At 44.5% G+C, this 68,269-nt stretch overlaps 3 protein-coding genes and 1 long non-coding RNA gene across 5 annotated transcripts in view; 3 read left to right on the forward strand and 1 right to left on the reverse strand.

The window, feature by feature from the left end:
- Positions 1 to 1,823, reverse strand: part of LOC123108577 (cytochrome P450 71A1) — a 1,880-nt gene extending 57 nt beyond the window's left edge. The window contains exons 1-2 of the mRNA XM_044530341.1: positions 740 to 1,823; positions 1 to 657 (exon numbers count right to left, since the gene is read on the reverse strand). The exon at positions 1 to 657 is cut by the window's left edge and continues 57 nt beyond it. Coding sequence (XP_044386276.1) covers positions 31 to 657; positions 740 to 1,711 — 1,599 coding nt within the window. The 5' untranslated portion in view covers positions 1,712 to 1,823 and the 3' untranslated portion in view covers positions 1 to 30. The remainder of the gene's footprint in view (positions 658 to 739) is intronic.
- Positions 1,824 to 20,753: 18,930 nt separating this feature from the next.
- LOC123106186 (uncharacterized) lies at positions 20,754 to 21,759 on the forward strand. The gene has a single exon (XM_044528412.1). It carries the CDS (start codon positions 20,860 to 20,862, stop codon positions 21,421 to 21,423), a length of 564 nt encoding a protein of 187 aa, XP_044384347.1. The 5' UTR covers positions 20,754 to 20,859; the 3' UTR covers positions 21,424 to 21,759.
- A 10,945-nt stretch (positions 21,760 to 32,704) lies between these two features.
- On the forward strand, positions 32,705 to 37,993 carry LOC123108578 (uncharacterized). Its single transcript, XR_006451928.1, has 4 exons — positions 32,705 to 32,807; positions 35,484 to 35,573; positions 37,049 to 37,136; positions 37,617 to 37,993. It is a non-coding gene; the product is annotated as an uncharacterized lncRNA (long non-coding RNA).
- A 17,709-nt stretch (positions 37,994 to 55,702) lies between these two features.
- Positions 55,703 to 59,227, forward strand: LOC123108579 (replication factor C subunit 3). Of its 2 annotated transcripts, XM_044530342.1 has the most exons (10): positions 55,711 to 56,531; positions 56,679 to 56,789; positions 56,874 to 57,069; positions 57,206 to 57,384; positions 57,478 to 57,614; positions 58,020 to 58,115; positions 58,219 to 58,288; positions 58,407 to 58,487; positions 58,606 to 58,744; positions 58,815 to 59,227. In XM_044530342.1, the coding sequence occupies exons 1-10, from the start codon at positions 55,914 to 55,916 to the stop codon at positions 58,874 to 58,876; spliced, it is 1,689 nt and encodes a 562-aa protein (XP_044386277.1). In that variant the 5' UTR covers positions 55,711 to 55,913; the 3' UTR covers positions 58,877 to 59,227. The 2 variants fall into 2 exon arrangements, 1 of the variants encoding a protein (XP_044386277.1); XR_006451929.1 differs by lacking the exon at positions 58,815 to 59,227 and having other exon boundaries at positions 55,703 to 56,531; positions 58,202 to 58,288.
- The last annotated feature ends 9,042 nt before the right edge of the window (positions 59,228 to 68,269 follow it).

The following is a 68,269-nucleotide window of genomic DNA, read 5'->3' on the forward strand; positions in this document are numbered from 1 at the left end:
AATTCGAGGAGCACAACATGAATCCGAACTTCACGTCAATGCCCACGGTGCAGCCAGGACGTGAAGCGGAACCCTCTTCCGCGAGGTGATCCCAGGCGCCTCCTCCATGTCCACCACCTCCTCCGTCCCGCCCTCCGGCAGCGCCCAGTCGAACCGGCCGACGAGGTTGGCAATCGCGATCTCCACGATGGACATGGTGAAGTTGATCCCCGGGCACACCCTCCTCCCGGAACCGAACGGTACGAGCTGGAAATGCCGGCCCCGGAAGTCCACCTCGCCGCCGGTGCCGAGAAACCTCTCCGGCCGGAACTCCTCCGGAGACTCCCAGCTGCCCGGGTCCCTTCCGATGGCCCAGGCGTTCACGATCACCATGGTCTTGCTCGGCACGTCGTACTGCTGGATCCTCGTCTGCTCCATGGCCTCGCGGGGGATCAGCAGCGGCCCCGGAGGGTGCAGCCGCATCGTCTCCTTCATCACCGTTTTCAGGTAGACCATCCCCTGTAAATCTTCTTCGGTGATCATATCGGAGTTGGTGCTTACGGATCTACTCCTTAGCTCGTCTTGTAGCTTTTCCATGGCCTCCTTGTTGCGGAGCAGCTCTGCCATGGCCCATTCGAGCACGATGATGGTGGAGTCTGCCCCTGCCCCGAACAGATTCTGCGTGTCCGGCAGGAAATACGACGTGAATTTTTAGGTAAAGTCACAGTCAGTCAGTGAGTGACTCATTCAGTGCGCGTACCGCTAGGAGCCCCTTCACGTTGTCCCTCGTGAATCGCCGCTCCGTGGACGCGCCGCCGGTGCCGGTGCCGGAGGTGTTGTTGCCGAGGGACAGCAGCACGTCGACGAAGGTGCTGTCGTGCCGCCCCAGCGCGTCGCCTCCGTGGACTCCGCCCATGCGACTCTCCGCGGCGTCGACGATCTCCTCGAGGACGGCGTCGATCCTGTCGAACGCCTTGCCGACCTTGGTGTCGGTGCCGTCCAGGGCGCCTACCCACGCCAGGCTAGGGAAGTAGTCGCCGACGTGGAACGTGCCGAGCAGCGCGTTGCCCTCCTCCAGCAGCGCGTCCACCTTGGCGCCCCACCCGTCGGCGCGCGTGGCGGCGCTCGCCCCGAACACGATCCGCCCGATCACGTTCTTGGCGAACACGGCCAGGAGCTCGCTCAGGGGCACGACGCGCGCCTGCCGCCGGACCTTGTCCAGGAGCGCGCCCACCTCGTCCTCCCGGACGGCGCGGTAGGCGCGCACCCTGGCGGGGCTGAGGAGGTGGAGCACGCAGGTCTTGCGGGCGCGCAGCCAGTAGGGGCCGTGCGGGGCGAAGGCGACGTCGGTGCAGCCGTAGAAGAGCTTGGAGGGGATGGCGAGCGAGGGGCGGGTGGCGAAGACGTGGTCCTGCGCCAGCATCACCTCCCGCGCGGCGCCGGCCGAGGACACGACGACGGCCGGGACCTGGCCGAGGCGGAGGAGCATGACGGGGCCGTGCGCGGCGGCGAGGGCGGCCAGCGTGCGGTGCGGGAGGCGGCCGCCCGCGAGCTGGTGCAGGTTGCCCACGAGCGGGAGCCGCCACGGGGAAGGCGGCGGGGCGGACTTGGAGTGATGGGAGCGAGCAGCACGGAGGAGTAGCGTGCAGCACAGGATGGTGGCCACGGGGAGGAGGAAGAGGAGGACGGCGTCTTCCATGGCCGGCCGCTCTCTCGTGGACCCGTCTTCCATGACGGGGTTGGCAGTGTTAACTGTTGACAGGACAGGAGTGGTGCGGCTGATGCCCGGCCGGATTTGACGGATCGAACATGGAGCAGCAGCAGACAACTACTATTACTATGAGAAGAAAGGTGGGAAGCAGAAGCTCGATAATGGCCACACCGATCGGGCATGTGCCATTTAATACTCTACGTGCGGCACTGTGTATCTTCTAGGTAATGATATGATTTTCAATGTTGCACTCTGATCAGCATGTGCTGCATGGGGGACGCCCGTGCACATGCATGCATGGGAGGAATCATTACAGATCTCCACTAGCACTACAAACCCTCAAAATAAAATAAAAATCTCCACTACTACGTCCCTCCCAAATATTAAGGGCTAAATCTATCTCGATGCTATATCCATAAGATCTTATATTGATCCATGTAAATTTTTGTTTTATGCTTGTTCTTTATTTTATTTTTCTTACGTATTGTGTCACTTGAGTTTCGGTCAACTGAAACCTAGCTACACTAACTTCAACATGAATCATCAAAACGGCCGTCATGAAATATTCGTGACACGTCCCGAAAATGACCGCGAACAACTTTAGGGATTCAGAGTTTGTCTTGGGGTAAAGACTTCTTTGTTTTGTTGAATCAGCAATGGAGGCCATCCAACCGGAATTGTCAAATAAAGAGGATAATAGATTTTCATTATATTTTGGAATAATATTTATACATAGCAAAAGGACTGGGCGTTGTGGTTCTAAGTCTGACAGTAGAATAGGGGGTATGTATGAAGAGGCAAGATCCTAGCTACGGTGAAGTTGTGCACGTGAGATTTACGAGTTCAGGCCCTTCGCGAAGGAAGTTAGAGGGGGTGCGAACCCTTGTGCCTGAGGAGGGGTGGCTTATATAGAGTTCGCCAGACCCCTCCGGCCCTCACTTACACAGGGTTCAATGTACATAAAGATAGGACGTTACTGGTAACGCCAACAATAAAGACATATAAATGATCATTAAGACTACGGAGTGAACGCCTGACCATTGTCATTCAGAGTGACCTCAGATCTTCTGTTCTCCGAGTGGTTTCCAGTATGGTCGAATGAATATATCTTGGTCGAATGGAATTGGGCTATCCGGGTGAACTCTCAGTCGAGTGGGTTTGTGTCCTGTGGTGATTTCAGTCGGTAGAATCCGTTGTCCTTTAAATGTCCTTGACTGTAGGGCAATGTCCTTGGGTAGGGTGCTTAGATCAGGTCTATTGCCCTACCCTAGGTACATGTCATCGTCATTACCCCCCGAATGGTTCTGGGCCCGAGTGAAGATGGAGTTGAAGGTGGTTCCGACCCAACTTTCATGCTTCGGAAGCATTTTACTTGGATTGGCGAACCATGCAAAAACTTCAACTTCATTTTCAGTCGCCTTGAGCCATTCAGAAGTTGTCGAGTGAACTTTGTTGATAAGCTTCGAGTGTTTAATATGGTATAAAATCTTCGGCATGATTGACCGCTCTGTCGTTCCTGGATCTCGCGTGATTCAAAATTTGGGGAAGCGCGCGGGGCGGAGAGGGCCGCGGTAATCAGAGTGGATTAGGCTGGGGCGCCTCGATCCCCACGCCACCTTTTTCGCCACGTACTGCGCGCGCGACTGTTGCGGGATTTGACAGGATTGCTCGGGCCCACAAGTCAGTCACTCCGCGAACAAGCCCATATAAGGCATATGGGCCGGTACCTTTGCACTATGCGCCCCATTTCCTTTCTTCCTCCTCTGCTTCTCCACTGCGCCCGCCTCCTCCCTCGATGCCGCCGCCCGGCCCAAGCGCAACCCGCAACGATGGCGAAGGACAAGACGGCGGCCCTGGAGCGTGCGAAGAAGGCGACGGCGAAGGCAAAGGGCAGGAAGACGAGCCGGGGCGGGTCGTCGTCGAGATCTAGCCTGCCGCCCGGCTGGATCCAGGGCAACTGGATTCGATCGACGATCCAGCAGGAGGACTTGGAGGATCTGGTGGAGGGGGGATTGATTCCCCACGACTCCTGGCAGCTTCCGGAGGACGAGACTGAGCCGCAGCCGTAAGAGGGTGACTGTGTCCTTCTCGCCACTCACGTCGACCGCGGATTCTCTTTGCCTCCACATCCTTTTTCCAGGGTTTTCTGAATTTCTTTGGAGCCCAACTTCATCACTTATCTCCCAACACTATCACATACCTTGCTGCATTCGTGTCCATGTGCGAGAACTTTCTGGGGTGTCGACCGCACTGGGGTCTCTTCAAGCACATTTTCACTTGTCGTTCTTAGTCTGTAAAAAAGGCTAATCCGAGTGATGAGAGGACACATGTGATCCAGATGTGTGGAGGTTTAGGAATCCAGATGAGGGGTAAGAGCACTTTCCCAGCTATGATTCTTCCCGAGTCAGTCAGAGGTTGGCAGTCTACCTGGTTCTACTGCAAGCACTAGCCGACTCCTGGATAGTCGACTGGCCTTCCCCCATTTTCCATGGGTCGAGTTGAGAAATCCTGCCCCTTGAAGGTGAATCCAGCTGAAAAAGCGGAGGTGAATATGCTAGTTGATCGAGTAGTCCAACTTGTCCGTGATGGGGTGACTGGCATGGACTTGCTAGAGGTATTCCTCGGTCGACGTATCCAGCCACTCTAAGCCCGCGATCATCCAATGTGGATGTACTGGGTATCAAAGACATCATCCGAATCCACCCGGAAGAAGCCGATGAGGAGACGGTGGCGCAGTGGTTGCAGGGCATCACCGGTAACAAGGACAACCCCAGGGGGTCTAGGAGGCTGATACGTCAATTTTGCATCATGTTTTTATACCGATAATTATGGCATTATGGGCTGTTATTACACATTATGTCACAATACTTATGCCTATTATCTTTTATTTTACAAGGTTTACATGAAGAGGGGGAATGCCGGCAGCTGGAATTCTGGGCTGGAAAAGGAGCAAATATTAGAGACCTATTCTGCACAACTCCAAAAGTCATGAAACTCCACGGGAGTTATTTTCAGAATATATAAAAAATACTGAGCGAAGAAAGTACCAGAGGGGGGCCACCCACCATCCACGAGGGTGGGGCCGCGCCCTACCCCCTGGGCGCGCCCCCTGCCTCGTGGGCCCCCTGGTGGCCCTCTGATGCCCATCTTTGGCTATATGGAGTCTTTCGTCGAGGAAAAAATCATAAGCAAGCTTTTGGGAAGAAACTCCGCCGCCACAAGGCGGAACCTTGGCGGAACCAATCTAGGGCTCCGGTAGAGATGTTCTACCGGGGAAACTTCCCTTCGGGAGGGGGAAATCATCACCATCGTCATCACCAACAATCCTCTCATCGGGAGGGGGCCAATCTCCATCAAAATCTTCACCAGCACCATTTCATCTCAAACCCTAGTTCGTCTCTTGTCTCCAATCTTTGTATCCAAACCTCAGATTGGTACCTGTGGGTTGCTAGTAGTGTTGATTACTCCTTTGTAGTTGATGCTAGTTGGTTTACTTGGTGGAAGATCATATGTTTAGATCCATTATGCATATTAATACCCCTCTGATTATGAACATGAATATGCTTTGTGAGTAGTTACGTTTGTTCCTGGGGACATGGGAGAAGTCTTGCTATAAGTAGTCATGTGAATTTGGTATTCGTTCGATATTTTGATAAGATGTATGTTGTCATCCCTCTAGTGGTGTCATGTGAACGTCGACTACATGACACTTCACCATTGTTTGGGCCTAGAGGGAGGCATTGGGAAGTAATAAGTAGATGATGGGTTGTTAGAGTGACAGAAGCTTAAACCCTAGTTTATGCGTTGCTTCGTAAGGGGCTGATTTGGATCCATATGTTTCATGATATGGTTAGGTTTACCTTAATACTTCTGTTGTAGTTGCAGATGCTTGCAATGGGGGTTAAGCATAAGTGGGATGCTTGTCCAAGTAAGGACAGTGCCCATGCACCGGTCCACCCACATATCAAATTATCGAAGTACCAAACGTGAATCATATGAACGTGATGAAAACTAGCTTGGTGATAATTCCCATGTGTCCTCGGGAGCGCTTTCCTTCATATAAGAGGTTGTCCAGGCTTGTACTTTGCTACAAAAAGGATTGGGCCATCTTGCTGCACCTTATTTACTTTTATTACTTGCTACTCGTTACAAATTACCTTATCACAAAACTATCTGTTACCGATAATTTCAGTGCTTGTAGAGAATACCTTACTGAAAACTGCTTATCATTTCCTTGTGCTCCTCGTTGGGTTCGACACTCTTACTTATCGAAAAGGCTACAATAGATCCCCTGCACTTGTGGTTCATCAAGACTCTTTTCTTGCGCCGTTGCCGGGGAGTGAAGCGCCTTTGGTAGGTGGAATTTGGTAAGGAAATATTTACATTGTGTGCTGAAATTTACTGTCACTTGTTACTATGGAACATAATCCTTTGAGGGGCTTGTTCGGGATATCTTCACCCCGACCAGTAGAGCAAAGAGTTGCTCCTCAACCTACTGAAAATGTTTACTTTGAAATTCCTTCGGATATGATAGTGAAACTGTTAGCTAATCCTTTTGCAGGAGATGGAACATTGCATCCTGATTTACACTTAATCTATGTGGATGAAGTTTGTGGATTATTTAAGCTTGCAGGTATGCCCGATGATGTTATCAAGAAGAAGGTCTTCCTTTTATCTCTGAAGGGAGAGACATTGACGTGGTATAGGCTATGTGATGATATGGGATCATGGAACTACAAACGATTGAAATTAGAATTTCATCAGAAGTTTTATTCTATGCATCTTGTTCATCGTGATCGTAATTATATATATAATTTTCGGCCCCGCGAAGGAGAAAGCATCACTCAAGCTTGGGGGAGGCTTAAGTCAATGTTATATGCACGCCCCAATCATGAGCTCTCAAGAGAAATGATTATTCAAAATTTTTATGCTTGGCTTTCTCTCAATAATCGCTCCATGCTCGATAGTTCTTGTACTGGATCTTTTATGATGAAGACTATTGAATTCAAATGGGATTTATTGGAAAGAATTATACGCAACTTTGAAGATTGAGACCTCGACGAAGGTAAGGAGTCAGGTATAACACCTAAGTTTGATTGTGTTAAATATTTTATGGATACCGATGTTTTCCGTGAATTTAGCACTAAATATGGACTTGACTCTGAGATAGTAGCTTCTTTCTGTGAGTCCTTTGCTACTCATGTTGATCTCCCAAAGGAGAAGTGGTTTAAATATAATCCTCCCACTGAGGTAAAAGTAGTTGCTCCTATTAAAGTTGAAGAAAAGACTATCACTTATGATGATCTTGTTGTTCCTGAGCCACCTTTCCCTGTTAGAATAAAGGATCATGCTAAAGCTTCAACTGTAGTCAACAGAAGTAATATTAGGACACACAAACCCCCTGAGCAAGTTAAAGTTGAACCTAAAATTGCTATGGTTAAAGATCTCTTGGCCGATAATATTGATGGGCATGTTATTTACTTCTGCAATGAAGCTGCTAGAATTGCTAGACCTGATGCTAGAAATAAACATACACCTGTTGTAGGCACACCTGTTATTTCCGTTAAAATAGGAGATCATTGTTATGATGGCTTATGTGATATGGGTGCTAGTGCAAGTGCAATACCTCATTCCTTATATGAAGAAATTATGCATGATATTGCACCTGCTGAGATAGAAGATATCGATGTTACCATTAAACTTGCCAATAGAGATACTATTTCACCGGTTGGGATTGTTAGAGATGTTGAAGCCTTGTGTGGGAAGGTTAAATATCCTGCTGATGTTCTTGTTCTTGGTTCCCCAGAAGATAGCTTTTGTCCCATTATATTTGGTAGACCCTTCTTGAACATTGTTAATGCTAGGATAGACTGCAAAAAGGATGTTGTTACTATTGGTTTGGGTGATATGTCTCATGAGTTTAATTTTGCTAAATTTAGTAGACAACCCCGTGATGAGGAATTTCCTAGTAAAGATGAAATTATTGGTCTTGCTTCTATTGCCTTGCCTCCTAGTGATCCTTTAGAACAATATTTGCTAGACCATGAAAATGATATGTATATGAATGAAAGAAGGGAAATAGATGAAGTATTCTTTAAACAGGGACCTATTCTGAAACACAACTTGCCTGTTGAAATCCTAGGGGATCCTCCTCCACCCAAGGGTGATCCTGTGTTTGAGCTTAAACCATTGCCTGATACTCTTAAATATGCTTATCTTGATGAAAAGAAGATATATCATGTTATTATTAGTGCTAACCTTTCAAAGCATGAAGAACAGAAATTATTGAAAACTCTGAAGAAGCACTGTGCTGCTATTGGATATACTCTTGATGATCTTACGGGCATTAGTCCCACTCTATGTCAACACAAAATAAATTTGGAGAAAGACGCCAAACCAGTTATTGATCACCAACGACGGCTAAATCCTAAGATGAAAGAAGTGGTAAGAAAGGAAATATTAAAGCTCCTTGAAGCAGGTATAATTTATCCCGTTGCTGGTAGTTAGTGGGTAAGTCCTGTCCATTGTGTCCCTAAGAAGGGAGGTATTACTGTCATTCCTAATGATAAAGATGAATTGATTCCGCAAAGAATTATTAAAGGCTATAGGATGGTGATTGATTTCCGCAAATTAAATAAAGCTACTAAAAAAGATCATTACCCTTTGCCTTTCATCGATCAAATGCTAGAAAGATTATCCAAACATACACATTTTTGCTTTCTAGATGGCTACTCTGGTTTCTCTCAAACACCTGTGTCAGCTGATGATCAAGAAAAGACTACTTCTACTTGCCATTTCGGTACCTTTTCTTATAGACGTATGCCTTTTGGTTTATGTAATGCACTTGCTACCTTTCAAAGATGCATGATGGCTATATTCTCTGACTTTTGTGAAAAGATTTGTGAAGTTTTCATGGATGATTTCTCTGTTTATGGATCTTGTTTTGATGATTGCTGAGCAACCTTGATCGAGTTTTGCAGAGATGTGAAGAAACTAACCTTGTCTTGAATTGGGAGAAGTGCCACTTGATGGTTAATGAAGGTAGTCTTGGGGCATAAAATTTCTGAAAGAGGTATTGAAGTTGACAAAGATAAAGTTGATGCTATTGAAAAGATGTCGTGTCCCAAGGACATCAAAGGTATAAGAAGTTTCCTTGGTCATGCCGGTTTCTATAGGAGGTTCATTAAGGACTTCTCAAAAATTTCCTGGCCTCTGACTAACCTATTACAAAAAGATATTCCTTTTGTCTTTGATGATGATTGTGTAGAAGCATTTGAAATACTTAAGAAAGCCTTGATTTATGCACCTATTGTTCAACCACCTGATTAGAATTTACCCTTTGAAATCATGTGTGATGCTAGTGACTATGCTGTAGGTGCTGTTCTAGGACAAAGAGTTGATAAAAAATTAAATGTTATTCAATATGCTAGTAAAACTCTAGACAATGCCTAGAGAAATTATGCTACTACTGAAAAGGAATTCTTAGCAGTTGTATTTGCTTATGATAATTTCAGACCTTATATTGTTTATTCTAAAGTAACTGTTCACACGGATCATGCTGCTATTAAATATCTTATGGAAAAGAAAGATGCTAAACCTAGACTTATTAGATGGGTTCTCCTGCTACAAGAATTTGATTTGCATATTATTGATAGAAAGGGAGCTGAGAATCCCGTTGCAGACAACTTGACTAGGTTAGAGAATGTTCTTGATGACCCACTACCTATTGATGATAGCTTTCTTGATGAACAATTAGCTGTCATAAATGCTTCTCGCACTGCTCCATGGTATGATGATTATGCTAATTACATTGTTGCTAAATTTATACCACCTAGTTTCACATACCAGCAAAAGAAAAGGTTTTTCTATTATTTAAGACATTACTTCTGGGATGACCCACACCTTTATAAAGAAGGAGTAGATGGAGTTATTAGATGTTGTATACTTGAGCATGAACAGGAACAGATCCTACGCAAGTGTCACTCTGAAGCTTATGGAGGACACCATGCTGGAGATAGAACTGCACATAAGGTATTGCAATCCGATTTTTATTGGCCTACTCTCTTCAAGGATGCCCATAAGTTTGTCTTATCTTGTGATGAATGTCAAAGAATTGGTAATATTAGTAGACGTCAAGAAATGCCTATGAATTATTCACTCGTTATTGAACCATTTGATGTTTGGGGCTTCAATTATATGGGACCATTTCCTGATACGTCTCCAACGTATCTATAATTTTTGATTGCTCCATGTTATATTATCTACTGTTTTGGACATTATTGAGCTTTATTATCCACTTTTATATTATTTTTGGGACTAACCTATTAACCGGAGGCCCAGCCCAGAATTGCTGTTTTTTGCATGTTTTAGGGTTTCGAAGAAAAGGAATATCAAACGGAGTCCAAACGGAATGAAACCTTCGGGAATGTGATTTTCTCAACGAACAAGACCTAGGAGACTTGGACCCTACGTCAAGACACAAAAGAGGAGGCCACGAGGTAGGGGGCGCGCCTACCCCCCAGGTGTGCCCTCCACCCTCGTGGGCCCCCTGTTGCTCCACTGACGTAATTCTTCCTCCTATATATACCTACGTACCCCCAAACGATCAGATACAGAGCCAAAACCCTAATTCCACCGCCGCAACTTTCTGTATCCACGAGATCCCATCTTGGGGCCTGTTTCGGAGCTCCACCGGAGGGGGCATCGATCATGGAGGGCTTCTACATCAACAACATAGCCTCTCCAATGAAGTGTTAGTAGTTTACCTCAGACCTACGGGTCCATAGTTAGTAGCTAGATGGCTTCTTCTCTCTTTTTGGATCTCAATACAATGTTCTCCCCCTCTCTTGTGGAGATCTATTCGATGTAATCTTCCTTTTGTGGTGTGTTTGTTGAGACCGATGAATTGTGGGTTTATGATCATGTCTATCTATGAACAATATTTGAATCTTCTCTGAATTATTTTATGTATGATTGGTTATCTTTGCAAGTCTCTTGGAATTATTAGTTTGTTTTGGCCTACTAGATTGATCTTTCTTGCAATGGGAGAAGTGCTTAGCTTTGGGTTCAATCTTGTGGTGTCCTTTCCCAGTGACAGTAGGGGCAGCAAGGCACGTATTGTATCATTGCCATCGAGGATAACAAGATGGGGTTTATTTCATATTGCATGAATTTATCTCTCTACATCATGTCATCTTGCTTAAGGCATTACTCTGTTTTTAACTTAATACTCTAGATGCATGCTGGACAGCGGTCGATGAGTGGAGTAATAGTAGTAGATGTAGAATCATTTCGGTCTACTTGTCACGGACGTGATGCTTATATACATGATCATACCTAGATATTCTCATAACTATGCTCAATTCTGTCAATTGCTCAATAGTAATTTGTTCACCCACCGTAGAATACTTATGCTCTTGAGAGAAGCCACTCGTGAAACCTATGGCCCCCGGGTCTATCTTTATCATATTAATCTACCAATACTTAGTTATTTTCTTTTGCTTTTACTTTGCATCTTTATCATAAAATTACCAAAAATATTATCTTATCATATCTATCAGATCTCACTCTCTTAAGTGGCCGTGTAGGGATTGACAACCCCTTAACGTGTTGGTTGCGAGGATTTATTTGTTTTTTGCAGGTGTGAGGGACTCGCGCGTAGCCTCCTACTGGATTGATACCTTGGTTCTCAAAAACTGAGGGAAATACTTACGCTACTTTGCTGCATCATCCCTTCTTCTTCGGGAAAAACCAACGCAGTGCTCAAGAGGTAGCAAGAAGGATTTCTGGCGTCGTTGTCGGGGAGGTCTACGCAAAAGTCAATATACCAAGTACCCATCACATACCCTTATCTCCCGCATTACATTATTTGCCATTTGCCTCTCGTTTTCCTCTCCCTTATCTTCTTCGTTGACCCCTGAGTTGGAAATCTTTCACTTTAAACAAAGACTAGGAGAAAACTTAAAAGATGCCTGGTTGAGAATAATGGAGTCTTATCATAATTGTACCTCTGAAATAACCTGAGAATTTTGCTTTGCAATTTTTATGTTGGATTAAATATGTCTCATAGACAACTCTTGGATTGCGTTGCCAAAGGCAATTTTATTGAAATCGATCCCCATATTGCGCTTGAAATTATAGAAGGTATAGTAGGAACACTACCTCAACAAAAGGGGCCTCATCCTACGCAGGAAGAGACACAAGTTTTTGAATTTTTTTGTGAAGTTACTAAATTTTTAGAGAAGTCTCTTGAACCTCTTAAGAACGTTAGCGGAAATATTCACCGAATGAATATGTTCATTACTCTTTGCAATATGTGGTTGGATTCTTTATATCTAAAAATTTCAGAATATGATGGGAAACGTAAAGAACCCCTCGGATTCGAGCTTGATTCTTCTAAAAAGTTGAAAACCAAAGATGGCAATACCTAGATCTATCCTTGCTTGTTATGCCTAGCTAGGGGCATTAAACGATAGCGCTTGTTGGGTGGCAACCCAATTTTCTTTTTATTCCTTGCTTTTTGCTCCTGTTTAGTAATAAATAATTTACCTAGCCTCTGTTTTGGTTGTGTTTTTTGTGTTTAATTAGTGTTTTTCCAAGTAGAACCGTTGGGAAGACTTGGGGAAAGTCTTGTTAAACTTGATGTAAAAAACAGAAACTTTAGCGCTCACGAGAACTGCTGTAATTTTTATTTGGAAAGTGCTATTTCGTTAATTCTTTTTGCAGATGATTAATAGATAAATTCCTCACGTTTAGCAATTTATTTTAGAATTTGTGGGGTTACATATCTTCCGCTAGCTACAGATTACTACAGACTGTTCTGTTTTTGACAGATTCTGTTTTTCGTGTGTTGTTTGCTTATTTTGATGAATCTATGGCTAGTAAAATAGTTTATAAACCATAGAGAAGTTGGAATACAGTAGGTTTAACAACAATATAAACAAAGAATGAGTTCATTACAGTACCTTGAAGTGGTCTTTTGTTTTCTTTCGCTAACAGAGCTCACGAGATTTTCTAATTTGAGTTTTGTGTTGTGAAGTTTTCAAGTTTTGGGTAAAGATTTTATGGATTATGGAACAAGGAGTGGCAAGAGCCTAAGATTGGGGATGCCCATGGCACCCCCAAGATAACCTAAGGACACCTAAAAGCCAAAGCTTGGGGATGCCCCGGAAGGCATCCCCTCTTCCGTCTACTTCTATCGGTAACTCTACTTGGAGCTATATTTTGATTCACCACATGATATGTGTTTTGCTTGGAGCGTCTTGTATTATTTGAGTCTTTGCTTTCTAGTTTACCACAATCATCCTTGCTGTACACACCTTTGGAGAGAGCCATACATGACTTGGAATTTGTTAGAATACTCTATGTGCTTCGCTTATATCTTTTGAGTTATATAGTTTTGCTCTAGTACTTCACTTATATCTTTTAGAGCACGATGGTGGATTTGTTTTATAGAAACTATTGAGCTCTCATGCTTCACTTAGATTATTTTGAGAGTCTTAATAGCATGGTAATTTGATTAAAATCCTAATATGCTAGGTATTAAAGATTCGTAAAATTTTCTTATGAGTGTTTTGAAGACTAAGAGAAGTTTGATGCTTGATGATTGTTTTGAGATATGGAGGTAATAATATCAAAGTCGTGCTAGTTGAGTAGTTGTGAAATAGAGAAATACTTGTGTTGAAGTTTGCAAGTCCCGTAGCATGCACATATGGTAAACATTATGTAACAAATTTGAAACATGAGGTGTTATTTGATTGTCTTCCTTATGAGTGGCGGTCGGGGACGAGCGATGGTCTTTTCCTACCAATCTATCCCCCTAGGAGCATGCGCGTAGTACCGAGGTTTTTGATGACTTGTAGATTTTGCAATAAGTATGTGAGTTCTTTATGACTAATGTTGAGTCCATGGATTATACGGACTCTCACCCTTCCATCCTTGCTAGCCTCTTCGCTACCGTGCATTGCCCTTTCTCACATTGAGAGTTGGCGCAAACTTTGCCGGTGCATCCAAACCCCGTGATATGATACGCTCTTTCACACATAAACCTCCTTATATCTTCCTCAAAACAGCCACCATACCTACCTATTATGGCATTTCCATACCCATTCCGAGATATATTGCCATGCAATTTTCCACCATTCCGTTCATCATGACACATTCATCATTGTCATATTGCTTAGCATGATCATGTAGTTGACATAGTATTTGTGGCAAAGCCACCATTCATAATTGTTTCATACATGTCACTCTTGGTCCATTGCATATCCCGGTACACCGCCGGAGGCATTCATATAGAGTCATCTTTTGTTCTAGTATCGAGTTGTAATCATTGAGTTGTAAATAAATAGAAGTGTGATGATCATCATTTCCTAGAGCATTGTTCCAAGTGAGGAATTATAAAAAAGAGAAAGGCCATAAAAAAGAGAAAGGCCAAATAAAAAAATGAGACAAAAAGAGAGAAGGGACAATGTTACTATCCTTTGCCACACTTGTGCTTCAAAGTAGCACCGTAATCTTCATGATAGAGAGTCTCTTGTTTTATCACTTTCATATACTAGTGGGAATTTTTCATTATAGAACTTGGCTTGTATATTCCGATGGGACGTAGTCGAGGAGTAGTTTTGTTCTGGAAGAGGGGGATTAACATATCACTAAGATCTTATGGAAGGAGGCATGTGGACGTGGATGTTACGGAGGAGGATGGGAGGATATGGAGGCTCACAGGGGTGTATGGTGAATCAGAATTGGAGCGGAAAGTTGAGACATGGAAGATGATGCGCATCCTTGGGCAGCAACACCAAAACGGGCGTCCGTGGTTGTGCCTGGGGGATTTCAATGAGATTCTTACCGGGGGTGAGAAGATAGGGGGAGCTGTTCGTCCTCAACGGTTCATGGATAATTTTAGGGAGGCTCTGGAGGTGTGCGGGCTTTGTGATATTGGTTATGAAGGAGAGAAGTTTACATGGAGAAACCACAGTAAGGAGGTGGATTTGTACATTTGTGAGCGCCCTGATAGGGCTACGGCCAACGCAAAGTGGTGCGAGTGGTTCCCTGAGTTCAATGTGATCAATGGTGCCCGTTGACATTCTGACCACAGGCCGGTTATTGTAAGCACACAAGGGGAGCCAAGGAGAGCAGGTGGAGGTGATCGAGGCTTCCGTTTTGAGGCTTGGTGGCTGCAGGAAGAGGGGTGCAGTGATGTGATCCAAGGAGCTTGGGAGGAGGGGTGTCTAAAGGACAGAGGTGATGTCGCGTCTGCTATGACCAATGTGGCAGGGAGAATGAGGAAATGGAGCCGGGAGGTGGCGGGAGAGTTAGAGGAGCGCCTGAGGAAAGCACGGCGTGAGCTGGAAAACTGCATGCGGGCGCCAGTCTTGGATGCCTTGTCGAGGAACTAGAGGGCAAGAAAAATACCAAAGCTAACAACATTCCCATGTCACATGGCTCCGGGACGGAAATAGGAGCACAAAGTACTTTATGGCCGTGGCATCAACGAAGAGAAAGGCAAACCGGATTAAGAAGTTAAGAAGGGAGGATGGCACGGAGGTGAAGGAAGGGGAGGAGATGACTAACTATGTCTGTTCATTTTTTCAGGATCTCTTCAGTTCAGCGGGTGTAAACCGACTACCGGGACTCATAAATAAGGTCCAACCCCATGTGACTCCGGCAATGAGATCCATACTGGAAGCAGAAGTAACACGGGAAGAGGTTAAGGCGGTGCTTGACCATATTGGTGATTTAAAGGCGCCGGGTCCGGACGGTATGCCCTCCATCACCTATAAGAAGCATTGGCATTTTATGGGAAATAAAGTAGTTGATGAGGTGCTTGCGGTGCTGAATGGTGGTGATATGCCGCACAGGTGGAACGATACGGTTGTAGTCCTTATACCGAAGGTAAAGAACCCCAACAGAATAAAGGATCTACGGCCGATAAGCCTCTGCAACGTGGTTTACAAGATAGTCTCCAAGGTTATAGCAAACCGACTCAAACTTGTGCTCCCGGATATTATTTCCTTGAACCAGAGCGCCTTTGTCCCAGATCGGATGATCACTGACAACATGCTTGTGGCCTATGAGTTGTCGCATTATCTTCTTAACAAGAAGAAGGGAAAGGAGGGCATCGCAGCGGTGAAAGCGGATATGAGTAAAGCATATGATAGAGTTGAATGGGAGTTTCTAAGGGCAATGCTGAGCAAGTTGGGATTTGGTACTCGCTGGATCGATTTGGTCATGAAGTGTGTATGCTCTGTAAGATACCAAATAAAAATAAATGGTGTTCTGACCGATCAATTCACTCCCTCTCGAGGTCTCAGGCAAGGGGATCCAGCGTCGCCATACCTATTCGTCATCTGTGCGGACGGGTTGTCAGCCCTGCTACATGATGCGGAGGCGACGGGGAGGATAACCGGGGTCAAGATCTGCCCGCAAGCACCGGTGGTCTCGCATCTGCTCTTCGCTGACGATTCAGTCCTACTCTTGAAAGCTAGGCAAGCGGAGGCACAGGAGCTGCGCCATGCACTAGATCTCTATGAGGCATGCTCTAGGCAATGTATCACCCTCGAGAAGTCAGCGATCATGTTCAACCCTAACACCAGAGCAGCGATCAAATCAGTTGTCAAGAACGCCTTGCAAATTCAGAGCGAATCATGGAATGAGAAGTACCTTGGTTTGCATGTTCACGTTGGTAAATCAAGTCGGAAAGCCTTTGCATTCGTCGAGGGAGCTATGGCAGGCCGAGTATATGGCTGGAAAGAAAGGCTTATTGCAAAGGAGGGCAAAGAAACCTTGGTCACGACGGTCGCTCAAGCCATCCCCACCTTTGCTATGTCTTGTTTCTACTTGACAAATCGTTCTATGAGGAACTAAGCTCTTGGGTAGGAAATTATTGGTGGAGTCAACAGGACAAGGTTCACCCCATCCATTGGATCGGCTAGAAAACACTAACCAAGCCAAAAGCTCAGGGGGGTTTAGGGTTTCGAGACATGCATGATTTCAACATTGCTTTACTATCTAGGCAGATTTGGAGACTCATCCAACACCCAGATTCTCTTTGTGCGCAAGTACTGCAGGCTAGGTATTTTCCGAGCGGCAAGATCCTTGATGCTGTCCCTAAAGATGGTATTTCCTATTCCAGCGCAGTCTACTTCATGGACTTGAACTGTTTCGGGAGGGGTTTATTTGGAGGATTGGTGATGGGACTCAAGTTAGCATTTGGTCAGATCCTTGGATACCTCGGCCCTGGTCACGTCGAGTCATAACACCCAAAGGACAAAACCTTCTAGAGCGAGTCTGCGGCCTCATTGATCCAGCTACCGGGCAGTGGGATGAGCAACTGGTTCGAGACACATTTTGGGCAGACGACATCAAGCACATCCTCCAAATACCACTTCACGAAGGGGTCCAAGACTTTATTGCATGGCAGTATGATACTAAGGGTGCCCACTCTGTCAAGAGTGCTTATAAACTAAAACGGCAACTTGTGCTGCACACGCAGAATGGAGGGGAGGGAGGAAGTGACTCTAATCCTGGAAATCTGAACACCGCCAAAGATGACTCCTGCTAGCGGCTGTGGAGATTGCCTTGTCCAAAAAATATCCAAATGTTCACTTAGCGCCTCAAACACAAGTCCCTCGCCCTTCGCACCAATGTAGCACGCAAGGGGATCCCAATCAATGACACAAAATGCTTGTTCTGTGGTAAGGCTGATGAGGACGTAGCACACCTTTTCATTAAGTGCAAGACAGTGAAGGAAGTGTGGAGGGACTTAGCAATGGAGAAGGAACGAATGGAGCTGGAGACCATTACGTATGTGCATGTAATGGTAGACTACCTCTGGGGTCTGGATGAAAAAAAGCGGCTTCATGTGCTCACCTTCTGGTGGTTGTGGTGGTCAAACAGGAACAAGCTTAGAGAGGGAGAACTGCCTCTCGCGGCGGCAGAAGTGGCGAGAAGGACCAGAAGCAACGTTCTCGAATATCTGCAAATTTTCAGGAAAGCAGATCTGAACGTAAACCCGGATAGATGGCGACCTCCGGTCCAGGCTGGCTACAAGATTAATGTGGATGGCTCCTTTGTTCCTGGCCAGAACCATGCAGGGTGGGGTGTGGCGGTGAGATCAGAAGAGGGGGTCCTCTTACACGCCCGAGCAGGGAGAAGGGACAATGTTTGTGATGTTTTTGCAGCTGAAGCTATTGCCATGTCACATGCAATCACAACAGCAGCAGAGCTCGGCTTGGTTCGTGTGGAGTTCAAGACTGACTCCCAGCTTCTGGCGGAGGCATTGGATTTGTGGAAGGTGGATTCTTCGGCGTACGCGGCGGTTATCGAGGACATGAAATACCAACTGAAACTCTGGTTTTCTTATTTCTCTGTCTCTGTTTGTCGTCGTACAGCAAACTCTGTCGCTCATGAACTGGCTAGTATTGGTCGCTTGTGTGAGCCTGACCACTGCATGCAGTGGCAGGAGGATGTACCTGCCCAAGTGGGCGCTTGTGTTGTGGGCGATTTGCCCGCACGTTGAGTAATAAAGCCATGTTGCTTTCAAAAAAAAAGACATCACATGTGGCTAGGTCAACCTCATGACCCTGCCATCATCCCTCTAAACTTGAGTGTTGATTAATAAAGCCTAGCATGTTGCTAACAAAAAGGAGAGTAACTCCTATTCGGTGTTCAAGTCATCATGTACAGTGCACTTGGTACATGGCGCCCAAGCCCATATTGGTTTTGAGAATGGTTTATTTTAGGTCAGTTTTTATAGTCCTTTCAGGGCCAGTTTTTAAAGTTTTATTTACTTCTTTTTAAATTTTTTATTTTTCTATTCTCTTTTTGTGAATATTGTTTGAATTCAGGTTTTTGAAGTTCATTAACCTTTTTTGTGAATTTTTTAAAATTGCAAACAATTTCCAAATTTGCAAACACATTTCAAATGCATGATGTTTTTTTAACCATATCTTTTATCAGCTGGTGAACTTTTCTAAAACTCTGTGAACTTTTTTCCAAATTGGCGAACTTTTTTGAACTCCTTTTTTTAAAAATTGCATTTTTTATCTGTGACACACGTGAACCTTTCCGAAGCCCATAATATTTGGAAATCTGTGAATTTTTTGAATGGTCAATGCTCATGTCAACAATACAAGGCTCTAGTCAACAAAAGGGTCAAGTCAATGATCAACACGTAAAGTTACCAGATCAATCCAAGAGGGGGGGGGGGGGGGGGGGGGGGGGTTTACCAGCTGCCGTCGCTGGGCCAGCCCAAATGATGAGGATGAGCGCCAGATTTCCTATTAGCGCATAAATCGCTGTATAGGAGGTCTTGTATAGGATCCTATGCCTTTCCGGTGAATGCTATGTCTCGCTTGTAGCGAGACTAGCATCCGTCTCACCTGAAGCTTTTCTACAGCGCGCACGTGTATGGACCGGCCGTATAGCTTGTTACTCATTCGGTTAGTCGTTAGTCTGTTCACTGATGTGTTCGTTCGGTTTCTTTTGTTTTTGTTTGGTTTTCTTATTTATTCTTTGGTTTTCTTTTTCTTTCTTTGTTTAATTGTCATACTTAATTATCTTTTCAATTTTTCTTTGATTTCTCTTTGTTTCTTCGTGGTTCCCTTTGGTTTATCTTTTCTTTCTCATTTTCTTTGGTTTTTTTGTTTTTAATGGTTTTTTTTTGTTTTCTTAGTTACTTTATCGGTATTCATTGTTTTCCATTCCTTTGTACTTGTTTATTCAATTTTTCTTTCTTTTGTTTTCTTTTTTCCTTTGCTTTTTGTTTTTTTTTCATTCTACATTTATCGTATATGTCATGAACTTTTTTCTAATACACGCTCAATATTTTTCCAATAAAGGCTTAACATTTTTGTAATACACAGTCAACCTTTTTTCTTTACACATTTTTTATATTTTCAAATGCTTGATTAACATTTCTTAAATACAAGACCATCATTTTCTAAATACATGGTTAACATTTTTATTTGCATATTTTATTATTTTGAAATTCTTGACTAACAATTTTCAAATACAAGATTAATTTTGTAAATACATGGTCAACAATTTCTTCTATATACATTTAACATTTTTTTCAAATGCTTGTTTAACATTTTTCGAATGCAAGATTAATATTCATTGAATACATGGTCAACATTTTTTCATTAGACATTTAACATTTTTTTTTCAAATGCATGATTAACATTTTTTAAATACATGATCAAATTTTTTCATGCACATTTTTTGTGTGTATGTGAGAAGCATTTTCTCAATACACATTTACCAACTTTCAATTGCTTGATTAACCTTAAACTTTTTTTGCAATTTTTTAAATGCAAAGTGTTTTTTGTAATATATTTGTTTAGAATATTTGGATGTAAAAAACTTGAAAACAAAAACATGAAACCCCCCAGAAAATTCGAGGTTGTGGCTTTCGGTGAGCTGGGCCAGCACATCTGGCACTTGCTGTGACGCGAGGGTTCCCTGCATCTCACTATAAGCGAGACATAGGGGCGTCCTGCCTTACCTTGTCATGCTTTGCTGGCTTTTGGACGGTGCTTATAAAAAGTCCCAGACTAGCAAAAAAATGCATCTTAAGCCCACCCGGGAGACAAGCCAGACCCTCTCCAGGACCGGGTCGTCGGGCCTTGCTGCGCGGGGAGAATATCTAGTGCTTCGGCACCCTGGGTGCTATAGAGATACAGCATCCGAGAGCCGTTGGATCTGAAATTCAACGGGCTCCCGGGAATTCTGAAACATTTTGCAAAAAGCCATTTAGAAGTCCGATAATTAGGCATACATTCAGCAAATCCAGCAACTCCCAAATACCGTCCATCTGATACCCGATGGCCAGGAGCCCGTATCACGGTAGCACCTGGGTCCTTGGGAGGACCAGATATTCTTCCGGTTACCCATGCCTACCCCTCAAAGAAAAAAAGGCTACACATGCCCATATTTAGGACCCGGACACACAATAACGAAACCATCCGAGGACCAAACCGCAAAACCTCCCCCTCCCGTCGGCCAAGGAAGGAAGACTCTTCCGCCCGATAAAGCATCGGAAGTCTCCTCCCCACCGCGCCGAGTCAAACAAACCTCCCCCAATTCCATCCCCATTCCCCAAAATTTTCCCCACCGGCGACGACGCCCTCCCCAAATCCGATCCGCCGCCGCCGTTGACGCCAGCCATGGCCGCCGCCTGCCGCGCCCTGCTGCTCCTCCTCGCCGCCGCCGCGGTGGCCCTCCTCGCGGCGCCCCCGGCGGCCGCCGCCCGCCCCTGCGGCCGCGCGCAGACGCTGCTCATCTCCTTCTCCTCCTTCTCCCGCCCCAACCCGGACCCGGCCGACCCCTCGCCGCTCACCACCACCGTCGTCACCGTCCTCCGCGTCCGCCGCCTCGGCCCGCACCGCTTCCACGCCCACGACCAGAACCACCTCCAGATCCGCCGCCCCGCCGAGTCCCTCCCCGCCGTCGGCACCCCCGAGACCGACGCCGACGCCGCCTCCTCCTTCCAGGAGCGCGCCAAGGACATCCTCGTCGTCGTCTCGGGCCTGCTCTTCGGCTTCGGCTGCGGCGCCCTCACCGCCGCCTCCATGTACCTCGTCTGGTCCCTCGTCGCCTCCACCGGCGCCGCCAGCCCCTACGAGGAGCTCTACAGCGACGACGAGGACGACGACGGCGCCGAGAGCCCCAAGAAGGCCGGCTACGTCATCATCCACGGCGCCGAGGACGTCGTCGCCGGTAAGAACTAACTAGGATCGGGCTTTGCAATCGTCGTCGGCAGGCAGAGGATTCGGGTTGCATAATTATATGGAATTGTGGAGTACTCTTATACTATATTCGCACCTATGATACGTGTTGCGCCTGTTTACCGTTCTCTATGTGTGTGTGTGTGTGGTTGGGGAGGACAAATTGTGAAGAATGTGATTCCTATCTGTTCTTACATATATATGGTCAATTTCATGCCCAAACATGATTATGTATCCATCCTTAAGCATGAAACTTGATGGTTTCTGCTGCCTAGTAAAATTGCAACATGTAAACAACCTGTGGTGAATTGTAGCAAGTTGTTTGTGCAGTTATCGTCACCGAATGTGCAGAATTTTCACCCCTGACAGGGGTATCAGTCGAGTGATGTGTCTATTTCGATGGGATCGGGGCCTGGTGTAGATAATCCTGGAGTGATCAGTCATTTGTCTGCATAGGGACACCTCATATAGTCATGTTTGCATCATTTCCCACTAAAACCCGACCCCTGAGTGTGACTCTGGAACCTCCTTGGATGTATGCATGGCTTCCAATTAGGCAAAGTTAGGTGCAGTGCACCGACTGTCTAATGCTATGGTTTCTAGTAATAAACTGATTTCTGATCCCCTTGAATTTCTCCACTCCACTACTTAATCGCGGAACCTACTCCTGAAATGAAATTTTATGAAATGTGAGCTCTTGGATGGCTCCATTTCTTCTCTTTACCCCTGACCCATATTAATAACGGTATGGCACCGACAATATAACACATTGGTTCCCAGTAATAGACTGATTTCTGATCCCCTTGAATTTACTCCTGACCCATAGTAATATACTGTCCACACTGTTGCACCTGTCTAATGTTCTCTATGTGTATGGTTGGGGGCAAGAAATTGTATATGTGCTTTATATCTGTTCTTGCATATGGTCATTTTCAAACTGAAACATGCTTAGTATCCATCCTGAAGCATGGAACCTGCTGGATTCTGTCTTCTGGTTCTTACTTATGGTGAATCGTAGTAAGCTGTTTGTGCAGTTGTGCAGAAATTGGGGCGTGATGTAGATCATCCTGTAGTGATCAGTCATTTGTCTGCATAGCGACACCACATGCACCACATGCAGTTATGTCTGTATCATTTCTAACTGAAACTTGTCCTGTGAGGGTGACTCTGGAACATCCTTGGCACCTGCATGGCTGTGCATTAGGTAATGTTAGGTGCAGTGCACCGACAATCTAACCCTATGATTTACAGTAATAAACCGATATCCGATCCCCCCCCCCCCCCTTGAATTTACCCCTGCCCATAGTAATATACTGTTCACACATGTATATGTGTTTGCGTGTGCCTGTCAAGTTCTCTAAGAAATTATGAAATTACGTATGTGCTTTTTATCTGTTTTTACATATGGTCAATTTCAAACTGAAACATGCTTTTGTATCCATCCTGAAACATGGAACCTATAGGATTCCGTGTGCTGTGTAGCACAATCGTAACACATTTACAATCTGCGGTGAATTGTAGTGAGCCGTTCTTGCAGTTGTGCATAAATTGGGACCTGATGTAGATTATCCTGGAGTGACCAGTCATTTGTCTGCATAGTGACACCTCATGCAGTTATGTTTGTATCATTTCTCACTAAAACTTGTCCTGTGAGGGTGACTCTGGAATCTCCTTGGCAGCTGCATGGCTTGGAATTAGGTAATGTTAGGTGCAGTGCATGTGAGGCGGATAATCTAGTGCTAAGGTTCCTGGTAATAAACTGCATTCTGTTACCCTCCTTGAAATTTTGTGAAAGGTGAACTCTCTCCAATGGCCCCAGCTCCTCTTGTTGGCGCCGACCCGTAGTAATAGCTCAACATATCATATCATTTTGCTTTTTGGAAACTATCTGCCTTCATTGAATTTGGTAGATGATTGGATTTGCCTTACTGATGCAAATGTTGCTGTATTGAAAGCGTCTCTTGAGCGTAGTGCATTAAATCATCGAGGCATTTGTTAGATGATTGGGTTTGGTAATATCGCCCTGCCTCAGCGGTCCAGATTTATTATTGCTTGCTATGTTTCCGCTGGTAATTAAGAGCTTGACCAACTGCAGCTTGCCTTTCTGCAATATACTTCCAGTTTGTCCTTATGAATTAAAGGAGCTTGAACAAACCGTAGCTTGCCTTTTTCTAAACATTAGGTGTAGCGTTTCTTTCCTAGTACATACACACATTTTGTTTCTTTCGTAGTTCACCTTTGACTTTGAGTGGACGCGGTCCCGGGCGCACTGTAGGCATCGCGGCGGTCCGCCCGATAGACTCCACGCTCGCCTCGCCGCGCCGGTGAAGGTAACTAGTTTGTACACCGAGCAGGAAATAAATAGCTTTACCGTCAATAGACTTGATGAGGGAGCGGTCGCCACTCGCCAGGGAGCATTGTCAGCTCTTGGGTTGCCATGGCCGAAAGGCGAGGAGCAAGGTGGCACACAGAAGCAGCAGCGGCACCGGCTTCACAAGTGTGGGAGAAAACTTGTCCGAGCACCGTCTCCGGGAGTGACGCAAGATAGGTCGCGCTAGAGACCTTCCAAGACCCCCGGCATCTTTTGGGCGTCACACGTCCTTCCAACCAACGAGCGAGGTAGCGGGTGCCTGAGCAGGATGACTCCCCCGACCAGAAGAAAGCACCGGAGACAAGGGGGTGATGCAGCTTAATTGTCTTGACGACACATTTGCTGAATGAGGCGCTGCAGCATGTCAGCCACCAAGGTGAAGAGGTAGGGGGACAAAGGGCCCCCCTGGCGCAGTCCAACCTCCCTGGGACACCATTTAGTAGCACCACAGATCGGGTAGACTCCAATGTCTTTGCTACCCAACCGACCCAGCGCAAGGATGTCCAAGAGGGCTGCTCCAAATCAACGAGTCGAAGGCCTTTGCAAAGTCAAGCTTCCCCGCAAGGGTGGGCGCCTTGCGCTTGTGACAGACCTAGGTGATCTCAGATGCGTAGAAAAAAGTTCTCAGCAATGCACCTCCCTTTGATGTAACCGGTTTGGTCAAGGTCTAAAAGGGCAGCCACCTCGGGCTGGAGCCTATTTGTTTGCCCCTTGGCCAAACCCTTAATGCTGGCATTTTGAAGGGAGATTGGGCGAAAAGAGGCTTACGTTTTAGATTGTTGTCAATACGTGTCACTGCTAAAAACATGTATCAAAAACAGGCTTACTTTATAAATAAAGCCAAAAGGCAGGAAGATAGCAATAACAACACAGAAAAGTATCAAAAACACCCAAGCCCCAACGACGGGCGAGACGACAGGGGCCAGTACACGGCACGCAGGCCGGAATAGAAAGATCCAGCTAAAACTAAAGCATCCGGCCCAAAAGAAGCAATTAAACATCCTGCTCTTGTCTGCATAACTGAGACGCCGTCGCCCGGATTTTGTAGATCAGCATAGAGAGCGCCTCTTGGTCGTCGACCTTAGTCAATGATTTCCACTGCTGCAGGAAAGCACACGATTTAAATAAGCAGTCAGCCGGTTTAGCCGGAAACACGTGCTCGATAGTAAATTTGTTCCTAGTTGTCCATAGGACCAGCATAAAGCACCCAAGCCCACCCAAAAGATGCGCCTGGATACACCGGAAAGGTTGGATGCCAAGTTGCGCAACTCGGCAAAGGAGGCAGGGGCCCAAGAAACACGAAGCCAGTCCCGCACGCAACTCCAAATGAGCTTAGCCAGGTGACAGTGAAAAAAAATATGTTCCGTGTCTTCCACATCACCGCAAAGGGCACAAAACTGGGAGCCCGGTCCATTTCTCTTACGAATTTGATTAGCCGAGGGCAACCGGCATCGGAAAGCTTGCCACAAGAAAATTTTAATCTTAGGGGGAATACGGGCCTTCCAAATTTAGGAGAAACGATTGGTAGGCATGCCACCAACAAGCTTAGAGTAAAGAGACTTAACAGAAAAGTGTCCAGAGTCAGACAGCGGCCAAAGCACCGAATCCCCGACCGTCGAGAGCATAGGGAAGAGGGCAGTAAGACGTTGCCAATCTTCAAACTCTACAGGCGACAGGGAGCGGCGAAAGGCCAGGTTCCACCCCTGGGAAGCTAGCTTCGCAATTGAAATATTTGGATCAGAGCAATAGGAGAAAAGGGTAGGGAAGGTCACCGAGAGAGGTGATTCTCCACACCACCAATCTAGCCAAAACCTAATCGAGGATCCGTCCCCAACAACAAAATTAACGAAAGATTGAAAAACAGGTCTAACTTTGACCAGAGACTTCCAAAACTGAGAACCACCACGCGGCAGAGCAAACATCGGGCTAGAGGACGGAAAATATTTAGCCTTAAGGATCGACAGCCAGAGGGGCTGATCCTCAGCGCTCATAATCTTCCACCACCATTTAATCATCAAGCATTGATTCATGATGGAAGTGTTAAGAATCCCTAACCCCCAAGGTTTTTGGGCCTACACATCAATTTCCATTTAACAAAGCGATATTTGCGACGACTGTCCGCCGCATTCCAATAAAACGCCCCACGGTGTTTATCAAAACTAGCATGAATCCCAGCCGACAAGAGATAGAAGCCCATCAGGAACATGGGGAGGGAGGAGAGGCAAGCATTAATTAGAGCCACTTTACCCGCATTCGTATTATATCTACCCCGCCAGGGAAGGACCCTGTTGCCCACCTTTGAGACCACCGGGGCAAAATCTTTGGCATGAAGCACGTCCGGGGAAATAGGCAAACCCAAGTATTTGAACGGAAAGGAGCCCAGCTTACAGTTGAGAAGGTGGGCCACTCGCACGGCTTTCGACTCATCCACACCAGTAACAACCACTTCGCTTTTGGCGAAGTTAATCTTAAGCCCCGACATTGCCTCGAAGCACAATAAAATAAACTTGAGGTGGGCAAGGCAGGTCTTATTTAGCTCAACCATAATAATAATATCGTCCGCATATTGGAGGTGGGTCAGACCATGGGGAATAAGATTAGAACTAACCGGTGTGGGCAACAGGTGTGGGCCTGGGCTTAATTTTCCTTCCAACCATTAGCGCAAGTCAGTCAGTGCGTAAGCTACGTACAACTATTTACGTAGGTATAGCAAAAAAGCCCGTATGCAGATAAGCCAGCACGATTCGTATGAAAAACAGATTTGTAAATTTCTTATCTCCCTTCGTTTTTAATTATGAGTCTTTTTAGATATTATAATATGGACTACATACAAAACAAAATAAGTGAATCTACACTCTAAAATAAATCTATATATATTTGTATGTAATTCGTACTGAAATCTTTAAAAAGACTTATACTTAGATATGAAGGGAGTAAGTCTTATGTCATTTGATTTTGAACGCCAGTATCGGGGGCACGGTCGCCAGGAGGGAGATCGTAGCTGATGGTTTCGTTCGCTGGGAGAGGCATCTTTTAATAAAAATGCCATCTATTAAGAAAAAATGCCATCTCTTTAAGAGATGGCATTTTACCATCACACTAAAAGTGTCATGTTTAAAAATAAAAACTTCATATCCTAATAAAAATGCCATCTATTAATAAATAAAAAATGCCATCTTTTAAAATAAAACATTCATCTTATAAAGAGATGGCATTTTAGCATCACACCAAAAATTTCATCTTTTATAATAAAATATTCATCTCTTAATAAAAAATGTCATCTCCTAATAAATAAAAAATGTCATTTCTTAAAAATATTAAAATGCCATATCGTAATAATACAAATGCTATCTCTTAATATCAAAATGCTATGTTACTAATTAGTAAAATGCCACACTCTTATTAAAAAAACCATGTATCTAAGTGATAAAAAATCCATCTCTTTATAAATAAAAATTGCCATCTCTTAAAAATATAATAATGACATATGTTAATAACAGAAATGTTATCTCTAAATATGAAAATGTCATGTTACTAATTATTAAAAGGCCACGCTCTTATTAAAAAAATACATGTATCTAAGTGATAAAAAATTCATCTCTTAATTAAAAATCAAATCTCTTAATTAAAAATCCATTCTCTTAATTAATAAAAATGCTATATCTTAATAATAAAATACTATCTCTTAATGTTAAAATGCCATGCTCTTATATTAAAAAAAACATGTACCTAAGTGAGAGAAAACATTGTTTGCCAGCTAGATAGAAAAAAGAAGACCAAGGGGGCAGGGGGTGAAAATGAATGAAACCGACCCTTTTCCGAAACTTCAACACAAAATGGCCCCAATCTAAAAATATTTCCGAAACTAGCCCTTTTGCATGACGCCGGGGACTAGGGCACCATGCTACACGTCACTACCATGGCACCCTAGCCCGGGGCGTCATGCTATCTAGCATGGCGCCCCAGCTTTTGTGTTGAAGTTTCAAAAAAGGCTAGTTTCATCAATTTTCACACAGGGGGGAGGGGTATGGGATTCGATTTCAGGTCCCTCACGATGAGTGCTCACTCTCTTAACCACTCTGGTGGGCGGTGGAGTTTTCAAAATATATATGGCTCGGTCGCCATGGGTTTTAGAATCTGACGTGCCTTTGCTTGTACCAAGATTCATGCAACGAGAAACCAACATGGGAAAGAGGGTTCGCTGTGATTGCCACGCGGGGAACATCACACTAGTAGAAAACAGGGATTTGATCCAGGCCGGATCAGCCCATTAGTCCCGGTTCAGTCCAGAACCGGGACCAATGGATGCATTGGTTCTGGTTTGTGAGCCCAGGGGGCCGGCCGGGCCACGTGGGCCATTGGTCCCGGTTCATCTGAACCTTTTGATCCCAGTTGGTGGGATGAACCGGGACCAATGGGCCTCGCTTCTGGCCTACAACCATTGGTCCCGGTTCGTGCCTCAAACCGGGACTAAAGATTAGACCGTTAGTTCCGGTTTGAGGCACGAACCAGGACTAATGGGGTTGAGACCTTTAGTCCCTGTTCGTGCCAGGAACCGGTACTAAAGGTTCCATTTTTAAACTCTACCCCCCCTGGATCGCTTTTTCAGTTTTAAAAAAAATAAAAGAAAATGATGGAAATGTCAAAAAAATAAAAGAAAATAAGTTTCCCATGTGATATGTGGTCTAGTTGTTGGGAAAATTTGCAAATGTGAATTTTGACTTTATTTGCAAAATCTCTCTGAAATTTGTAAAAATGGGCATAACTTTTGCATACTAACTCGGATGAAAAAGTTTTTTATATGAAAAATCATCTACTCAAAAAGTTACATCCGAATTTAATCGGGGGAACCCCGTTAAACATTTTCAAAATCCTCAAAAACCTAATAGAAAAAAGTTACGGGGCTTTTAAGATCTAGAGTGAAAAAAATCGAAAAAAATTCAAACAGTGGGCAAACTGTGGTCAAACAATGGTCAAACTTATTCTAGAATATTAGTGTTACTAAATAATTATTTCAGTTATTTCAATTTTGGTCAAACTGTGGTCAAACAATGGTCAAACTAATTATTCAAGAAATATTAGTGTTACTAAATAATTATTGTTTTTTAAAACAATAGTTTCAAAATGAAACTATGAAATGTGTCACTTCATGCTCAAGCAAAATTCCTGAAGGTTAATAGGATCGACATCTTAGTATTGTCAGGAAAACAACAATTGCAGACTTGGAGCGAGGGAGAATAGAACCCGGAAGTTAAGCGTGCTCAGACTGGGGGAGTGGGAGAATGGGTGACCGTTCGGGATGTTAGATGATTTGGAATGATGAGGGGTAATTAGAGGATAAATTGAGAAGTGATGAGAGGTGGTGATTACAAACTAGAGGTTAAAATAATTCAGAAATTTGAAAATAAAATAAAAATTCAAAAAAAAATCAAAAAAAATCGTAAAATTTCCTTTAGTCCCGGTTTGTGTTACCAACCGGGACTAAAGGTGGAGCTCCACGTGGCCGCGCCCTTTAGTCCCGATTCTGGATTGAACCGAGACTAAAGGGATAGGCATTAGTACCGACACTTTAGTCCCGGTTCCAGAACCGGGACTAAAGGCCCTTATGAACCGGGATAACAGGCCCTTTTTCTACCAGTGTCAGCTAACTACTATTTCCGTTGATTTTACACTGAGGTTCAATTATCCGCGCTAGGGTTTACCTACCGGTAGCGGAAGAATCCCTACCCTAGCCGCCCATGGCGACTAGGGTTTACCTACTCCACCGGCGTCTAGCCGGCGTTGAGTCTTCCCTACAGTCGTCTGATCGCTCCGATGGACCCTTGGGCTGGCCTTGGGATTGGGACATGACGAAGGGGTAGATTGGTTCTGCCAGTAGTTGTGGCGGATGTTTTTCGTCCATGACCACGACAATCGGCAATGTGCAGGTTGATCCTACCGCTACCAAGATTCTGGACCTAGTGCAGGTTGATATAGATAGAAAATTCCTTTATTCTAAACAGTTCAACTGTACTCTAAATAAATATAGTGATCCAAACGATCTTATATTTCTTTACATATAGAATATATTCACCTGCGGGTGATATGGATAGACTCTTTCTACAAAAAACAATAAATATCAGTCTTCCTCGGTCTCAAAATGGGGCTTGCTTCGGTAGACCCCCCCTAACAAGTAGAAGGGCAGGTCAACGAAAGAAGGGTATGCTCACCTCGTATTATATGGTTGTAGCTGGTGTACGTAGACCGCGTGCATGCAAAAAAAAACTGCCTGCACGATCTACCCGCCCACCCCATCTACTCGCCCGCGACCCCGTCTACTCGGCTGCCCCATCCGATCGCCGCCGCCGCGGATCTCCGCCCTCCGACCCCGTCCGCCGCCGCCGTACGAGCTCGTCCGTAGCCGTCGTCGCCGTCCCAACGGCGTGCGTCGCAGCATCTCATCGTCATTGTCCACCGCCTGGATGTGAAGGCACCCCGTCTACTCCACCGCCCACCTCGTGTACTCGCCCGCCCCATCCGATTGCCGGCGCCGCGGATCGCCGCCGTCCGACCCCGTCAGACGCCACCGTCGCCGTCCCAACGGCGTGCGTCGCCGCATCTCACCGTCATCATCCACCCCCCGGACGTGAAGGGCCCGACGTGCCACGCCGCATCCGGACCAGTCTCCCCACCCCCCGTCGCGGATCCTACCAAACATCCGGCCGGTGGCTCGTCGTGCACGTGGCCGGCTGGTAGATTCAAGGCGGGGACAGCTGCCGTCGTCGAACGCCGGCGACGCCTACACCGCGGGGCAAGGTTTGTCATCTAAACCTAGCGGGCATGATGGATAGAAGTTAGGGCTAGTTAAGTGGCGAATCAAGGATAGAAGTTAGGGCTAGTTAATTTAAAGAACGCTTATTTGTCATGACGACATCACACAATATGCACACACCGCTGGGCAACCTCAACTAGTTGTTTCACACAACACAAAAAAGTGTTGTTTGAACCATTGCATTAAGAAAAAAAAATCATGGTAGCTGCTGGGTTCATGGATTACACGTCTTTCTCTTTTTTTGCAAACCAACATGAGTTTTTGTCATTGTTGTAATCAACACTTCAAATGTTTTGTAGTTTTGTGAGTTAGCTAGGCGTGTTGACATGGACGAAGAATCCGCATTCGGGAGGGACGAGAATGATACTGATAAGGTGACTAAGACTGATAACGATAATTTGAACGGAGATATGACAACAACGACAATGATTCCGTCTCGTCATATGATATCTTACCTCCGGATGATTTTCATAGTAATGAACATGGCGCAAATAGTGAAAACGTAAGTGGCGTATATTTTGATTTTATTTTTAAATTTGCAAAGTATGGCATGGCTAACTATGTGTACAGATTTGCAGGAAGATGTGGATGTTGACAATGTGCAACATAGTTGGCAGGAATCATTTGCAGATAATTTGAGCCAGGTTAGTTGATAGATGTTGTACATCGATCAACACTATGATTTAAATGAGGGTTTAAGTGATACTAATTGACATATATATTTTCAAATGAATGTTGTAGGATGAGTCAGATGGTTCTTGCGTTGATCACGATGAGGGAGATATCGATATTGAGGAGGCTCAAAGGCAGCAGAAGATGCTTGAGACACATTGGAAGGTCATAGCTATGACCTTTCGGTCACAAGGGGATGCATACATATTCTACAACAATCACGCCAGAGAGCACGGGTTTAGTATCAGGAAACAGAAGGTGAAACGAGGTGCTTCGGGAAGCTCCTGGACCCCGAGGCGCATAGAGACCGGGGGGTCCTCCTCCTCGTCCGGCGGCTCCCCCTGCCTCCACCTCCGCCCCGTCAAGCCGGAGCCCCAGGGCGCGCCTGTCAGCGCGCGCACCCGCAGCTCCGGCGTCCGCATCGGCGACAACGCCTCCCCCACCGGCCGCTTCGTCCTCGTCAAGCCCAAGCCAGAGCCCGGCCTCCCCGCGGAGTACGAGGAGGTAGCCCGGCGTGGCTTCTCCGACGAGGACGCCCTGCGGTGGGCGCGGGACGACTACCTCCGCGACGAGATGGTCCGGCAGCGCCGGGCCCTGGAGGAGATCGCCGCTCGCAAGCGTGGGCGCGAGGACGAGCACGGCGTCGTGGTCCTCGACAGCGACGACGACGACGACGCCCCCGGACCATCCAACCCGCCGCGCCAACCGGGGGAGGGATGCAGCAGGGACGGCAGAGGCGTCGGCGGGGACGACGACGACGACGGCGGCGGTGACTACACGCGGTTCTACCGCCTCCTCGGCATGTAGAACCGCGTGGGCGGGCGGCGAGGGAGACGACGCGGGTAGCCCGCGGTAGTTTTTCTCTTTTTTTGTAAAGTATGTTTAAATTTGAACGAACTCGCCGATGTTTACGTTAAATTTGAATCGTGTTTGCGCCGTATTTGACTTTTTTAAAAAAACGTGGGCGCCGCGACTGGGGGACATCACGCCCCCAGTGCGCGGTTTAACGCCGGTGCGTCCCCAGGAGGCGATTTTTTGCCCCTCCTGAGAAGCCAACGGCTGGAGATGCCCTTAGATGGCGGGTTCCATCCATCGATCTGCAAAGCTTTATATGGAGGAGGGTTGGCTACGTTCCTAGTGCAAATCGGCAACCGATTCCGTTTTGAATAAGATAAGAAGACGGGTTTGCTAATTTTCAGCCGGATGAAAACAATTCGGCTTCATTCGTTTTTCTAGCCGCTCGATCTCTGTTCTGGGATTTGTGCTAATCCGTTTTATTCCTAGCTTCAGTTCTGTTTGTTGTCTTATCGGGCGCGCAAGCGAGACCCGTTTTGTTTTCCCTGGCTGGCCGAACCGTTGGTCCTTTTTTTTCTTCTCTTTTTGTCTCCCTGTAGCTGCCTTTTCCCCTCCGGCCCTCCCTTTTCTCATTCCTAGCATGCATCCGAGAGAGGGAGAGAGAGAGTCATGGCGATGTTGTAGATCCCCTCGCCGCCGCATCTGCCTGCTGATGTCTGCTGCATCTCCCGCCTTGAGGTGTGCTGTATCTCCCCCTTCCCTCGCGCTCCGTCCCTCCCAATCTCCCCTCCCCTTCTTTCTTTTCTGCATTTTCGATGTGTTGTCTTGCTCCTTAGATCGATTGAGTTCAGATCGATTTTTGTTTAGGTTGTTGTTGTTGTTGATGTTTATATCGTTAGGGCACTCAGATTTGTTCTTTTAGATAGTTGAATGTGATAGCCCCGCGCCCTTTAGTTGTATGTGGTCTGTCCTGTTCGTGCACTTGGATTAGGCTGCAGGAGTGATTAATCTGCTATAGGGGATTCATTTACTATGCATGGCCATTTGGATTAGGGCTTCTTTGCCTTGAATTGGCTGGCTCGTTTTGTTTGTATATGTATGTGCAAATGCTCAGTTGGTTCACAATGGGACACCGTAGAACACCCTGGAAGTGCCCTGTTGTAGGTGTTAGATCGCCTGGCCATTTTATGTTTTCTATGAAGTTGTGTTTTCAGTTTTTTTAGATTAGAGTTTTAAGTAGTGTTTTGTTTCTGTGTTTGAATAGGCATCAAACTTTCTATTCTTGCTCTGTAGTTGTATGCTCATTTAGGGTTCCAAATCACATTTAAGTTACCTGTCAATTATCATGTAGGTTCTAGTTTTCAGTGTAATTTTTAGTGGATTTTATCTGTACTATGGTAGTGCAATTACTGTGTGTTGTCAGTGCATTTTTAGTGTGTTTTAGTGTAAATATTATATGTAATTGCACTGTTATTTGAGTGCATTTTGACTGTAATTCAGTGGTTTAGTCTTGCATTTGTTCCAGTGTACTTTCAATGCAATCTCATAGTAATTGCAGTGCACTTCAATTTCATTGTTGATGTAATCTTTGATGTAATTACAGAGTATTCTTGCTGTATTACTTCTTTAGCTGTAATCTTTTTGTTGTAATTTCAGATTAATCTCTCTGTAATTACAGAGTAATCTCTCTGTATTTACAGAGTATTCTTGCTGTAATTACTTCTTTAGTTGTAATCTTTTTATTGTAATTTCAGATTAATCTCTCTGTAATTACAGAGTAATCTATCTGTAATTTTTTGATGTAATCGAGTGAATATACAGTGTAATTACATATAAGAATTTTAGTGGTGTTAGTAGTGGAATTTGCTCTGTTGTTCTACGGGGTATGAGTTGGTTGTTTGTCGTGAACTTTGTGTAAATGTGTGTTTTCTCCAGAGTGTAGATTTCCGCTCTTCTTCAGCTAGATTTCCGCTCCAGTACCTTGTGATTTCGGTAGGTTGTCCTTGTCTTCTCCCTTTCCCCATTGGATTTCTTCTAGATCTAGTTGCTTGTTTCGATTCCCCTGGCATTTGATGCACTTATAGGTGTATGTGTATTTGTAGCGGAGGACTTTCCTGGCAATTTCGTTGCAGTTGTAGCGGTAGGTGCATGGATGTAGCGGTGGATTTGATTCCCCTTTTGATTTTCTATCACTGGCCTGGGCGTCTGATTCTGCTGACTATTTTTTCTATTTGGCATGTGTTTCTAGGTAGTAGTTGCATCTAAGTTATAGCAGCTCCATAACTATAATTTCATTTAATTACAGTGTAGTTTCCTCTGAAATTGTAGAGTAGCAGCACTGTAATTACAGTGTTGTTATAGTGTAATTTCCAGAGATAACCAGAGTTACTGTAACTTCTGGGATTGTTAATTTTACAATCACTGCAATTACAATTACAGTATAATTTCAGGTTAATTACAGTGCTATTGTCAGTGTATATTTAGTGCAAGTACACTAGATCAGAATGAAATTTTCATTGCAATTACAGCTTGTATAGCAATAGTTGGGGAGGGGAATGGGAGTTTAGAGGAGGGAGTTGTGTTGAGATTAGACATGGGATGTTACCAGGAAGTCTCGTGCCCCTTCAATTCCCATTCCCTAACTCTAATTACCCTCAACCAAGCTGTTAAAGTATTTTTTTGGAGGGTTTGTCTATGTTTGGTCTACAAGCATTTTAGATCTTTTCTTTGTGGCTTGTCTTTGTTGGCTGGTATTTGCATTCATTTTAGAACCATTTATTTATATTTATTTGTGTTCGGTAGTATTGCATCTAAGTTACATCACTTCATGACTGTAATTTAATTTTAATTACAGTATAATTTCCTCTAAAATTACAGACTAATCGCACTGTAATTATATTGTTACAATGTAATTTCAGAGTAATCACAGTGTACACTGTGCTATTTTGTTGTAATTACTGCAATTTCGCTATAATTTACGGTGTTGTTACAATGTAATTTCCAGTGGTAATCACAATGATATTTTTACTGTTATTACATATACTAGGATATTTACTGTATTTATAGTTAGTGCAATTACAGTGTAATTTCAGTAAAATTACAGTGCTAATTAGACTGTAAATCACAATGTCTTTGTTCGGTAGTGTTGCAGCTAGTCACACTGTCAACATATACTGAATCTACCTTTGTGTCTGAAACTTTGCCAAGTTCCTACCTAATCACCCTACAGTACAAATATACAGTGTAATTTTTTATCATTTGTACTCATACACTCTTGTCTTTTTTTAGCATTGAAGCAGTGAGGTGTGATAGGGCCTGTTGTTCATATCGTTCACTTGGTACTTCGTGCCCTAATGGACATCTAGGCAACTTCCTGGTAATATCTTAATGTCGTTTTTCTTTGCTCTTTTAAAGGAAATCGTCTTGAATAATTCCGGGCCTGAACTGATCTGAAATGCTTTTGAAGATGCTAACGGTGCATTTCCAATGTGGACGACCAACCATGTAAGTACTTTAATTTCTGCTATCTTTTTTGGTGTTTGTCATTGCCCTTTCTTTTTTTATTTCTTATTTCCTCTATATACATTTTTCTTCATATTCTTCTTCCTTTTTGCAGCTATACTTTCCTGTAACCATTCGAAAGCATTGGTTTTCTTTCATCGTTTCTTTGAAGGAAAGACCCTTTGCTTTCCTTGATTTAGCTTTCGATGAGCATTCTTAATTTCACTTGCAGATTTGTCATCCGCTAGTACATTACTAATCAATTTGTTTCTAGATTAGTTTCCTTTTTGAAGGCACAATTTTTTTTTAATCTTTTGAGATTTTCTCTTGTATTTTAAATTGTATTCAAAGAATTATAAACTTCATAGGATTCTGGGATGCTTTTGTTACTCCCATGATGAGGAAACAAATCGATTCCGAACAATTTGACGGTGTCTACCTAGCTGTACCCAACCAGACCAATATGTAATTTGGTTTTTAGTATGGCTGACCTGATTCCTGATTTCCTTTTATATTTTGTTCTTGATAACATTGTTGGTATCTTATTTTTTGTTTTTCTACCTTTATTCATGTGAAAAATCAGGCACGATTGTGGCGTCTTTACATTCAAGTTTATGGAAGTGTGGACTAAAAGGACTCAAGTTACTAACCACTTTTCAAGTGCTGACACATCCAACTTAAGGATAAAGTATGCTAATGATATGTTTTTCAGCGAGTTCAACAGTGTGGATAAGTTCTAGTTACTGATTTCTTTGCAGATGTAAGCACTTCTATTTTTTATACTTCAAATTTACAGAATAGAAGTTCATGATTTCCAGTCATTTTTTAGTTGTACTTTTGGCTGAAGGTTGCCCAATTTACGGTACACATCTACATCATTGACTGTCTATTGTACTGTACATTTTCTGCTTTTTGGCTCAGTGTCAATTGCTTCACTTTTTGTGCCGTCCCACTCGCCATTGATCTGGTTTTTGTTTCTGATTTATGTCCTCAATTGCTTCAATTTTTGCTTCTCCTAATTTATGTATGTGTCAATGAATTTCTTCTGTGGATCGTCATGGTTGGTTTGTTCCTTGCCCATCGGTCGATTTCTGTTTTTGCTTGGATCTGCTCATTTGGGTAGGATTCTACTAATGCTTGGTGGATTTTGGTCTACTGGTTTGGGTAGGATGCTACTGATCTGTAGCATAGCATGCCTTCCTGTGTGCAGAATTTCTTTATTGTTTTGTTCAGCCATTTCAAATCAATCTTTGACTTTGTGCTTTGGTATGTGTTAGCAGATGCATTTTTTCAAATTAACCCATGATGCTATGTTGTCTTGACCAGCAGTGTTCCAGTGTTAACTGTAATTTCTATTATGGTTTAATGTAATTATATATATACAATAGTTTCAGTGTTAACTCACAAACTTACAGTGTAATTTCTATTCTTGTTTATTGTGATTATATATTTACAATAGTATCAGTGTTAACTCACAGAACTTATGCGGTGGCCCAAAATCTGGACCCCAACAGCGAAGGAAGAGGGGTGCTGCAGTTAAAGACTGGGTTAATGTCAGTAATCAGGGTATGAGCTACTACTCACCTCATCTCTTTCCCGTCTTTGGGGTGAATATACTACTATTATATTATTGCATGACCATTCGGACACACTTACCTATGCTACCAGTCACCAACTAGTCTAGGTCACATATGTTCGACTGTAGACGCTCTAAAATGTACTGTTTATGGGAACATTTATTTAGTAAGCTAATAATAATTTACCTTTTTTATGGACACACTAATCTGTTTTTCTGTTATCTGAATCCACCCACAACGCATACACATGTGCAATTCTGACAACGCATAAAACTGATCTTGGATTGAATGTTAAGCATTGCCATTCTTTTGCTAGTTTGCCAGAGTAATGTGTTAGTTCATGCAAGACCAAACGCCCTCACCCATAATAATGCGATGGTTTCGATTATCATGTAGGAGTAATGTGTTAGTTCATGCAAAACCAAACGCCCTCACCCATAATAATGCGATGGTTTCGATTATCATGTAGGAGTAATGTGTTAGTTCATGCAAGACCATGAACCCTGGCTAGTGGGGACTGAGCTTGGGTGAATAAACTGCACCTGCCTTTGGTAGGTGTAGTAAGTCACTGAAGCTGGCGTCCGGCTAGTTGGCGATCACGGGACGCATTGTAGCCTGACTGAGGCATTTGATTTCAACCATGCATTTGATTTCCATCCCGGCCCATTCCCCAGAGCCGGCTGGATCACATGCTGACATGCACCAGTGGTGCGCTGCTAGCCCTTTCATCCCTATTCCCTAGACTTTGCTCATCCCTTCAATGAAGAAAATATGCCCTAGAGGCAATAATAAAGTTATTATTTATTTCCTTGTATCATGATAAATGTTTATTATTAATGCTAGAATTGTATTATCCGGAAACATAATACTTGTGTGAATACATAGACAAACTAAACGTCACTAGTATGCCTCTACTTGACTAGCTCGTTAATCGAAGATGGTTATGTTTCCTAACCATAGACATGTGTTGTTATTTGATAAACGGGATCACATCATTAGAAGAATGATGTGATTGACATGACCCATTCCATTAGCTTAGCACCTGATCGTTTAGTATGTTGCTATTGCTTTGTTCATGACTTATACATGTTCCTATGGCTATGAGATTATGCAACTCCCGTTTGTCGGAGGAACACTTTGTGTGCTACCAAACGTCACAACGTAACTGGGTGATTATAAAGGAGCTCTACAGGTGTCTCCAAAGGTACATGTTGGGTTGGCGTATTTCAAGATTAGGATTTGTCACTCCGATTGTCGGAGAGGTATCTCTGGGCCCTCTCGGTAATGCACATCACATAAGCTTTGCAAGCATTGTAACTAATGAGTTAGTTGCGAGATAATGTATTACGAAACGAGTAAAGAGACTTGCCGGTAACGATATTGAACTAAGTATTGAGATACCGACGATCGAATCTCGGGCAAGTAACATACCGATGACAAAGGGAACAAAGTATGTTGTTATGCGGTCTGACCGATAAAGATCTTCATAGAATGTGTGGGAGCCAATATGAGCATCCAGGTTCCGCTATTGGTTATTGACCGGAAACATGTCTCGGTCATGTCTACATTGTTCTCGAACCCGTAGGGTCCGCACGCTTAACGTTACAATGACAGTTTCATTATGAGTTTATATATTTTGATGTACCGAAGTTTGTTCGGAGTGCCGGATGTGATCACGGACATGACAAGAAGTCTTGAAATGGTTGAGACATAAAGATTGATATATTGGACGGCTATATTCGGACACCGGAAGTGTTCCGGGTGATTTCGAAGAAAACCGGAGTGCCAGAGGGTTACCGGAACCCCCCGGGAGAAGTAATGGGCCTTATGGGCCCTAGTGGAGAGAGAGAGGGGCGGCCAGGGTGGGCCGCGCGCCCCCTCCCCCTCTGGTCCGAATTGGACTAGGAGAGGGGGGTGGCGCCCCCCTTTCCTTCTCCCCCCTTCCTTTCCCCCTCCTAGTAGGAGTAGGAAAGAGGGGAGTCCTACTCCTACTAGGAGGAGGACTCCTCCTCCTTGGCGCGCCCACAAGGGCCGGCCGGCCTCCCCCTTGCTCCTTTATATACGGGGGCAGGGGGGCACCTCTAGACACACAAGTTGATCTTCATGATCGTTCTCTTAGCCGTGTGCGGTGCCCCCCTCCACCATAATTCTCGATAATATTGTAGTGGTGCTTAGGCGAAGCCCTGCGACGGTAGAACATCAAGATCGTCACCACGCCATCGTGCTGACGGAACTCTTCCCCGACACTTTGCTGGATCGTAGTCCGGGGATCGTCATCGAGCTGAACTTGTGCTAGAACTCGGAGGCGCCGTAGTTTTGGTGCTTGATTGGTCGGGCCGTGAAGACGTACGACTACATCAACCGCGTTGTCATAACGCTTCCGCTGTCGGTCTACGAGGGTACGTAGACAACACTCTTCCCTCTCGTTGCTATGCATCACCATGATCTTGCGTGCCCGTAGGAATATTTTTGAAATTACTACGTTCCCCAACAGTGGCATCCGAGTCTAGGTTTTATGTGTTGATGTTATATGGACGAGTAGAACACAAGTGAGTTGTGGGCGATATAAGTCATACTGCTTACCAGCATGTCATACTTTGGTTCGGCGGTATTGTTGGATGAAGCGGCCCAGACCGACATTACGCGTACGCTTACGCGAGACTGGTTCTACCGACGTGCTTTGCACACAGGTGGCTGGCGGGTGTCAGTTTCTCCAACTTTAGTTGAACCGAGTGTGGCTACGCCCGGTCCTTGCGAAGGTTAAAACAACACCAACTTGACAAACTATCGTTGTAGTTTTGATGCGTAGGTAAGATTGGTTCTTGCTTAAGCCCGTAGCAGCCACATAAAACTTGCAACAAACAAAGTAGAGGATGTCTAACTTGTTTTTGCAGGGCATGTTGTGATGTGACATGGTCAAGACATGATGCTAAATTCTATTGTATGAGATGATCATGTTTTGTAACCGAGTTATCGGCAACTGGCAGGAACCATATGGTTGTCGCTTTATTGTATGCAATGTAATCGCCCTGTAATGCTTTACTTTATCACTAAGCGGTAGCGATAGTCGTAAAAGCATAAGATTGGCGAGACGACAACGATGCTACGATGGAGATCAAGGTGTCACGCCGGTGACGATGGTGATCATGTCGGTGCTTCGAAGATGGAGATCACAAGCACAAGATGATGATGGCCATATCATATCACTTATATTGATTGCATGTGATGTTTATCTTTTATGCATCTTATCTTGCTTTGATTGACGGTAGCATTTTAAGATGATCTCTCACTAATTATCAAGAAGTGTTCTCCCTGAGTATGCACCGTTGCGAAACTTCTTCGTGCTGAGACACCACGTGATGATCGGGTGTGATAGGCTCTACGTTCAAATACAACGGGTGCAAAACAGTTGCACACGCGGAATACTCAGGTTATACTTGACGAGCCAAGCATATACAGATATGGCCTCGGAACACGGAGACCGAAAGGTCGAGCGTGAATCATATAGTAGATATGATCAACATAGTGATGTTCATCATTCAAACTACTCCATCTCACGTGATGATCGGACATGGTTTAGTTGATTTGGATCACGTGATCACTTAGAGGATTAGAGGGATGTCTATCTAAGTGGGAGTTCTTTATGATTAATTGAACTTAAATTTATCATGAACTTAGTACCTGATAGTATCTTGCTTATTTATGTTTGATTGTAGATAGATGGCTCGTGCTGTTGTTTCGTTGAATTTTAATGCGTTCCTTGAGAAAGCAAAGTTGAAAGATGATGGTAGCAATTACACGGACTGGGTCCGTGACTTGAGGATTATCCTCATTGCTGCACAGAAAAGTTACGTCCTGGAATTACCGCTGGGTGCCAGGCCTGCTGCTGATGGAACTGACGATGTTAAGAACGTCTGGCAGAGCAAAGCTGATGACTACTCGATAGTTCAATGTGCCATGCTTTACGACTTAGAATCGGGTCTTCAACGATGTTTTGAGCGTCATGGAGCATATGAGATGTTCCAAGAGTTGAAGTTAATATTTCAAGCAAATGCCCGGATTGAGAGATATGAAGTTTCCAATAAGTTCTATAGCTGCAAGATGGAGGAGAACAGTTCTGTCAGTGAGTATATACTCAAAATGTCTGGGTATAATAATCACTTGATTCAATTGAGAGTTAATCTTCCAGATGATTGCGTCATTGATAGAATTCTCCAATTACTTCCACCTAGCTACAAGAGCTTCGTGATGAACTATAATATGCAAGGGATGGATAAGACAATTCCCGAGCTCTTCGCAATGCTAAAAGCAGCGGAGGTAGAAATCAAGAAGGAGCATCAAGTGTTGATGGTCAACAAGACCACTAGTTTCAAGAAAAAGGGCAAAGGGAAGAAGAAGGGAAACTTCAAGAAGAACAGCAAGCAAGTTGCTGCTCAGGAGAAGAAACCCAAATCTGGACCTAAGCCTGAAACTGAGTGCTTCTACTGCAAGCAGACTGGTCACTGGAAGCGGAACTGCCCCAAGTATTTGGCGGATAAGAAGGATGGCAAGGTGAACAAAGGTATATGTGATATACATGTTATTGATGTGTACCTTACTAATGCTCGCAGTAGCACCTGGGTATTTGATACTGCTTCTGTTGCTAATATTTGCAACTCGAAACAGGGACTATGGATTAAGCGAAGATTTGCTAAGGACGAGGCGACGATGCGCGTGGGAAATGGTTCCAAAGTCGATGTGATCGCGGTCGGCACGCTACCTCTACATCTACCTTCGGGATTAGTATTAGACCTAAATAATTGTTATTTGGTGCCAGCGTTGAGCATGAACATTATATCTGGATCTTGTTTGATGCGAGACGGTTATTCATTTAAATCAGAGAATAATGGTTGTTCTATTTATATGAGTAATATCTTTTATGGTCATGCACCCTTGAAGAGTGGTCTATTCTTATTAAATCCCGATAGTAGTGACACACATATTCATAATGTTGAAACCAAAAGATGCAGAGTTGATAATGATAGTGCAACTTCTTTATGGCACTGCCATTTAGGTCATATCGGTGTAAAGCGCATGAAGAAACTCCATACTGATGGGCTTTTGGAACCACTTGATTATGAATCACTTGGTACTTGCGAACCGTGCCTTATGGGTAAGATGACCAAAACACCGTTCTCCGGTACTATGGAGAGAGCAACAGATTTGTTGGAAATCATACATACAGATGTATGTGGTCCGATGAATGTTGAGGCTCGTGGCGGATATCGTTATTTTCTCACCTTCACAGATGACTTAAGCAGATATGGGTATATCTACTTAATGAAACATAAGTATGAAACATTTGAAAAGTTCAAAGAATTTCAGAGTAAAGTTGAAAATCATCGTAACAAGAAAATAAAGTTTCTACGATCTGATCGTGGAGGAGAATATTTGAGTTACGAGTTTGGTGTACATTTGAAATAATGCGAAATAGTTTTGCAACTCACGCCACCCGGAACACCATAGCGTAATGGTGTGTCCGAACGTCGTAATCGTACTTTACTAGATATGGTGCGATCTATGATGTCTCTTACTGATTTACCACTTTCATTTTAGGGTTATGCTTTAGAGACGGCCGCATTCACGTTAAATAGGGCACCATCGAAATCCGTTGAGACGACGCCTTATGAACTGTGGTTTGGCAAGAAACCAAAGTTGTCGTTTTTGAAAGTTTGGGGCTGCGATGCTTATGTGAAAAAGCTTCAACCCGATAAACTCGAACCCAAATCGGAGAAGTGTGTCTTCATAGGATATCCAAAGGAAACTATTGGATACACCTTCTATCACAGATCCGAAGGCAAGACTTTTGTTGCTAAATTCGGAAACTTTCTAGAGAAGGAGTTTCTCTCGAAAGAAGTGAGTGGGAGGAAAGTAGAACTTGATGAGGTAACTATACCTGCTCCCTTATTGGAAAGTAGTACATCACAGAAACCGGTTTCTGTGACACCTACACCAATTAGTGAGGAAGCTAATGATGATGATCATGAAACTTCAGAACAAGTTACTACTGAACCTCGTAGATCAACCAGAGTAAGATCCTCACTAGAGTGGTACGGTAATCCTGTTCTGGAAGTCATGCTACTAGATCATGATGAACCTACGAACTATGAAGAAGCGATGGTGAGCCCAGATTCCGCAAAATGGCTTGAAGCCATGAAATCTGAGATGGGATTCATGTATGAGAACAAAGTGTGGACTTTGGTTGACTTGCCCAATGATCGGCAAGCAATTGAGAATAAATGGATCTTTAAGAAGAAGACTAACGCTGACGGTAATGTTACTGTCTACAAAGCTCGACTTGTTGCAAAAGGTTTTCGACAAGTTCAAGGGATTGACTACGATGAGACCTTCTCACCCGTAGCGATGCTTAAGTCTGTCCGAATCATGTTAGCAATTGCCGCATTTTATGATTATGAAATTTGGCAGATGGATGTCAAAACTGCATTCCTGAATGGATTTCTGGAAGAAGAGTTGTATATGATGCAGCCAAAAGTTGTTGTGTACCCTTATTGTTGTGCATAAAACGGACAAAAGTCTGTTTACGCCCGCGCACTACGCCATCTGGTATATTCGTTTTGCCCCAAACAGACGCACCCGGGCAGGATGATGTCGCGCGCTGGAGTTGGCCTAACACAAGGTGAAGGCCAGATGATGAAAGTGACGCATCACACACATCCGTTGACAATGCGAGGTTGGCCAACAGTGGAACGCGCCATGCGAGGAGCGAGCAAACGATCGACAAGGTGAGACTGTCCGCGTCAACAAGTCGAGGCCGGACGTAGTCCATGCACGCAGCAACGACACAAGGAAGACGACGATCAATGGACACGCGTACTTGTCGGCCCTGTGCATGTGCGGCACCACCCATGCAACATGCATGGAACACGGCGGCGACCAAGCCCGTCGTGAACGGAAGGATAAGAGCATCTTTAGCCATTGCCCCCCAGGAGGCTTAAAAATCGCCGCCTGGGGGCGTGCCGGCGCTAAAATCGACGCTGGGGGCGATTGGGTTCCCAGGCGCCGCCCCCAGGCAACGATATCGGCCCATTTTTGGTGCAAATGTGCCTGCTTTTCGGCCCACTTTCAGCGAAAAATCAGCCTGATATCGGCACAAACCGGCTCATATTCGCCGCGGTTCGACGCAAATTCAACAAAAGTAATTTTTTCTCACATAGTTCATCACAGAAAACCAATAGAAATCAAATAGTTCAACAACAAATAATTCAATACAAATTATATAGTTCAACAAATAGAAACTCATATTTCATCACACGTCGAGCTAGGCGTTGCCTTTGAGCCTTCATAGGTGCTCCACCAGATCCTGCTGCTGTTGTTGATGCATCTGTGGGCCTCGAATCTCCTGACGCATATTGAGGAAGGCAGTCCAGGTTGCCGGTATGTGACTCTCCCGATTCAATCATACACTAATCATACACGCAAATGTGTACGATCAAGATCAGGGACTCACGGAAAGATATCAAAACACAACTCTAGACACAAATTAAAATAATAAAAGCTTTATATTACAAGTCAGGGGCCTCGGGGACTCAAATACATCAGCTCGAATACAAACAAGTCAGCGGAAGTAATCATATCTGAGTACAGACATAAGTTAAACTAGTATGCCTTAAGAAGGCTAGCACAAAAGCAACATAGATCGAAAAGGCAAGGCCTCCTGCCTGGGAGCCTCCTAACTACTCCTGGTCATCGGCGTCCGTCACGTAGTAGTAGGCATCCTTAGTGTAGTAGCAGTCGTCGTCGAAGGTGGCGTCTGGATCCTAGGCTCCACCATCTGGTTGCAGCATCCGAAAAGAATGGAAAGAGCTGGAAAATGGGAAGCAAAGCAACCATGAGTACTCATCCAAAGTACTCGCAAGCAAGGATCTACACTACATGTGGATCGGTATCAATGAAATGGAGAGTATCTGTAGACTGGAATGCAGAATGCCAGAAGAGAAGAGGAAAGCCTAGCCTATCGAAGACTAGCATCTTCAGGCAGCTCCAAGCATCTTGCAGCAATCAGAAGAGTATAGAATAGCAGTTTATATTTAGAGGTAAATACACCACAAGTCACAGAACTTGCACACGACGGTCAGTTTAGTGCGTAAACTTGTAAAATACGTGTTTCTAGTCATCTAACTTGTCCTCTTGTTCATATACGGTGCTTTCTACCGTATCCGGCTGTATCATTACGGGTGCCAACGTGATGGGGCCTACAGTCAGTGGCTGAGGTGGTGGTAATCCACACGCACTGTTTTCTTCTCAGATAGCACCCTTGCATTTTATTTATTTATATGCAGAAAATTCTCAAATAAAAGTAAAAAAATTGTAGCACACAGCGGGATTTGAACCCACGACCGACCATGATTCGCCCCGCATAGAAGCCACCAGACCAACTGCAACTTTGCGTTTAATGGAAAAAATTATCTTTATATAACTAGACCATGCGAATTAAAGTAAAATCAAAACGGAGACAAGGTAATCCCCGCTTCGAGCTTGAGGGCCCAGTCCAAAAGAAACCTATATGCATTCATTCTGAAGTATATTTTCTTTTATGTACATAATTCACATTCAAACAAAAATTTCGTTCATTTGTCCTAAAAAACTATGTACATTCATTTTGACCTATATTTTCGTATATCTAAATTTTCAAATTTTAAATTATTCAAACTCAAAAAAAATGATGTTGATTTGTCCAAAGAAATTTATGTACATTCATGCTGCACTATATTTTCTTTTATCTAGATTTTAAAATTATAAATATTCTAATTGAAAAAAATAGTTGATTTGTCCCAAAAATTTACGTACATTCATTTTACACTATATTTCCTTTCATCTAGATTTTAAATATTTAATTATTCGAAATCGAACAAAAATTATTTGATTTGTCCATAAGAATTTACATACATTCATTTTGAACTATATTTTCTTTTACCTGGATTTTTCAGTTTACATGTACTCGAATTCAAACAAAAGTTGAGTTGATTTGTCTGAAAAACATACATACATTCATTCTGCACTATATTTCCTTTTATATAAATATAAAAAATTTAAATTATTCATATTCAAACAAAAGTTTTGTTGATTTGTCCAAAAGAATTTACATACATTCATTCTATATTGTATTTCCTTTTGATCTAGATTTTAAAATTTAAAATTATTGAAATTTGGAACAAAATTTTGTTGGTTTGTCCAAAATAATTTACGCTCATTCATCCCGCACTATTTTTTTTCAGGAATATATATTTAAAGTTAGGTACTATGTGCAAAAAATATTGTCTGTGCAGAAAGAAAATTATACATAGTTTGCCAGCACTAGGATACATAAATTTCAAACTATATAATACATAGCAGTCTTATCTCTATTTATCACTAATAAACTAAAATCAAATCTATCTTACATAGAAAACAAAGAAAGAACAATACAGAAGATAAATTTTGTTTATGTTGTCAAGTGTCACTGTGGACTGATGGTCGGCACTTATACACAAGGCGAGCTTTTAAGAAGGTCATATTTCGAACCGGGCCTTCTCCTTTTCAGCACACAATTTTGTCGTTTTGATTTCTATTTTAATTAGTGCGGTACGTGTTCAATAAATAGCACTAACTGTACATTTGACACATCAAACTTAGTTGGTCTAGTGGTTTTCTATGCGAGGCCAAGGGCAGCAGGTCATTAGTTCAAATCCCATCCCGTTCTCCATTACTTTTTCATTTTATTTGAGGATTTTCTGCATAAATTAATAGAATGTAAGGGTCCTTTCTGACAAAAAACCGGCCTCAGCCACTGACAGTGGCCCATGATCTTGGCTTTTCTACAACATGTTTGATAAATATAAGAGGTAAATACACCAGAAGTCCCGTTCTCCATTACTTTTTCAGTTTATTTGAGGATTTTCTGCATAAATTAATAGAATGTAAGGGTCCTTTCTGACAAAAAACCGGCCTCAGCCACTGACAGTGGCCCTGCCACGTTGGCGCGCGTATGGATATGACTGGGTATAATGGGAAGCACCGTATATGAACGAGGCGACAAGTTAGATGACCAGAAATACGTATTTTACAAGTTTATGCACCAAACTGACCGTCGCATGTAAGTTCTATGACTTCTGGTGTATTTACCTCTTATATTTATCAAACATGTTGTAGAAAAGCCAAGATCATGGGCCACTACCTCCGGATCATTATCGATACCGGAAAACACGTTGAGCGGGGGGCACGATTGGTTTTTCTGTTCTGCGAGCTGAGGAGTTGTTTACCCCCTTGCACTACTATTTCCCGACCGCTGCACATGTTCTTTATGTGACTTAATAATAGAGCAGTCATAGTTTGATGGCAGCGAAGCCGATGGTCGCATAAGGTTTTTCAGTAAGCGCTTCACTTTTGTCGGATCTATTTTCTCCTTTGGCTCGGGCCGTTTCGGTGCAAGCTGGTGTTCCACATCGGCATCCACGGCCTTCTTGAGTTCCTCATCAGTCAGTTCATATGGTAGCTTGGCAGGAGCCTCCTTGATGCTTTGTAGTACTAGCCGCCGGAGCGGCGGTTCTCTTCCGCTTATCCACCCGTGGTGGAGGCGGCGGAGTCTGCTGACACGACGGAGACGACTGAGGCGACTGAGTCTGCTAACGCGGCGGAGATGCCTGAGGCGGCGGAGGCGGTGGAGTCTGTTGACAGGCGGAGATAGAGTTGGATTGCTACTCTGAGGAGTCGATAGCCTTGGCGTCCAATGTGGAAGCACGATGTGTTCCTTTTCTCCATAGAATGGTACTTTTTTTAGCATCTCCCAGTTCGGTCTCCCCTTCACCTGTAGGGAAGTCAAACTCCAACTGCTCAAATCCCTATATAACTTCATCCACCTCGACAACAGCATAGCCATCTATATTGGAGAGCAATGGAAGTTCCATCACGTACAAGAGGTAAGGCAAAGCCGACCGCTGCCTTCACGAATATGTTCATGCATTTCACATGTAGCTCACCATTTTCCCTCTGCGCGATATCATCCACGGGGTAGCGAGGAGACGTGATATCATCCATGGCCCGAACGAGCTCCGTGGAAGCCAGACTGCTTTTCCGCTGAGATGGTGGGCCGGCAATATCGAATGTAAGATCTTCGTGCCGCTGAGATGGGCCGGTAGCTTGCTGGCTGGTAAGTGACTCTATTTGCTTCTGTTGCAATGCTAATTTTTCATCTATCCATTGCAGCCGGTTTGCCTCTTGTTTCTTTTTTCTCCTCGGCTTCTATAAATGACACTGCAGTTGGGAAACCCAATCTTTCACGGAACGGAGCCTGATGAGCCTCGTGTCCGTCCACTGTGTTTAGCATTCCAGAGGGCGCATGTCAACTCGTCGTTCTCTCTATCGGGATTGAACTTCCCGTTCTGCACATCCTTTATTGCAGCTTTAAGGGTTTTAAGAGTTGTTGCAAGTTGATCTTTTGTATAAATACACTTCCCTGTTTCTGGGTCCAACTTTCCCCATTCCCGTAGAACCAAGTCTTTGCATGTTTAGACATTTCATCAAGCACCTCTTGTGCATAGGAAGGGAGAACAAACTAACACACACCTCCCACCTTTTATGAGGAAAAGCAAAGAAAAGAACGGGCAGGGGCGAGGATATATATAGGCAAATTTTTAGTCCCGGTTGGGGTCTAAAACCTGGACTGAAGACAGACCTTTAGTCCTGCTTGGAGACACCAACCAGGACTAAAGGGTATCGTGCCTGCTGCAATCCCTTTAGTCCCGGTTGGTGTCTGGAAACCGGGACTAAAGGTCCTATCGAATCCGGATATGGCCGGCGTCCTAGCCGCTCGAACCGGGACTGATACTCATATTAGTCCCGGTTCGTAACGCGACCGGGACTATTGCTCCGATCCGGCTAGAACGAAAGCCCTGTTTTCTACTAATGTACCGCTCGCAAGATTCTGGACCTGGTGCAAGTTGATATAGATAGAAATCTCTTTAGTTTAAACAGTTAAACTGTACTCTAAAAAAATATAGTGATCCAAACGATCTGATATTTCTTTACATAGAGCGGGTGATATGGATAGACTCTTTCTACAAAAAACAATAAATAATATCAGTACCAAGTACTATGATTTAACCTCTAGTTCTCTTGCGGGCAGTAAAACTGAATCTATCCCTGACGAGAAAAACCTAGCTAGATCGATCAAACAACCGACTGCCACGACGCAGCAAAGTACAGGTCAATTGGCACCGTCGACCTTGGCGCTGGGTCTGGGCAGCGTCACGATAGTGTCCACGTCCGAAGCGGCGCACGTAGCTCCCAACGAGGCCGTGTCCCCGACGCGCAGGCCCCTGCACGACACCATCGTCCCATGGTGGTTGCTCCAGTGGGTTCCCGGCATGGTGACCGCCACATCGAACACCGGCGTCCCTCGCCGGGCGTCCGCCGCGAGGCCGTCGAGGGCAAACCCGGGGATCTGCACCGCCGTCCCCCACGCCACGATGGCCTGCAGCTCCCTGGTCCCCCTTCGCTTGGTGCAGAACCTCTGGACGGGCCCAGCGGCGAGCGGGACGCCGGCGTAGCTCACCTCCACGACCGTGCCGGGCGCGGTGCAGTCGCCGATGAAGATGCTCCGCGAGGCGACGCGGAGGGTGAGGTTGAAGAGAGGGTTCAGATCGTGGCCGTCGAGGCCGGTGGCGGCGTCGATGGCGGCGGAGTAGAGCGGCTGCTTATCTCCTAGGGCGACGCACAGGATCACGGTGAGCAGGCCGAGCACTACGAGCACGGCCACCGCCACCGCCACCAATACTAAGCTGTCCACCGCGCCCCACCGGCGATCATCGATCTCGCCCATCGCATGCAGCTTGCTACGTACCTAGCTAGGTCGTCGATCGAGAGGCTTCGATTGATTATTACTGTATATGGAGGAGGGTCGGCACAGCCAAAGGCATACGTAGTGCAATCAGCATCGAATTACCTATTCCCGTTTTGAATACAGCAATGCTACCTAAAGATTTATGCCTAATTTACATAACAACTTAGGTGTCCTTTTCTTGTTAGATAAGTTACGTAAGATTAAATAGGTTCTTACAATAAGTGTAGCATTTTTTTATTTTAAATAAGAGACGGCCGGCAAAGCAAGCAGATAGATAAGCCATCACGATTCGTATGGAAAACAGATTTGTAAAGTTTCATCTAAGTCTTACTCCCTCCGTTTCTTTTTACTCTGCATATAAGATTTGGTCAAAGTCAAACTACACAAAATTTGACCAAATTTCTATAAAAAAATATGAACATCTATAATACTAAAACTATATAGTATGAAAATACATTTCATGGTGCATCTGATAATATTGATTTCATATTTTGAATGTTTATAGTTTTTAATATAAAGTTAGTCAAACTCTATAAAGTTTGACTTTGACCAAACCGTATATGCAGACTAAAAATAAACGGAAGGGCGTCATTTGATTTGATTTTACACGGAAGATCAAATATTCGCGCTAGGCTTTACCTACCAGCAGCGAAAGAATCCCTACCCTAGCCATCCATGGCGACTAAGGTTGAGCTACTTCACTGAAGTCTAGCGAGAAAAGTCCACATTACAACCCTGAACTAATCACATGGTTTAGAATTCAACCCCGAACTTCAAAACCGATGGAAATACCACCCGAACTAACTACGCGATCTAAAAAACAACCCTCCTCGCGGTTTTGATCCAGTCAAGTGGTTTTGACCGAGTTGACCGCTGACTAGGCACTCCTTATATGTGGGACCCACCAGAGGAAACAACAATAAAAAACATCCCACCCTCTCTTTCTTCCTTCTCTATCTAGCCAGCAACAGCACAGAGGTGTCGCCGTTCAAGGGCCAGAGGGGGAACCAGCGACGGCGTCTGTAACATCTGATGCACGTGTCCCAGTAGCATCGCCGCCGCGCCTCATCCCCAACAGCGCCGCCGCGCCTCGTCCCCAGGAGCCCCACCGCCAGTGCAATTTCCTTGCTCGGCCACGAGCACCTAGGCCCCGTGCACGTCGGCCACAAGGACCTAGGGAGCCGTCGCTCCAGCTTCTCTATGCGACCGCATCACGAGGCCCGCTGTCCCCTACGTCGACCCGGCCCCTGGCGGCATCGCTCCCCTGGTTGGGATAAGTGGCGGGGAAGAAGGGCAGAAGCTTGAGGACGGTAGGGGCGCCGAGCAGAGCAAGTACGACGAGGGACGGCCCGACTGCTCCTGTTGCCGCCGTTGGCGAGCTGCTGCTGCAACCTAAGGGGAAGAGAGGGAGAGAAGAGATGGAGGGAGGAAAGAAGGAACCTGCCGGCATTATGGTGGCACCATCGGTCTCCGGTCGCCGGCAGTGGAAGTGTTGGCCGCGAGGCGGCGGCGGGGTGGACTCGGTTGAGGGTGAGGGTGTGAACGAAACAGAAAGAGATGAGGGATAAGGCTGGGATGTATGTGTGACATGGCATGCTGACTAGGCTGCCAAATTAGCTTTGACTAGGTCAAAACCGCTTGGCCAGCCTAAATCCGAGTCAAGAGTTGTTATTTGAACTTTGTGACAATTTGAGGGTTGAATCTGACCGGTTTCAAAGGTCAGGGTTGAAAATCAAACCATGTGGTTAGTTGAGGGTTACAATGTGAACTTCTCTCGCGTTTAGCTGGCATTGAGTCCTTCCCACCCACCACTCCTACCCCTCGTCTCCGATCGCTTGGATGGACCCTTGGACTGACCAAGGGGACATCTAGCATGTCTTCCCAGCCTATGGTTGGGGACATGACGAAGGGGGTAAATTAGTTCTTCCAGTAGCGGCGGCGGATGTTTTTTGGCCATGGCCGCTATGATGGCCAATGAGCACGTTGATCCAGTGGCGAATCTAGCCCCCCCCCCCCTCCCACACACACACATTAAAAAATAGAATTTTTTTTACTGGTATACAGCTCAGCCTCGTATCAAAAGTTCTACCTTATTTGATCTAAACAACTGAGAGTTAGTGGTTTTTTCTTCACACTATTAACTTTGAGCCACCCTCCCCTTCATTTTCTTTCAAGGTTCGCCACTGGTCGTGTCTAGGCTGAGCGGCCGGAGAGACGACGCGGCAACATGATTAGGGTCTATGAGAAAAAGACCAACCGAATCTTGATATTGAATTTTGTGCATCCAAGTAGAACTGTAGCATTCTTGTAGTGATGCTGCGTCTCAATTCTCATTTACTCCATCTTAAAGAAATATAAAGCTAGGATTTCTGCCTCTCGCCGGCGTCGCCGCAGGTCTACCTCGTCTCCGGTGGCCCTAGGGCCATGGAGGCGCGGTGGATCCTGCCAAGGGCCGGCGGGAGGGCTTTGTTTTCAGTCGTTTTTTTCCTGTCTTGTTAGGGTTTGTGTCCTACTCAGAAAGGCCAGACGGCGGCGGCTCCCTGGAAATGGAATAAAGGTCTCCCCGCCTAGCCCCCGTTCCGGCGGTGCATCTAGCATCATTGGTGAGCGTGTGGAGGTGTGTCTTCAGCGGATCTATCTTTAGTGGATTTGCTCGGATCTCGTCGTTGTTCGTCTACGTTCGTGTGTCTTCGGGTTGAATCCTTCCAACCTACGTTATTCTTCGTCGGCGGCGGTTGCTGTTCTGGTGCGCTGGTCCTATGGGGCCTTAGCACGACGACTTACCGACTGCCTACTACAACAAGTTGTGCCCGACTTCGGCGATGGAGGGGTGATGTGACGGCGGCGCGCCTTCGGCTCGCTTCAATGCTTGTAGTCGTCGCTAGGTGGTCTACGGATCTGGATCTAATTTTTATTTCTGGTGTTCATTGTACTGCCATGATTGAAAATGAATAGATTAAAAGTTTTTCCGAAAAAAATAAATAAATATAAAAGCGCTTAGATTACTACTAAATACTCTTTACTGACGAAGTACTTGTCATTCACTTCAATCTTCCGATCTTGCTATTGAGTTCCGCAAAGACTTGAGTGAAAAAACGTCTTTTCTATGGACCTGATCCATAAAAAAGAGATGCTAATCCATCCTTTTTTTTATGGACCTTGCTTGACTAAATGATCTATCACTTTTGTAATTTTAGTTTTGCTAAAGCACATTTAGATGTGTCATAATTATTGCGCATCTAAGTTTCATGTCATTGATCTTACGCGAAGATTCGTGTGTATTTTTTTGGTTTTTTTTTATATTTGATTGAGCCAGTTAGATGTGCAATAACTAAGTGACGTGCAAATTTCAAAATGCAGCACGTGCGTGAGATGTGAGGAGACGGTTTTGTGTGATAACCGGGATTTGTTAGGATGGTATACTAACCATAAATTAGCAACTGGAAATGACCAATTACCCTATAAAATTGACGACCACATTTGGTTATTTTTTTAGGGGTAAAGACCTGATTTATTCATCAAAGTCTACCTGAAGTGGGATACATCTTTGGTCGTGGGGAACGCCAAACTAAACATGGCGTCCCAGACCTTTAGAAAGAGAAAACTTAGCTAAATGATGTGCTTCATAATTAACAGCACGACTTTCAAATCAAAAAGTACAGGAGAAGGTAGATGATTTGATATTGATCTCGCTAATGGTTGCACCATAGACACCTCGTGCCCGCCTGTTGATGTCTAGGACGACCTGCTAGCAATCCTATGCCACAATGAACTGCTGAATGCCCAGATCTTCCGCAAGGGAAAGGGCTTCCCGGCATGCTATAGCTTCGAGTGTAGGGGGCTCACAAACTCCTTTTACTACAAGAGCCGAGCTTCCCAAGTAATTTCCCTCTTCATCCCTGCAAACGGCCACCGCAGAACCTCCTCTTCATGCACGCACACCTGCATCAACATGGATCTTATAATAACCCGACGGTGGCTTCTTCGGTCTCGGCTGGCCCGACTGGGGTACTGAAACGCTATTGTTCTGGTTTTGCTCTTTACTGCTGATGATAGCAAGATCTTGTAAATATCTCTGGCCATGGGATACCCGACTCGACCCGACCCGATCCGGCCCGGTCTTGCCTGTGGCACGGGCCTGGGCCTAAGTTTTGAGCCCGAAGGCCGGGCTGGCCAGGCCCGAGCCTGCCATATTTATGATTTAGGGAAGAGGCCTGAGGCCCTGTGGGCTTTTTCACTGACAGACCGGGCCTAGGCCTGCCATATTTGGGCTTTAAGGAAGAGGCCTAGCCCAAGACCCAAGGCCCAACGGGTTTTTTCACTTTTTCACTGGCAGGCCAGGCTTGGGCCTGAATTCTAGGACCGACAGCCGGGCCGGGCCCGGGCCTAGATTTTCTGCTTTGGGCTTTGTTAGGCCTAGCCCAACGGATGTCCAGGTATACTCCCACATTACTCTCGAGGAGAGTACCGCTCTATTTATGGATGCCAATATCTGGAGAACATCCCTAGTACTAGCGAACATGGGTTTTTGTTTTTTTTACCGCACACACTATTTTAATAAATAAAACAATGTACAACTACACATACATACAGAAGCTATCAGAAAGACCAAGACATGACAGATGTCTAGAAAACATTGCAGAACGAACCCCATATAAAAGATTATAAAATAAGTCCCTTGGGATCCCTGCAAACAATCAAATCTCAAGTAGCCATCGACCCATCAACGCCGCTGAGATGCACACTGGGAGAAAGTACAAAGCACCAACAAGCCAAAATCCTGACCAGCTCCATAGCCTTGTAGGCGTTGTGAGTAGAAAACTAAACTACAGAATAGGCACTTCACGATATGGCGTGTTGGCCGAGGATGCTCCTCACGCTGACCGGGATTAAGATCTGATGCATCCTGCTGCTATTGCCGGGGGAAAATGCTAAATCCGCCGATGTGGGACCATCAACCTTGTACTAGCACACATCTGTCCCACTTGTTAGCGCCGCCATGAAAGGCGACAACCGCCAACCAAGGAAGCATAAGGCTTACCGCTCCAAACGAACGATAAGCAGGCGAGGGCATCGGCTCAGCAGCGTCGCCGAGAAGAAGGTCACCGTGGTGAGGAAGAGACCAAGGCCACCTTATTCGACACAGCATCAATGTCACCAAATTGGTGCTACTAGACAAAGACGAAGCACTAAACCTATGGAACAATAGGAAGAGAAACAGGAGCCCACCCCCTCCACCAGCTGCGGGAGCAGCGGACAGAGAGGGATAGAGATCACTGCTCCCGGCGTCCCAGAGCGGCAGAAAATGTCGCCTCTACGAAGCGGTTTGCTTTCGTGAGAGCAGTGAATATGGGTTAAAAAAACTAGGGCGTGTTTTACGTGAAAAGAAATCGGGGTGTGTTTTGCTGCCTCAACTTTTTTTATATGTAGTCCCGTTGACTACAAAGATATCTCAGGCGACTTCGTCAATCTTAAAATGATGTGCCGACTCAGCCTCTCATAGGTGTTCATAGGGGTGTGTGTGTATGTGCGTATATATATGAGCGTATGTATCTGTATTTTGTTAAAGAAAAAAAAAACTTCTTCCATGTTTTTTTTTTCGAATAGGGGGAGCTCATGGAGATGCTCTTTAGCTAAAAACAAATCAAGAAAAGACTCGCCGGTTAGCCAACCCACGGCGGCCGGCCGGCCAATCTCCCGACCCGACGGCGACCGTGATGCTTACACAGATTTTTTTTTAGCTTAAGCAAATGGAATGATTCCTCCGGCGCGGCATAATCCGGCCACCTTTCCTTCTCCTCCTCCTCGGTGAGGTCGCGCCGGCTGCCTCCCCATTCCCATCACCTCCCTCCCACCACCCCGCGCCAATGCCTCCCCGTCCCACGCGCCATGGCCACCGAGACCCCGACCGCCTCCCCCACCGCCCGCACCCTCTCCGCAGCCTTCGCCGACGACCGCCGACGCGAGGCCAGGCGCCGGGCCGTGCCCGCCGGGCTCGTCAAGTTCATGCTCCACCGCTGGGGCGCCGCCTGCCTCCCCAAGAGCAGGGCCGCCCTCAGCGGCGCCGCCACCCCGCCCCCGCCCCCGCAGACGCAGACCCGGCCGTCGTCCGCGTCGGCGCAGGCGTCGGCACGCCAGCGCCACGCGGACGCGGCGAATGTCGCTGCGAGGAGGCCTTTGAGGGAGAAAGGGGAAGCCGCCGCCGCCTTCGCGGTCGCCCGAGCGCCGACGCCGACGGGATCCCAAGACAAACCCGTGACGCCTACCGGCGACGGGAGCGGCTGGAGCGGCGATACGGCCACCACCGTTGGGAGAGGAGCAAACATCTGGGTGAGGGTCCCTCGCAAGCGGACGTCGTCGCCGCAGGTGGACTCTCCGCAGCAGCTGTCCGTGGAATCGACGGCGTCGGCGGCGGAGGACGAGTACGCGTGGGCGGACAGGTACCGGCCCAATGTGCTCGCGGAATTCATCTGCAACAAGGCCGTCGCCGACGAGCTCCACCGGCTGGTACACATCACAAATTCCTCTGTCACCTCTAGCATTACACCTATTGAGTATTGAAGCCAAGCATTGGAACAGAGTGATGAATCTTGTCTACAGAATTCGAGGAAATGCTTAACTGGGACTAAATTTTGTGATGGTTCCTGCATCCAGGTGACCGAGCAAGAGTGCAACCATTTCATATTCGAAGGCGGACAGGCAGTCGGGAAGAGAAGCATGGTGCTGGCACTCCTAAGGGATGCTTTTGGTCCTGATAATCTCCAGGTACGAATTTATCCTAACCAAACCTTGGTGCTTCAAATTCAGAATGCTGTATGTATTTACCATTTCTGTTATTATTATTAACAGGTACAGGAACACTCAAAGAGGATCGAACTCAAGGGAGAAATTGCCAGACACGTCGATGTGAAAGTCAAGATTTCAGGTCATCATGTGGAGGTTAACCTGGCTGATTTACATGGCTATGAAAATCATGTCATAACTACTTTGCTGAATGAATCAATCCTGCCACCAGACTCGATCTGCGATCATACTAACTGCAAAGGTACTACATGCTCATACAGTTTGCTTCTCGTTTGATTGACACTTGTGTTAGCCAATACAGGAGTTTTTGACAGCTCTTCCTGTTCTTGGTTGATGTGAAACCCTATGTAAAAGTGTTACTGGTTTCTTATATGCAGTGATTGTGGTCCACGACGCTGACAGGCTTTCCTCCGATTTTCAACATTATATCGGTTGGTTTCTGGGAAGGTATGCAGGTTGCAACAAAATCATCTTCTGCTGCTCTGATTCTTCAAACCTTGAGGCTGTGAAACATCTATGCAAGGTTGTCACACTTCAGCCACCTTCATTTGAGGAGGTACATTCAACTTCGGTCTGTTTATTACTTTTATGGATGGTTATTTTCTCATTAGAGTGCTGGACAATTTGATGAAAGATTATCTTCTCTTAGATGATCAAGGTTCTGGAGTTCATTGCTATGAAAGAAGGCATAGATTTGCCTCGTGGAATTGCCAGCAGAATCACAGTGAGCGCGAGTAACAATCTCCGACAGGCAATACGTTCTTTTGAAGCTACATGGAAAGCAAAGTAAGCACACGGATCCTTTCTCCTTTTCATATTCTGATGGTATATCGCCATAATAATGTTGTCCATTCTGGAGTGCCAGCAGGCCAGCATAGCACTGGTCTGTTTACTGTGCAAATGCTGCTGCCATGTTATGACTAAAAAGGATGCTGCACTACTAAAGAAATGGTTTCACACCATGATTCCATTCTCCTTTGTTTTATAAGTGTTTGCAAGGTCCAAGTGGTATGATATTAATCTTGAGTGATAGTACTGAATTTACATCTGATCTTTAGAGGACTAGTGTACAACAACAACAAAGCCAGTGTCTGTTTATTTTTTTAACTATGGATCCTACTTTGCTTGTGTCGAAGAATTACTGTAATTTTAGTTCTCCATACTGATAAACAGCTCCCTTAACAAACACAGCTATCCGTTCGTAGAAGATCAACCTATTCTGACGGGATGGGAGGAAGAAATATATAATGTGGCCAAGAAAATCATGGAGGAGCCAAGTCCAAAGCAGTATGCTACCCTTCCACCGTGTTGTTCTGCAGTTCAGTATGCGTGAGCTTCTTTCTTCAACTTCACTACAAAAATAAAATCTACAGATTTGACTTGTGCACAGGCTGTATCTCATTCGGGGGAAGATCAGAAAAATGATTGAGCATAACGTGTCACCTTATTTCATCTTCCGCGTAAGCTCTGCTCTACCTAATGCTCACATGTTTTATCTGATTTGGGGAGCCCAGTTAATGCTCGTATTTGTCATTGCTCATTACTGTTCCTTTTTTTCCTTTTCCTTTTGAGATGCAGCACCTGGTTACTGGACTGAAAAGGGACAGGGATAAAGATTTTCAGAATAGTGTTGATGAACTGGCATCGGGGTTCAACCATGTGAGCATGACTACAAGCATCTTCACTCACAATTGAGATTTGAGAGTGACATTTCATTTCCATTTCTCAACTAGATTACATTGATGTATGTGTTCTTTGCCTGCTTGCTTGTGGGCAGTGTGCAGGCCGCAAGTTTCAGAAAGAACAAGTCAAAGAATACAGATCTCGGGACACAACTTTGGACATCAGTATAGAACATTTTGCCGTGGAAGGCCGTGACCAAGGGGAAGCCATCCAATACTTCATAAAGATTGAAGGTATATGCTGATTGTTTTTTGCTTCGGTTCACTTGTGAACTGTAGTCTAACCCTTAGAAAATCCTGGCAGAATTCACGGTGAGGTTCATGAGCTTCTACAGATCCTGGCAGAATTCACCGCAAGGTTCATGAGCTTCAACATATGTTTCATAGAGAATAACTCGAGTAAAGGGTGTGTTCCATGAAGGGGGTGATCCACTCTCTCCATCGAAATCATCTCCAAGTATTGTCGCACTTCCGATAAATAAGCAGTGGCCTCTGCCTGCCTCTGAATCAGAGCATTTTATATGTTGCTTCGCCTTTGCATGTAAGATGAAGACATACCCGTGTTATCTGTGTTGTCTGTGCGAATGTATGACCACGCACAGAACTTAGCATATGTATGGAGTGGATTGTGATGGGCTCCAAATTGTAAAAATATCAACTTCATATTTGATAGTATATCAATATTATCATATTAGTCGTATGGAGTTACGTATATCATATTCATATCACTTGCCTTGTGTACTTTGTATTCTATTACTCACAACGCCGCATTCCAAAGCAAGATAGAGGTTGTAAGTATGGAGTACTGTGTTTATTTCATCACACAAGAAACCACAATGGTGTGAGGAACAGATGAACGCGGATTTTTTGATGAACAGTAAAATCAAAATAAATAGTAAATAAAATTTAAATTTTCTGTTTCTTTTGTAGATGTTCATATTACTGTGGCAAGTGTACTTGATAATTTTCATGCCATATGGGATAGCAGTGCTTCGTCGATGAAAAAAACAAAATTAAGTTTAACATTTGGAGTTCGACTTTCTTTTTTGCACAAGTCAAAATGCTCAAATTTTTCACCTGCAAATTTGCATGTACCATTTGGGTCTAACAATGAACACATATATTTTTTTTCCAAATTTTTTTACGTTTGTAAAATCCATTTTTATCACGCAAGAGCATGTGCTCCCTAGATCCAAATTGAATATCCAGGAAAAAAAACTGATTTTATAGCCACATTTGGTTGCTTACTTTTCGTGATATTATGCCCCCCTAACATTTAACATGTGAATACCCTTCTGGTTTGATTTTTATCATGACCTTTTCCTGATATAAAAAAAATACCAGGATGGCTAGTTATTCTTACTCTTTTGCCATGAAAAGTAGTTACAAATTTGAGCAAAATGAAATTTCAAACATACATATGTGCTTCTGACAAAAAAAATCCCAAAGTACTCTACATATTAGTGTGTGTGTGTTTTTTTTATAGAGCATATTAGTGGGTATTTGTTGCCATGATCTGTGAATTGTTGATAGGTATTTTCTGTTTTCTGTTTTTTTACTACACAATATATTCAATATTTTTCAGACGCCTTACTTTCTAACATGCACAGCTAATAACATAAAATTTTGCTTGTAAGTGCTCAACCAGTATTTGGGATACATTCTATATACCTAAGAGATTGATCCCCACTATAGGTATTTATCTCAACATGCAGCATGTCCAACTCAGCAACCTGCCACATCAGCAACTCCTAACGTGACTTTCAAAAAAAAAAGCAACTCCTAACGTGCATGTAACATTGAACCTTTTATTACTGGCATACAAAACGGACTGAAACGATGTTTTGTTACCATCCCTCATCAGTTTCCAGCCATAAATCTTGGGAGGAGCCTTAAACCACGGACTCATTGCTTTCCCCTGTTTATTGTGCAGGACGGGAGTGCCGATCTCCGAGTCAGAGCGCTCCTCCGGCAGGACCGCCGGTATGGCTAGCCTCCGCAGCTCTCCGTTAATCTATCGGACTACGTTCCCGTTGCTGGTGTGTCAGTATGTGCCCTGCATCGTCGAGACTCGAGACAGCGACCGCGGTGCCCTGGTCGTCCCCTCCATCTTTGTCTCTGTTCTGGCTAAGGTAGCTCCGTCGCCGATGGGCAAGTTGGTTCCGCTCAGTGCCCTCCAAACGGACCGGTTGCTGGGTAGATTGGAGTCCGGAGCTTGCTTTATTTTCCTCCCCTCTAATCTTCACCACGGCAAGTCCCAATCTTGTCTGTAGCAACGCCTCAAATCATCTCTCTCTTCATCCGCTCCAGCAAATCCCATTCCTCTACTTCCCTGCATAAGTAAATGACGCGGTTGGTTTTCCCTTTAAGCAGCCAGTTCCCATGTAGATGCAGCCTCCCCCATGGCATGGTGTATGGCCGCTAGACAAGACACATCTATAGCCATCGTCGGGTACCAGTTTCAATCCCCTCTCTGCACCCCATAGTGCTCGTCGCGATGGCGGGCGAGCATGGTGGGTTTCCTGGCAGTGCTTTGAACTCGCTACCTCCTTTCCCTCCTCTCTAACTTCCTGGAACTGATATATTTCCGTTTAATGCAAATGGAAAGGGGTACACCCGGTTCAAAAAAAAAAAAGCCCCTCTCTGCAGTAGTACAGTTGCATATCATCTCCTCATGTAGTCAAGGTGGCCCTGACCCTTGGATGGATATGGCTTACTTTCTTTCGTGTAACTTTGCAGGCATATACTGAATCGGTAGAACTCTCACTAAGCACATCGCCATGTTGATAGCTCAGGTACACTCATCTCAAAGTATGTGTATGTATTATTTTCTTCAGAGAAAAACCTTTCATTAGTTTCCCAAGTACTAGATTTTTGTCCGTAAATTTGTATTTCGTCAATCTTAATATGAATCATGCCTTTCTCACCACACTCATTCATGGAATCATTTTACCAGCCACATGATTTACCAATAGATGTCTTTAACAATATGATATTTCAGGCCTCTTGATTCTTACAAAGTAGGACATTTGGACACACTATGTCAGTTTTTATCTCTTAATATTAATATAAAATTATCTATAATAAAGTCCTGCTACAACGTGTAACAGGTTTTCCTGGTCCCTTGATTCCCAAACTTCCTCTGCTATGTTTGCTTCTATACTATATCATGTGCTTGGTATGCAGATTATTTTTGCAGTACCATCCTTGAGTATATTCAGAAACGAGTCAGTGTTGTATTATGAGACACACCTACTACTCCTACGTGTTATTGGTTTTTCCCAAACATACTATATATGAACACAATATTAGCTAGATTGACTGCCTAAGCCACTTCACTACAACGGTATTAAGGTTCTTTGGCATGCAAAACACAACAGAAGGTACAATTATTCCATTGGTTGATCATAGGTTTGAAATAAATATTTTTATCGAACCCTTCTGTTTATAAGACTGAACAAAATAGATGTCCCAGAAATTTATTCACAGGGTCATGCTGTTCGACAGGGTTGTACACGTCTACATGGACCACGCCAGAAATCACCACCATGTATTCTAATCCCTTGACCAACCGTAGTTACTTCTGCTGAGAAGTGAGAACCGTCGCAGGTATATATGCAACTTAACTGAGGTTAGTTAGTTTCATGAGGCTACTTAAAATCTTCAGTCCCGCTGTATGATAGCTATCGATTTTCTACAACCTCATTTGATCATCGTGTTCTTGGTATCAATCAGACAACATCCTCTCAATGTTGACGTCAGACAAAGATTCCTCATCCAAATTTGACCTTTATCCATAACTGTCAAGTAATTTTTGTTCCCTTCTTGGTACCTTTGCAGGTTTAGGTACTATTTTGGAACAAATGGCATTTAGAGATCCTTCTTTTAGGGACTATCTTTGAACCCTTAAACCCCAGGGCACTCAACATTCTTGAAGACATTTCGGAGTTTATTTTGGTATGAAGAGCGTGTTCACAGAGATCACTTAGGATACAAGTTAGAATTTGTGTTGTAGAGGAGGAAGAATATTGCTGCCACCATTTAGATTTGAGGATATGTTCTTGAAAGATGTTGGCAACCATTCATTTTTTTACTACTACCTATGTACACTAATATAAGACATTTTTTAGTTCAATTTGTACAGCAAAAACATCTTACATTAGTGTACAAAGGGAGTACTATTTTCTTTGTTTCATGTATAAAACCGAGTAATAGTTTACCAGGGTTTGAAAGAAGAAATCATATTTTATGTTCCCTTAAGAAATCGTCTTATTTTGTTGTACTTTATTATGCCTTCTGCTGCTGATAGTCGTGGTTTCTTTGCACATACCTGTACTTTTGCAACACACCTACAATCTCCGTTTCTTTGTCGCAATCATGGCGACACATGTGGGCTCTTTAGAAAATTCCGACTACATTCCGACTTCACAAGTGGTACACTTATCTGTACATAATTCTGCAGCATTGTTGTGGAATTGTAATATTAATGTTGTCTTCTGTATGAAAATATACTATGTCGATCTATCATCTAATATCTTTTATTTTGCGATGGATTACTACAAGTTCTTCCTATACTAAGGGCTACTATATTGAATGGTTTACATCCAGATGTCATTCCTTTTATATGGCATTTTGACTATTTCAGAAGCAGTTGGTGCTAGAACTGTTCTAGCTATTGGGGCATATTGCTATGTTCACTCATATTGCAGGTTGTTTTTCCGAACATATTATATTTTTCAGCAACTGTAATTAACATTTTTAAATCATCATGGTCATGTGTTGATGACCCGCTAATGGTAATGTAGTTCATGATGTTGGGAATACTTAAAGAGTGCCTTCTTTCAACAGATAATGAATGCACTACATTGTAGTTTAGTATCGCTAAGAACATTGTTCATGCTACAACTACTATGGTTCTATATTACATTTTATATTTATATACCACCAATGACTACACATTTCATTGCATGTAAGTCAAATCCATCATTAACTGATTCCCATTGTTATATCTGCGACGTGGGTGTTACTCAGAAATTTTGCTACAAAGTCCCGCAGCAACGCGCGGGGTGTCATCTAGTTTGTCATAACTTTCGTGGTGGCTTAAGTGAGTTGTGATTTCAGCTCAAAATGCTACTAACATGTAGTTGGTGCCCTGGTCAGAGTAAATGCTATGCTATGTATCCTTGTTTCTCAGCCCCCGTGATCACTGCAAGAGGCCTGTCTAGTTATGTTCTCTTGGTTTTTGGGAAGAGAATGAGAATGCAGTTAGTTGAATTTGACTTGTTTTTTGTTGTTGATAAAAGTTGAATTTGACTTGTTGGAATGTGTTTAGAATTGCGACTAGTGCAGTACCACCCGAGCACAATCTGTTTGTCATCTGAGGTAATCCTTGGTTATGGAATGAAATTTGAGGTCAGTCAACATTACTCAATCATGGCGGAGAAGCATTCCTGGCCTAATAAAGGTTCATATACAGTTGCCTTTAAAGCTGTGAACCGTCGAATCAGAGAAGTAGAAGCAGTGAAATCTTTTGGCGTTCGACCAAAGAGCTAGCCACGGCGGAGCACATATTGACAATACTGTTCCGGCATTTCATATCATTGGCATATTTCACATTCTGAAATGTTTGCAGCTCAGTCAGCAAGCCGCACGGAGACGGGTCATTTTTGAAAGCAGCTTCAGACTGTATGCACGCTCTGGGTCAGCAGCAAAATCCACATCCTGAAGCATTCGTTGCATCAAAAGAGTAGAATTTACACCAGAGCCTTGCCGGTTAAGGCGCTCTAGCGACCTGTGCTCTGTCTATCATCTAGGGAGGGACTGGTTGCAAGGACCTAGCAAAAGCAAACAACGTACGTCCTGGCGAGTTGAAGCTGGGGACACGTACTGGGACTGGAGCGTTAGCATCGATCGCGCATTGCAAAAGGATATACTATGAGCAAGGGCCTGATCTTGGTGGACTTTACCGGTGGGAGAACCTCGACGTTGCCCCTGATCGATGAAGGGCCAAACAATGCCACAAAATCAAAACGTACTGAAAATCTGCGAGTGAGAGCCATCTGTACCCAACTACCCATCCTTAGTTCTTTGCCACAAAATGCTGTATCTGAATATATAGAGACAGCATATTGAAGGCTGAACACGGTTAAATAATCGAAAAGGAGAGAAACGGTTAGTTGTTCAATCTTCAGACATGACAGTAGATTACACAGTTCATGGTGGTAATTGGCAAAGTAGCGGACTCACTACATCATTCTGAGCATTGACCACTACCCGAGGCAATACATACATCCTTTCTACAAATCCATCGTCAAATGAATCTGATTCCCTACTTTACATGATCAGTGAACATAAATGCATTCGACGCCAAGCACGGCGATTTTGCAGTTACAAGCACGCCTGGGTTTCCCTCCTCTTTGCCAAAAACGCAAATCTCCCTTGCTACTGTTGCATCACAAAAGCAGCGTGTTAGTCTCCATCAAATCAGAGTGTTGATATTTTGTAAATTCTACCCTTTGGTGCAATGCTTCGGGATGTAATTTATGCAATTCTAATCTTCTAAAATAAGAATAAAAATAAAGCTTTCTTGCAATAAGGTGATCTTGTACTCTCAAGAAACTGAACATAGTTGATGCTCGCCTGTCTTTTTTAAACTGAACATAAATTGCAGTTCGCGGGTGCAAAACAGTTGCGCCCAAAACAGCAGATGTAGAAATAATGCAACAAACAATATCCACTTTCAAAACTCTCCGATATCTAGTCAAGAACGGGGCCGTCTGTCAAACATCGTGAACTGAAACACAAGTATAACAAGTCGCAACTAAGCCACCACAAAAGTTAGTCGGGAAACACATTCAGAAGAAGAAAAACAATATATAAGCACTTAAAAAGCCGATTTATATTATTAGTGGTTCACACAATAAGGAACAACCAAGATTGAAAAAAAAAGATCCTCAAAAATTAAACAAATTGTGCAGTCAAAAAAATGAAAACAAGAGAATTAGCATCCTCTGGGATGAAGAGATTGTGCACTACATAAAATGGAAAACAAGAAAATTGCTATCAGAACAAATAATTTGTATAAAGGGACTCTTATTAGAATCACATGTGCATATCAAAGAATTCATTTTTCAAACTTTATGCACATCCGAAAGTTCATAATATTATAATTACTTTCCAGAACTAGGAGTACTGTATTTTTCTCTATATAAATGATGAACACAAACACAAACTGTAGATACAAATTAGCCAGTGTGGCCTGGCTGCAAATGCAAGATAGCAATATTCCATAGAGAAAGTTTCCATAATATGAAAAATCAATCTTCCGTAACTTTATTAGCTCCAGAATTGTACTGATATTTTGAGAAGCATCTAGAGGTTTCTATGGGAATAATCATTATAAGACACCAAGGAATGATTTTTTAGTTTTCAACAAAGTAAATAATGATGGTTAGCTCATACCCACATATTTCCATTCATTTCATCGTACCACAAACAACTGCAGGATTCGGTGAGAAGCTTCAACTTCATGTCCAATGCTCCCATCATCACCAACCAAACAGAAGACCAGGCCATAACATACGGACAGACAGAGCCATCAAAACACCCATCAACCAGTAACTCAAACTCGATGGTCTCCGACGAGAAGACGGCGAAACGAACTCTTTGCTTGTCAGCGCAGACGCAGACCGCTCCGAATGACCGGGGGTTCTCCTCGGAATACAGGATACGGAAACCAAGGAAGCCGAATTCGCGGCGTCTTCCACTTCTCCCAGCTCTGACATCGCGTGGCAACGGGATGATGTCCACGGCCCAGGTCATGGGGTTCACGGCAGCGACGACGGTCGGCTTATCCATCCTGTTCCATAGGAGGGCGTAACCGTCGCGGCAATCCGTGATACCCCAGCTCGTATCCTCGTCGTCATTCACTGGGAGGGAAGTGAGGAGGAAGTCGCCGCGGCGGACGGCGGCGATGACGTCGGGGTATGAGCGGCGCAAGGGGACAAAGGAGGGGGCGGCGGCGCCGTCGATGTCGATGAAGAGCCCGATGAGGGGCACCGGGTGAAGGGTGCGGAAGAGGCGGCGGAAGGACGGGGAGGAGCGGACGGCGCGGAGCCATGTGCGGCAGGTGAGCGCCGCGCGGACGAGGTCCCGCAGGTTCGGGAGGCGGAGGAAGATGTCGAGGAGTAGGTCTTGGCCGAGGGAGGATATGGTGGTAGCGGTTGATGCGGTGGTGGTGGTGTCATCGGCGGCGGAGGCAATTTTGGACCTTTTCGTTCTGATGGTGGTTCTCCACCCATGTACGTGAGGCAGTTTGCCCATTTGCTCGAGAGTGTGGAGTCCATGGCGAGATTCAGCAGCATTCCAGCCAGGCTGGTTGGCTACCCGGTGGGCTGACGCATGGCCCATGCTTTTGGCCCATCTACGCATGCCGCCCTTCATGCTTGTAGCCCATATACGCATGCCACCATTTTGACATTTTCTATGTGGATCTTATAATTCAAATTTCACACAAGCAAGCTGATAATAGTTGGGAATAAAAATAGAGTTTTAAGAGAGTTTTTTTTTGCGGGGAGAGTTTTAAGAGAGTTTAAATGCCAGTTTCCTCGAGAGATGACAAACAGTACACAAACATGGAGTCACAACAACATAAAGCATGTGGCAATGCAAAAAAAAAATTACTAACCCAGGCAAAAGGCTTGCCCCTTTAATTAATTAACGAGAAGGTATGAAAAGGCACTATTATAACATACTAGATTAGAATTTATTTTTGTTGAGTTAGACATGTTTAATCGCGTGACTTATAATCATCGAAGTTTTTGTCCAGAGTTGAAGGTTTTCGTCACTAACCTTTAAGGGAGGAAAAACTTCTAAAGAAGAAGTTACCAAAGAGATCAACATGCAACAGAGGCAAAGACGGCGAATCATACGACCGGGGTTGCTCGTATGATAAAGGAACGGAAATGGTGATGATTACAAAGAGATTGACGACGTTTCATGTGAGTGCCCGCGGTCACATGGCTCTTCTTCGATGAAGGGTTTGGCGACAGAACAAATGACAGCTTATCATACGACCAATGGAGATCATATGAGCGGTCGCATGGACCCACCGCAGTAACATGTCAATTTTTTATTAGAAAAAAGAGAGAAAGGGCTCAGCGGCAAGCCATACGACCGGCCATGAGGAGCTCGTATGGAAGGCCCGTCGATTGGTCTGTTACCGCGATTCTTTCCTAGTTTTGTTTTGATCTCTTTCTCACTAACTCTTTATGCGTAATCTCGAGATTACCAAGGTGTTAAGCCTTTATAAAGGGCTGAGAGGCACGTTCCTCAGCCACAAACCAATCCAGTCTCATGTCTCTTTTGCTTGCGAGAGAAGTGCATATTTCAACCCTCAACTTTTGCCCTACTCTAATTTACAACCCCGAACTTCAATACCATCTAAATTACAACCCCCAACTCTCAAAACCGGCCAGGATTCAACCCTCCCCTCTCTGTTGACCGGTTTTGACCTGGTTGACCGGTTTTGACCAATCAACAGGTCCAGTCAGCATGCCACATCAGAAAAAATGCAAAATTTCCAAGGAAACAACCTGTAAAATCGAAGAAAACCCAGGAAAAGAAATAAGAAATCCAATTTCCAAAAATACGGAAAATAAAAAAACGAATTTCCAAAAAAATCCAGAAAAAACCCAAAAACTCAAATTCCAGAAAAAAATCATTTTTTTATTTTCCCTAGCTTTTTTTGCGAATAATTTT

The sequence above is a fragment of the Triticum aestivum genome, chromosome 5A, assembly GCF_018294505.1.
Source record: "Triticum aestivum cultivar Chinese Spring chromosome 5A, IWGSC CS RefSeq v2.1, whole genome shotgun sequence".
NCBI lineage: Eukaryota > Viridiplantae > Streptophyta > Magnoliopsida > Poales > Poaceae > Triticum > Triticum aestivum.

What these genes read in the sequence shown, in the direction of transcription:
- LOC123108579 (XM_044530342.1), top strand. Translation starts at nt 55,914, where the DNA reads ATGGCCACCGAGACCCCGACCGCCTCCCCCACCGCCCGCACCCTCTCC. An exon ending in CCGACGAGCTCCACCGGCTG is followed by an intron (nt 56,532 to 56,678) that starts GTACACATCACA and finishes TCCTGCATCCAG; the next exon opens with GTGACCGAGCAAGAGTGCAA. An exon ending in ATACTTCATAAAGATTGAAG is followed by an intron (nt 58,745 to 58,814) that starts GTATATGCTGAT and finishes AAATCCTGGCAG; the next exon opens with AATTCACGGTGAGGTTCATG.
- LOC123106186 (XM_044528412.1), top strand. Translation starts at nt 20,860, where the DNA reads ATGGCCGCCGCCTGCCGCGCCCTGCTGCTCCTCCTCGCCGCCGCCGCG.